Raw genomic sequence first — 63,816 nt, forward strand, 5'->3', positions numbered from 1 at the left:
TCATTTGGGTGAAGACTAATCAACTTCAGCGAATAATTAGAACGGGAAGGACGGGCCACTGGCTAAATCACAGTAAGGAGCATTGCCTTGTTGGAATAAAGGGAAATCCAGAAGTAAATAGGAATATTGATACTGATGTCATTGTTGCTGAGGTTCGAGAGACAAGCCGTAAGCCAGATGAGGTTAGTGGAACTGTATCTGATAATTTTTATACATTATCACACTCCCTGGTACCTTTGATGGTATGCCCTTATGAACGTTATTGCTTCCTATAATTGGGTTACAACATGCTTATTGCAACAATTTTTCACCATGCTATGCATGCTCTATTTATTTAGGTTTTTATTTTTTATTTTTGTATTATATGTTTGGGTTTACAAGATACAAAGAGTTAATAAAAGTGCACTGGTGCAGATGTATCCCATGCTGGAGAGGATAAGTCCTAGGACAAGAAAGCTGGAATTGTTTGCTCGCATGCACAACACTCATGCAGGGTATGCTTTCTTGTCCCATATTTGTGCTTCCTATCATATTTTTAGTTACTTCACAGCATTCTTATCTATCACCAACTTAGTGATTTTTATGATAAATTAATGAGATGGAGGTGCTTGAAGATTTTCTATAGAGACTTGATGACCACCTAGATCTATTATGCCCTTGCGGGTTCCTGAGGCTAAATTTATTAGTATTTCTTAACCATAAAGGCCTCCTTTTATTTTGCTCTTAGTTGGCCATGGGACTTGGTGATTTTGAAATATAGCCTTTTGCAGTTTTGTGGTCATGTTGCTAACATCTTGCATCTGGGTATATTGGTTTTGTTGCTTCTGATCTTTCTTTTATCAGATGGATGTCACTTGGTAATCAATTGCGTGGAGTACGTTTAGTTGATGAAGGTCTGCGAGCAAGGTTCAAGGCTGCTTACCCTGATGAAGAGGTGCAGCCCCTTTCCCCTCCCAGAGCTTCTGCCATGGAAGTAGACTCTGGTCCTGCCGCTCAAATGAGGAATCCCTTTGCAGCAGCTGACTCGAAGTCCACATCCACCCATTTTACAGAATCTGCAGTTCAATAAACACCTAGGCAGTACTGATACTTTATTGAGGATGTTGTATCCATGTTGTGTCCATATCGTACCTGTATCATACAGGTGTCATACCAGCCATTCTATGTTATAATTTTTTAAAAATTGGTCATGTTACCATGTCTTACTCGTGTCTATGTCCGTGCTTCTTAGATAAACACTATGCTACTTCAGAAGAGAAACTAACGGCGGAATGGCCATTGATGGTGGCATGGTGAGCTGAGGAATCAACAGTTCCATCTTAACTCAATCAAACAGCATTTAATTGCCACATGCATGATTAGCTCTTAGAGATTTAGAGGAATTCACCTTGTAATGTTAAATGTTTCGTGCATGTTCCTTGCCTTTTTTGTAGAAAGCACAAGAAACCCTTCCTGATTTCCTGAGGTCTTTTTTATATCAGGCTACATGTGTAAATTGTATTGATAAGAGCATGTAAAATTAACATTTATTCTGGGTATTGAGAAAGTATCTCATAGCTTTCAATTTCTTGTTGCATAAGTTTCTTCCCTTTCCTTAAAATGAAGGTGGGAAAGATAGGTAATGAAAATCTTATACATGTTTCTGTTAATTAAGTGATTTTGCAATTAATGTAACAGGGAGCATAAATCCTCTTCAAGCTATAATGTGCTTGCACTTGGCATGCAGGATATTGTCCCAGGAACTTGACCTTGGCCATGTAGAAAACAAAAGGAAAGAGTTTAGCTACAACTCTTGCTAAAAAAATTAACATAATTACATATTTTGAAAATTTAATTTCAATGTTTCATTAAAAAATTATTAGATTGCATGTTTTTTATTTTCTTAGCTCACATATCAAATTTCGGGTTAATAGGATATTATTTACTATTTAATTCATAAACTTATTTTTAAGTATAATTTAGACTACAACAACTTGAAATTTAACATTTGTTTCGGAATTTTGCAAGCATGGGAGATATAAGACTAAAATGTGATTAACGGTGAATATCTTAAATTTCACATCCAATAAAAAAATTATTGAATAGAGGTGTAGCTATTGGTTAGAACCAAGTTTATAGTTAGATTATATCCAAAACCAAATAACTCACTTTACAAATGGAATCAAGAAGGGGAAAAGAAGTAAAAGAAATCACCACAAAAGCACAATTAAGTACAAAGTCGATGGTTTCAAAACTTAATGAATATGATAATGCATCTGATTTACAAAAGAGAAAACTTTTGTAATGGCAGTGGGAAATTCATTACGAGTGCATTTGAAGAATTAAAATCAAGGTATTTGAAGAATTATTTGGTATAGATTTAATAATGTATGATATGAGTTTTGGAGATTTTTGCTAAACAAAAAACGAGTAATTCTTAGGTACTTTCAAAGCATGAAAAATTGTGCTCTCCCCTCTCACATTTATTGTAGGGTCCAGTCATTAAATTTATGATTGAGTTTACCATAAATATGAGAGAAATGAGCATCATTTTTCTGTACTTCGAAAGTAATTAAGAATTTTCACAAAAACATTTGTGATAATATGGGTTTGAAATTAAATATAGCACACCTAATTAATTCAATTCCATGTACTGATAAAATTGACTCAATCCAAAATTTTATCAATGGGAAAAAAATGTCATTTTACACTTTGTTCACGTCAGTCAAACTTAAATTTAAAATCCAAATCATTTCTTTAAAATACTTCTGTTTGAAGAATACATAAGTTTGTGTTACGATAAAACCATGCCTCAATATTCCAAAGATGTCGTCTTTACAAATTAACTCTAGAAAAAAAAAATTATCTTTTGAACGCCTTCTAAAATAATTGTCCTAAAGTTTTTTTTTTTTTATATTTTACAATCATAAGATTGCCCATGCCAGTAACTTAGTATTAAATTACAAAAAGAAAGAACTGATATATAAATTTATTTATTTATTAATGGGAAGTGATACATAAATTCATTTGAAAATCAGTCCAATCTGAATAAAGTTTCATAAAGGAACATGGCTAATATTATTCTAGGTAATCGGATATACAGTAGCCAATGCATAACCCTTGATCATCTAGATTTTAAGGGTCCATATATATATATATATATATATATATCTCTTTTTTTTTTCTTTTTTTTTGTTTTGCGTGTAAATTCTGGTTTATTTTTAATTTTGGAGATAGCCAGGAGCTCCCATTTTGGAGATAGTCAGGCCCAATTGTTTGCACTCTGTTCCTTGGACCGCATGCTTCAAGTTCAAGCTACTTCTGTAAATTGCTTTTCAATTTCTATTATTTTATACAATATATAATTTATTGTCAGTTTTTTATTGGCTCTAAATTGATGAACAGGCAGATAGTTAGAAAAAACACAGGATCAAAGGTACCAGAAATCTTGGGGTCCGGTGCTCAATTAGAAAAAACACAGGTTGTTTTAATAATCAATATAATTTACGAAGTTTATCCACATTATGCTAATTAAGTGAATTTTACATTTAACTAATCGCAGATTCATACATGCACATGATTATTTTTTAGGGGTGGTCTTATTATTATTATTATGCAATTTGAACTAATTTAATGAAGAGTAATGCATCTCATAATCATATTTATTGCAAAATATTTTTTTATTATTGTAAAATTGTTTTATTTAATTTTTGAAACCTTAATTTTACCATAGCCCATTAACTAATTTGAGCATTTCCAAGTAAATTGAACACATTTTGCATGTAACATGTAAATTTCCATAAGGATTGAAATAATGTTGACAATTTTTGCTACTATGGAACTTAAAAATTAAAATTTGTATACCTTGTCTTGATGTTGCCCAAAAACTTTGGCAATTCTCTTTCAATAATTGTGAAAATTTCAATTGATAATTCGAAAGGTAATTCATGTTGTATGCTCATGTTTTGATTGTGTATTTGCAGTGCCAACTTTACAGGGTAAGCAATTGATGCAATCGCCTAAGGCTCTAAGTAGAAAAAATGCCCCAAATTTTAATTTAATTAAGCTCAAATATTAGCTATTACGTAAAATAATTTTTTTTATCAAGTAGAAATGTTACGTTCATAACATTTTTCATAATATTTTTACAACAAATCCTAAGTAGTAGGTTATTAGAGGTTGTTACTTTTTTATAACAAAATAAATAATTTCAGTAGTGAGTTCAAATTAGAACCAGTAACAACTAAATAATTAGGATTTGTTATGAAAAATATTATGAATGTAACACATCTAAAAAAAAACAATACATAAACAAAAAAAATTCACAACGTTTTCCACAATAATTGAGCTGAAAAACTTTTCTTAGCTTTTACCTAAGTCTACCACTAATATTACTCTTTTACTTACTACTATCAATCTACCGTATTAACAAGTGTGAAAGTTTTGTCAATTTTTTGTGTCTACAAACTTTCTAAAAAAAAAAATCTATATTGTTCATGTTAGTTAGTAATAATTTTGCATCTAAAATGAGATAGTAGAATTTAAGTATTTTTTTTTAAATTCGTATTTAAATATATAAAATGCCTCAATTTTAGTTTTAATCTTAGGCTCCCAAATGCATCAAGCCGCCCCTGTGTATTTGTATGATGGATTTGTGTTGTAATTTATAAGTTGTTTAGGATATAGAATATATATAGTGTTGTGTGTGATTTATGGAACAGTGATTGTTGTAGTTATTAACAATTGCTTTTCATTGGAGCAGTGATTGTTCTAGAGTTAGATCTTTTGAATTTTAGATCCTAATTTCTTAGGAGTGTTCAATGCACACTTAACTGTTTGTGAGCTGTATATTTACTATTGTTACTCGTTAGTCTTTCTTTACTGCACGTGTGTATGTGATTCTGTTTGTTCTTTTTGGAAGATATATGTATGTATGCCTATAACGAATTATGCTTGATTCTGCTATAATGCATACAGCAAGGGTTTTTCATTCTGCTTCTTGCTTTGCTAATTTAGTTTTTCAATAAAAATAATTAAGTCATTTATTGTTTTAGTTGTGGAGGATGGATTATCTTATACTTTTGGTTATTATACTTTTATCCTTAGAATTAATACTCAATGACTATAATATTGAATAATCGGTTAAGTTTGTTGATATGGAAGATTCATGATTCTCTGATGCATCTCTCTCCCCATAGAATTTAATTTATTAAGTCGGATTAAAGAGCCACCCTTATTTGCCTTATATATATTTTTTCTTTTTTAATATAACTAGTCAGGGCCCGAGTATTGCGCGTGATTATTTTTTGAGGGTGGTTATTATTATTATTATTATTATTATTATTATACCAAAACAATTTATTCCTTTTGATATGTAATAATTATTTATTTTATTATTGTTTATCAAATAAAATATAAATTCTATAAATTTATGATAAAATAAAACCGTGCAACACACGGGCCTTTAACTAGTTCAATAGTATTTTTATGATTTGTTAGATACACATGTTTTTATTATAAAAACATGTAATTGATATGATTGTAAACTACTTACTGGACATTTCATAGTCATATTATAAATCCATCATCCTATTTTAAATGAACAAAAAGCTTGTAAAACAATTTCAATAATTTGATGGTGGATAAGTCATAATTTTTGCCCACTGTAAGCTTCTTGATTCCGCCTATATCAGATTCAAATTTCAGATTAAATCTCATAATCATATTTATCGAAAAATATTTTATTATTATTGTAGAATTGTTTTATTTAATTTTTGAAAATATTAATTCTACCATAGTTAGTTGACTAATTTGTACATCTCCAAGTAAATTGAACACATTTTGCATGTTACATGTAAATCCTCTTTTCCATAAGGGTTGAAATAATGTGGGCAATTTTTGCTACTTAAAAATTAAATTTGTTTACCTTATCTTGATATTGCTTAAAAAAATTGGCAATTCTCTTTCAACAATTATGAAAATTTCAAGTAGTAATTCAAAAGTCAATTCATGTTGTATGCTCAAGTTTTGATTGTGTAGTTGTATGATGGATTTAGGTTGTAATATGGATATAGCTTGTAATTTATAGGAAGTTTAGGATATTAATATAATGTTGTGTGTGATTTATGGAGTAGTGATTGTTGTAGCCATTAACAATTTTTTTTCATTGTCTTTTAAGTTAATAAAAACCTTTACATATACATATACTTTTTAAAAATATTTGCATATACTTTTTAAACCTTTACTTATACTTTTTTTTAGACGTGAATCTTTACATATACCTTAAACTCTATACATTTCACTTCCTTAGATACGTAAAAATAGAGACACCTATTCCACAATGATAGTGGCTAATTAGTTTTATCAATTTCTTTTTCATAATCTCATTTGTAACAATTTTACCATTATCATAATTTAATGGTAGATGATTTGCATAACAGAGACATTAAATGAAAGGTAAAACCGTAGAACCATTCAATAGATTTTGTTTTATATTTTTATTATTTATATATAAAGTTAAATGAAATGTTATTACAGGGGAACATCTTCTTTTTAGGTATGATAAGAAATATGGTTTTCCTGATTAGAGTTTGATTAGTTTTGAGTTTAAATTTTGTATAATTGTATTTAATTTTTGATTATATGATTTAATTAAGTGAATGTAACAATTACTTTTATTGCATTACAAAGTTTCTAATGCCATTTGTAAGGTCATCTCTATTTTATTTTTTACTCCTTTTGTCAACTGCTTTGTTTTCCAATTAACGGTTATTAATTGATTTTTGATTTCTTTTTTGATTTGATTTCTTTTTTCATTCCATTTTGCTGCCATTAAGTTAGTATATCCATAACTATTAATTTATTTATGTTATGTTTGGTTTGATATTATTATTATTATTATTTTAAATTATTATTATTATTATTTTAAATTTAGTATTTCTAAATTGGATTGTGTTTTGTTTTCCATTTTTTGATTGATGCATTGTAACATTTTTTGGGAAGATTTTATGAGAACGATTTTTATTAATTTGAATTTAAGTAAAATATAATATGTTTAATTATTTAAAATAAAAAATGAGAGATGTAGGGACATTGGGCCCAATAATTTATAAAGGGTAACCCAAGAATATCTTTTGGGCTAAAAACCCAATCCAAGGACATCAAGTGATATAAGGGTGTGTGAATGTTAACTCATAAAGAAAATACTAGGTAAAAAAGTGATAGTGTCTGAATAAATATATCTGAGGAAGATTGTGTCCTCGGATAATGAAGCCGAGGTAATAGAAGGGAAGGTTTAATATCCCCAGACTATGTTATAGAAATTCCTATGGTTTAGGAAAGACATGGTACATGTGGAGGATAATAGAAAGGGCGGTGGAATATCTAAGATAAAGCTGCTACCACCGCCCCCGCATTAAAGACTCTACAACTGATATGCTGGCCGCATTAATGGAAAAATAGGACCTGAGCATGAGGTTTGAAACTTGACCCCTGTCTCCAGAAGACTTCAGGAAAAATGGATGGGACAAGTATCTAAGTCAGCGTTATAACCATGAGGTGGAAGATGAGAAGGGGAAAAAGAGGGAGTATAAATGAGAGAAGGGACCTTCGGAAAGAGGGAGGGCTTTCTTTGGAGAGAAAAGAAAGAATAGTACATAATAAATCTGACTGTCCACAATTGTAATCTATCTTGAGAAGCAGTATTATAAACTATCCTCGGAGTGTGTCCGAGGAGGAATTTTTATTCATATTCATATAAACAACTCTTTATTTGTGCCATTGGGCCTAAAGCCCATCTTTCTTTGTTGTTTAAATCACCTTTAGAATCTAGATTTCAAGCTCACTTTCTACAAATTTATTGTAAAAAGGCCTTTCAAGCCCTTTCCCTTCTGATTGTGGGTCAGGAGCTCGAATTGTGTCCTTACAATTGGCGCCGTTTGTGGGAATTCTAGTTTTTGAAGAGGTTTAACATCATGGTGGGCTCAGGACCATAACATCGTGCAGAGTCTGTGGGGTCCCAGCATAAGGATCACTCCTTGCATCTTGAACACGAAGAGAACTGAGAGGGTAGTGTACATACTACGCACACTACCAGAAGTAGGAGTCATTCAAGAGGGGGAAGCAGAGTTCCTCACGAGGAAAATACCAAAGCCATGTAGAAAGAAATTGACAGCCTAAAAAGGAAGTTACGTCACGAAAGGCGAAGGCGAACTCTTTCTATCTCTGATTCCTCTTCAGAGGGTTTCGGGGATGACAATTACAAGCAGAGATCTAGAACTCCCCCAGATGAATCTTTCTCTTACGAGGAAGACAACCTGCATGGGCGGCAGGGTAAAAACTATTCCTCTAGGGGCTTGGGAAATGATGCTATAGGTAGGGCGTTGCATCAAATCTCCTAATTACCCTTCACATGCAAGTTGGAAGAAGGGAGGCTACCTTGGCGCTTCACACAACTGGCCTTCACTATTTATAATGGCCGAACGGATCCTGTGGAGCATGTGAGCCATTTCAGCCAAAAGATGGCAGTACATTCCAAGAATGAGACTTTGATATGCAAGATATTCCCTCTGGCCTGGGACCCGTGGCAATGAGGTGGTTTGATGTCAAGGAACTTACTAGGGCATTTGGCTCTCGTTTCATCACATGCAGTAGAGTTTCTCGGCTTTTGGATTCGTTATTATCCATGGCCATGAGGGAAGGGGCAACCCTAAGAACGTATTCAGACAGGTATTGGAAGATGTTCAACGAGATTGACGGAGACTTCGATGATGTGGCGATAAGGACCTTCAAGGTCGGCCTACCTACAGAGCATGACTTGAGGAAATCTTTGACGAAAAAGCCTATCAGGAGCGTGTGTCGGCTCATGGATCGCATCGATGAGTACAAAAGGGTTGAGGAAGATCAGCAGCAAGGAAAGGGTAAGGCGAAGGTTATCCCTCAAGAGAGGAGGGATTTCAAGTCAGACAGATACAACAACAACAGGCCTGGGAGAGATTTTTCCAAACAAACTGGTCCTACCATCCTACAGGTGGTCAACACCGTTTTCAAGGAACCAGTGCAACAACTGTTAGAGAAAATCACGCATGAGTCATACTTCAAATGGCCCAATAAGATGGCAGGGGATCCTTTGAGACGTAACCAAAACCTCCATTGCCAATATCACCAGGAGAGGGGTCATACCACTAAGGATTGTCAGACTTTGTGGAACCATTTGGAGCAATTGGTTAAAGAGGAAAAGTTGAAACAATTCCTGTATCAGCCTAATGGGTAGGGAAACCACTTAGGAGCAGCGAACCATAATGGCACTTCATTAAGGCCTCCTCTGGGTATAATCAATGTTATTTTTGCTGCACTGGGAAGGATTGGCTCAACTCCTTCCAGAGTGATATCTGTGGCTCGGACCCTGGCCGAGGAATCAAGGGATCAGCCGAAGAGGATTAAGGCGAATGCCCTACCAGTTTTGGGGTTCTCGAAAGAAGACAAGATCGGGACTATCCAACCACATGATGATGCCTTGGTTGTTACCCTAAGGATAAAGAATTACGATGTGATGAGGGTGATGGTCGATCAAGGTAGTGGCGCAGATATTATGTACCCTGACCTGTTTAAAGGGTAAATTTAAAGTTTGAAGATCTTACAGCTTATGACTCACCCTTGATAAGCTTTGAGGGAAAGGCTGTCATACTAAAGGGGTAAATTAGGCTGCCTGTAAAATCAAGCCCAGAGGTGGTAAACGTAGATTTCATCGTGGTAGATGCCTATTCTCCCTATACAACTATTATGGCAAGACCTTGGTTGCATGCTTTGGGTTCCGTTTCCTCAACCTTGCTTGTCAAGGTTAAATTTCCTTCTAGAGATCAGGTGGTGGAGCTGCTTGGGAGTCAGTTTGTGGCTTGACAGTGTGTCACGGCTGCAATTCTGCGTCAGCCTGAACCGGAGTCCTCGACCTCGACTAACGGAAAGTCGTAGCAATCAAAGTCTCTGGCCACAACCGAGATACCCTCAGTAGAAGGACCTGCATGTGAAGAACTGGAAAAGGTTCTTATAGATGATGACCCTAAGAAATTCTTTCAGGTGGGGGTTCAATTGCCACAGGAGGAGAAGACAGAGCTGATTTTGTTTTTAAAGAAAAATATGGATGTATTCGCATGGAATGCTTACGAAGCCCCTGGGGTTGATCCGAGTTTTATTTGTCATCATTTAAATGTCAATCCAGCTATGGTACCAAGGAGGCAACCACCTCGGTGCTCCCCCAAAGAGCATTCTGAGGCTGTTAAAAAGGAGGTGCTCAAACTCAAGAAAGCGGGTGCTATCAAAGAAGTTTTTTATCCTGAATGGTTAGCTTATACAGTGGTGGTAAAAAAGAAGAATGGGAAGTGGAGAGTTTGTGTGGACTTCACAGATTTAAACAAAGCTTGTCCCAAAGATCCTTTCCCAATGCCTCAAATTGATCAGTTGGTGGATGCTATTGTTGGGCATCCTCGAATGAGTTTTCTTGATACTTTCCAAGGTTATCACTAAATACCTTTAGCTGTGGAGGACCAAGAAAAGACTGCATTTGTCACTCTTACAAGAAAAAATTATCATTATAAGGTAATGCCCTTTGGTTTGAAGAACGCAGGGGCTACCTATCAAAGGATGATGACTAGGATGTTTGAGCCACAGTTGGGAAAAACTATTGAGGTATATGTGGACGACATGGTGCTAAAGAGTAAAGTGGTTTCCACGCATTTGGAAGATATGAGCAACACTTTTCAAACGCTAAGAAAGTACAAATTACGACTCAATGCTTCTAAATGTTCTTTTGGTGTGGGGTTGAGCAAGTTTCTAGGCTATATGGTAACTCACCGGGGAATTGAAGTCAATCCTGCTCAGGTCAAGGCCATTAGCAACTTACACCCACCTCAGAATCCTAAAGTTGTTCAGAGGCTGACAGGAATGACTGCTGCCCTCAACCGATTTATTTCTCGGTCCGCAGATAGGTGTAGGCCTTTCTTCCAGTTGTTAAATAAGTGGAAGGGTTTTGAATGGACCGAGGAGTGTGCGGTGGCTTTTCAACAGCTTAAAGAATATCTCTCACGACCACCCATTATGTCTTGACAAGAAATTGATGAGGTTTTGTTCACGTATATTGCAGTAGCTAATCATGCAGTCAGTCTGGTTCTTATACGGGATGGTGATAATGTACAGAGGCTAGTTTATTCCGTGAGCAAGTCTCTACATAAGGCCGAGGTGAATTATTTACCGTTGGAGAAAGCAATCCTGGCAGTGGTGCATGCTACATGAAGGCTTCCCCATTACTTCCAGTCTCATATAGTTGTCTTAACACAGCTCCCTCTTAAGTCTATACTTCGGAGTGCGGACTATATGAGAAGGATTGCGAAATAGGGTACTATCTTAGGGGCTTTTGATATCAAGTATATGCCTCGTACCTCTATAAAGGGGCAAGTCATTGCAGATCTGGTGGCGGAGTTTGCTGAGCCCTCATTAGAAGAGTATGTTAAAGGATCAGGCTTGGATAAAAAATTAGTTGGCATGATTTAGTGCAAAGAGCCTCTGTTGTGGAAAGTGTATGTTGATGGAGCAGCAAATCAAAGAGGATCTGGTGTGGGCTAGTTTTGGTATCCCCTGAGGGAATTACTTTTGAGAAATCTTTGAGATTGGGGTTCTCGGCCACCAACAATGAAGCGGAATATGAAGCCCTCCTCGCTGGAATGAACATGGTTTATAAGATAGGAGGAAAGATAGTACAAATGTTCTCGGATTCACAATTGGTGGTAGGCCAAGTGGAAGGAAAGCTAGAGGCAAGAGATTCAAGAATGCAAGGATACCTAACCCAAGTCAGGTATATACAATCCAAATTTGAGTCTTTTTCTTTATTTCATGTGTCCAGGTGTGGGAATACCCATGCTGACTCCTTGGCCACACTCACAACATCCACGGTACAAAGCCTACCTCGAGTCATTCTTATTGAAGATCTGTGGAAACCCACTGAGACGAGTAATGACGCCACTCGAATTCTTCAAATTAGGGTAGGGCCTAGTTGGATGGATCCAATTGTGACGTTTCTTAAAGATGATATCTTGCCTAAAGAAAAGTCCGAAGCAGATAAGGTTCGCAGGAAAGCACCTCGGTTTTGGCTGTCTGAGGATTAGAAATTATATAAGCACTCTTTTTCAGGACCATATTTGTTATGTATGCACTTAGAAGCAACGGAGTTACTTTTGGAAGAGTTGCATGAAGGGATTTGCGGAAGCCACACTAGAGGAAGGTCTTTAGCTCATAGAGCCCTTACTCAGGGCTATTGGTGGCCCAATATGCAAAGAGAAGCATAGGATTATATGAAGAAATGCGACCAATGTCAAAGATTCACTCCTAACATACATCAACCAGGAGGTGCTCTTAATCCTCTGTCTAGTCCTTGGCTTTTTGCTCAATGGGGCTAGGACATTGTTGGACCTTTCCAAAAAGCAGCAGGAATAGGCAGTGGCTCCTCGTCGGAATGGATTATTTCACCGAATGGGTTGAAGTTGAGCCATTATCAAATATCAGAGACATGAAAGCAAAAAAGTTTGTATGGAAGAACATTATCACCAGGTTTGGAGTCCCTCATACTCTCATTTCAGATAACGGTCTACAATTTGATAGTAAGGCCTTTAGACGATACTGTTCTGATCTAGGCATCACGAATAGATATTCCACTCCAGCTTATCCTCAAAGGAATGAGCAAGCTGAGGCCGTCAATAAAGTGATAGTTAATGGGCTCAAGAAAAGGTTGGATGATGCTAAGGGAAGATAGGTGGAAGAACTACCACATGTCTTGTGGACATTTCGAACTACACCATTAAGGTCCACAAGAGAAACACCCTTCTCCATGACTTATGGAGCTAAGGAAGTAATACCTTTAGAAACTGGGTTCCCAACACTAAGGACGAACTCCTTCACTCCAGATAACAATGATAATCTATTGGAGAGATGTCTAGACTTAGTCGAAGAACGACGAGAGAATGCCGTGGTTCAACTAGCTTATTATCAACACAAACTCAAGTAGGGGTATGATTCTCATGTAAAGCTATGGCCTTTTGCACCTAGAGACTTGGTACTGAGGAAAGTTCTGGGTACAACAAAGAACCCAGCATGGAGAAAACTAGGGCCCAACTGGGAAGGATCTTATCGCATTACCTCAGTCACAGGCATAGGGGCTTATAATCTTGAAGATCTAGATGAATATATTGTACAACGCCCCTGGAATGTAAATAACCTACGAAGGTACTATTATTAAATGAAAGGCACTTCGGCCATTTTTACTGACACTATATTGCGTTCATTATCTTCATTTGTCTAAATATCAAACTGAAGCTTGGTATGCTTGGATCCTCAGACCACATACCTCGTCTAAAGTTGATATTTTTATCAAGTGTTAAATAGAACCTTAGTTATGTCTGGTCCTTGGATCATCTACTTTGGGAAAATTAACACTTCAATTCTTTTCATTAAGTATCAAACTGAAGCTTGGTATGCTTAGATCCTCGGACCACATACCTCGTCTAAATTGATATTTTTATCAAGTGTTAGACAGAACCTTAGTTATGTCTGGTCCTCGGATCATCTACTTTGGGGAAATTAATATTTCAATTCTTTTCATTAAGTATCAAACTTAAGCTTGGTATGCCTAGATCCTCGGAACACATACCTCGTCTAAATTTATATTTTTATCAAGTGTTAGACAGAACCTTAGTTATGTGTGGTCCTCAGATCATCTACTTTGGAGAAATTAACATTTCAATTCTTTTCATTAAGTATTAAACTGAAGTTTGGTATGCCTGGATCCTCGGACCACATACCTCGTCTAAATTGATATTTTTATCAAGTGTTAGACAGAACCTTAGTTATGTCTGGTCCTCGGATCATCTACTTTGGGAAAATTAACATTTCAATTCTTTTCATTAAGTATCAAAGTTAAGCTTGGTATGCCTGGATCCTCGGAACACATACCTCGTCTAAATTGATATTTTTATCAAGTGTTAGACAGAACCTTAGTTATGTCTGGTCCTTAGATCATCTACTTTGGAGAAATTAACATTTCAATTCTTTTCATTAAGTATTAAACTGAATTTTGGTATGCCTAGATCCTCGGACCACATACCTCGTCTAAATTGATATTTTTATCAAGTGTTAGACAGAATCTTAGTTATGTCTGGTCCTCGGATCATCTACTTTGGGGAAATTAACATTTCAATTCTTTTCATTAAGTATCAAACTTAAGCTTGGTATGCCTGGATCCTCGGAACACATACCTCGTCTAAATTTATATTTTTATCAAGTGTTAGACAAAACCTTAGTTATGTCTGGTCCTCAGATCATCTACTTTGGAGAAATTAACATTTCAATTCTTTTCATTAAGTATTAAACTGAAGTTTGGTCATGCCTGGATCCTCGGACCACATACCTCGTCTAAATTGATATTTTTATCAAGTGTTAGACAGAACCTTAGTTATGCCTGGTCCTCAGATCATCTACTTTGGGGAAATTAACATTTCAATTCTTTTCATTAAGTATCAAACTTAAGCTTGGTATGTCTGGATTCTCGAAACACATACCTCGTCTAAATTGATATTTTTATCAAGTGTTAGACAGAACCTTAGTTATGTCTGGTCCTCAGATCATCTACTTTGGAGAAATTAACATTTCAATTCTTTTCATCAAGTATTAAACTGAAGTTTGGTATGCCTGGATCCTCGAACCACATACTTCGTCTAAATTGATATTTTTATCAAGTGTTAGACAAAACCTTAATTATGTCTGGTCCTCAGATCATTTACCTTAGGGAAATTAACACTTCAATTCTTTTTATTAAGTATCAAACTGAAGCTTGGTCATGCCTGGATCCTCGGACCACATGCCCCATCTAAATGGATATCTTACTAAGTGTTGAATAGAGCCTAATAACGTTTTGGTCCTTAGACGTGCCCCATCTAAATGAAATTCAACTACGTTCGATCCGTATATCTTGAAGTCTCCCTGAGATAGTGATAAATGGATGGAAGTCCATGAGCATCACTTAATGCATTTGCAGACATATTGAACATGTTTATTGCCTAATTCAATCCAGATTGCTGCCTTAGATTTGTCAACTAATAAAGGTAAATAGATTACTGTTCTAAATATAGCAAAACAAGTATGAAGTAGTATGATCAAGGTAAAAAAAAAAAAAAAAACATCAAACAGAGGAGATAGAACTCGTATTTTCATTAAATTCAAATTTCTTTGGAATTACAAAATACTTGCGAGTTGTCAAAATTACATTAGGTAGAGATAAAGGGTAAGGCTAGAGAAAAGAGGAGAACAGTCATTGATTCAACTTTATCTTCAAAGGGCCTTTGGGATCTTATGAGAGTTGAGGTTGCGCTGAGGACTCAACAGCTATTCCTTTGCTTTTTGGATCATCCTTCAAGGTTGTTGGAATTGTTTGGTCACCCTGCTTGTCCTTGGAAGAGTCTTTGGGGTCACTTGAGGGCTGTGTATCCTCTAGTGTCTTTCCTTCTATTGGATCAGCTTGCTTTAGGAGTTGACTTTCAGCAAAGGCAGAGTCTTCAGCTATCTCACTTTCTTTGTCCTCAGATACTTGTAGGTCAGCATCATCATTGACTTGAGGAAGGTCAGAGGCTTGAATGGCTGGAGGGAAGTAGACACTCTCTGCCTTCCAAAGGGTAGAAGAAGCCTCAACCCCAGCTCGGGAAAGTGCCTTGTTCCACACTTGGAGGCAGTAATGCCTGCATACCTCAGGGACCTGAGCCTTGAAAGTTTTTGTGATCTCCTTCACGCCGACCTCATAACCTTCTTATTCAGCTTGGTCTTTTGCATTCTCAGCCTCTTCTTTTGCCTTCTCAACCTCTTCTTTTTCTTGGATGGCCTTTTCTTTGGTCTTGATGGCCTCCTCCTTTACCCTCTCAGACTCCTTTAAGTCTTTTCTACGATCCTCAATTAGCTTTCTTGCGGCAGTAAGGTTCTCATCAGTTTGCCTAAGCAGTAGTCTTTGGTCCTTGGTTTGTTTCGCATTTGTTTTAAGAAAGACATCCAAGCTGGACTTCTCACTCTCTGCCTTGGTAAGTTTATCCGTGACCTTTTGTATTTTTTTCTTTTGTAGGTCAAGGATCCTTTGGTTGTTTTCACGCCTTGATTCTTCAGCCTTTAAGGACTTGTACGAGCTAATGGTGATCTCTTCTGCCCTATGAGCGGACTGAATAGCCTATGCATGGAAGACAACAATATAATAAGGCAAAGTTACAATTTTTATAAAGTAACAGGAATAGAAGTAAACAAGGCTTGGACGAGATGCTTACCATGGCAAGCTCCTTCTTCAAAATCATGAAGTCATTTTGGTCTCTCATCTTTCTGAGCTCACCCATATCCTCGGGTAACAGCAAAACTTGCTCCAATGCGTCTGCTACACAAGCGGCTATTCCCTCATTGGAGTTCCTGATGGATGCGTCAACAGTGACTGCGTGGTCATCCATAGTCATATCAGGGACCCAGATTGGAGCGTGTACAGCCGCGTGAGATTCGGTCCGTCTATCTGACCTCGTCTGCACAGTGCGGGCATGTTTTCCTCCTTTTTCGAGCTTAAGCTCCTTGGGAAGAGAGCCTTTCCCTCCCTCCATCACTTCTTTCCCTTTTTGCTAGTCCCATTTTCTTTTGTGGTCAGCCGGGTTGGTACGCTGAGATTGGGAAGGAGGGGGAGGAGGAAGGAGCTTAGATTCAGGGCCTTTTTCAGCGCCTTTATCTTGGACCCTTGTGCGAGGTTCCTTAGGAAGCTCTTGAGTCCCTGCTTGAGCTTCTAGTACATCTTTGAGACTCGGCTTTGCCTTGCGCTGGATACCTATGGGATCATGTTGTTGGATGATGTCTTGTAGGGTTTGAGAGGATGTGCCGAGGACAGAAACTTGGTCTTCAGGGGAGTGATGTTAATTAAAAACCTCGAATTCATCCTTGGAATCGGATACTTCAACAATCTCTTCTTCTTCCTTTATGCCGGGTTGGGAAGAGGTTGCTTCACCAAATGTATGTTGTGTTGAAAGAGGGATTAGGGGAATACCATCTGGAACGGGTTGTGGGGGTTTTATGGGTTGGGTAACCAAGGTACCCTGAGGAATAGAAGCCCTCTCGGGTAGCTAAAAACCTTTAACGGCAACGCCTATCCGGGGAAGACATGGGTCCTTGGCTTTGATCACACACTTCGGCGCCTGAAAAGCTTTGGAAATGGGATTGTAACTGAGGATTAAATGAGCCGCTCAGAGTTGGCCGTTTGTATGCACAATGACTTCGGCTTGTAAAATTTTTTCTAATCTCCCAAAAACAACAAGGAGAGGGTGACGATCCGCTGCGTGTGGATCTGCAAAATTGACCAAAAGAAAGAAAAACAAGGTAAGAATAGATAAAAAGGTAAAATGAATGGTTTTTAAGGGTTTTTAGATAGATCCAAAACTTCACTTGGGGTCCCCTCCCTTGTCGGACTGGGTAAGCCGTCGTGCCAATCTCCTGATATGATCAGAAAGTCATTTCTTAGACCCTTATTGGATTCAGAGAGACATTGAATTAACCTAAGTGCTGGATGCCTAGATTTTAAGTAATACTCTTCTTTTTTTGTTAGGTAGTGGAGGTTATAAACCCAGTTCACATCGTGATGAGTGAGTCCTAGGTTCATCTTCTCATTTAGGACATCTATGGAACCTAGGATCCTAAACACGTTTGGGGCACACTAGGTAGGAGCTAGTCTAAAAGCCTTAAGATAATCCCTAAGATAATCCCTAGTGACAGTTCCCATGGGAATTCTCATCCCTCCTTCGATGAATGCAATCATCGAGATTACTACCTCTCTTGTTTTTCTTTTTACAAAATACTCCTCTTCTGTACAGTGCGTAATAGATACCCCCGAGGGAATTCGGTATTTAGCCTTAAATTGCTCTATTTTTTCATTTGAATCCACTAGGGATGCAAATCTACCCATTTTTGGGAAAAAAGGGGTGTAGGTATGTTAGAAAAACTAAGAAAATAGACTAGCCGAGGATAAAGGAGTATAGAGAAAAAGAAAGTGGAAGGAAGAAAAACAAAAGGAAAAAGAGCTAATAAGAAAGGGAGAAAGTATGGGAGAACTTACTTTAACAAAAAAAAGAGGGCACAGTCACCTTGGCCAGGATATTTGTAAAATGAGAAAGCACGTGTAGATGGCAAAATGTGGCAGGTACGTTATATGAGCGTTGTGGTGTGTGAGAGGATTTGAAAGAAATTGGTATTTATATATCATTGGGAATTATGAAGCGGGAGAATTCCCTCCTCTGCCCAAAGGCAATCCTCAACCGTTGGATGCGTGTCACATCGCTGAACGTGGGGAACATAAAGACGCCAGAATTTAATTTAAGGACGCTTCGCATGCCGAAACGTTGAGAACATGCGGTGGGCAGTTCAAAAATCATCATCCCTATCAGCAATATTGCCAATATCCGCTGGACAAAAGGAGACAGATGTCGAGATCCTCCTTTCATCCCGAATTGCAGAAATAAGAATCTCGAGGGGCTATTGTAGGGACATTGGGCCCAGTAATTTATGAAGGGTGGCCCAAGAATATATTTTAGGCTAAAAGCCCAATCCAAGGACATCAAGTGATATAAAGGCATGTGAATGTTAATTCATAAAGAAAATACTAGGTAAAAAAGCCATAGTGTCTGAATAAATATGTCCGAGGAAGATTGTGTCCTCAGATAATGAAGCCAAGGTAATAGAAGGGAAGGTTTAATATCCCCAGACTATGTTATAGAAATTCCTATGGTTTAGGGAAGACAAGGTACATGTGGAGAGTAATAGAAAGAGCGGTGGAATATCTAAGATAAAGCTGCTACCACCGCCCCCGCATTAAAGACTCTGCAACTGATATGCTGGCCGCATTAATGGAGAAATGGGACCTGAGCATTAGGTTTGAAACTTGGCCTCTATCTCCAGAAGACTTTAGGGAAAATGGATGGGACAACTATCTAAGCCAGTGTTATAACCATGAGGTGGAAGATGAGAAGGGGAAAAGGAGGGAGTATAAATGAGAGAAGGGACCTTCGGAAAGAGGGAAGGCTTTCTTTGGAGAGAAAAGAAAGAATAGTATATGATAAATCTGACTGTCCAAAATTGTAATCTATCTTGAGAAGCAGTATTATAAATTATCCTCGGAGTGTGTCCGAGGAGGAATTTTTTTCATATTCATATAAACAACTCCCTATTTGTGCCATTGGGCCCAAAGCCCATCTTTCTTTGTTGTTTAAATCACCTTTAGAATCTAGATTTCAAGCACACTCTCTACAAATTTATTGTAAAAAGATCTTTCAAGCCCTTTCCCTTCTGATTGTGGGTCAGGAGCTCGAATTGTGTCCTTACAAGAGAAAATATAAATGATTTAATGATTGGAGGATGTGGATGAATTTAAATGTTGAATAAAATAAGATGAGAAGAAATATAGTAAAAATGAAATGTATAGCAATAAACACTAAATTGTTTTAGTTATGCTATGTAATAGAATAATATTATATTCTTATATATTATATTTATAATGCAATAGGATAACATGTAACAATCAAAGAGAATGAAAAGGATAACAACTTAAAACACAAAGCATAATTCTAAAGAATATGAAAATTCGTTAACCTAAATTAGAGATGCACGAAAAAGAAATCCACCAAAATCATATATATATATATATATATATATATATAGAGAGAGAGAGAGAGAGAGAGAGAGAGAGAGAGAGAGAGAGCATTTTTGTATGGGAAAATAGATAATTATGCATAGAATGGGAGAAGAAATGACAAATTTATAGTAAGAAAATGAGAATAATAAGAACTAAAATAAAAGAAGATAAAGTAAGGTGAAAGTAGTGGGGAGATGAAAAGGTAAAAAAAAAGGGAAATGTTGGAGAAAGTGTAACAATAAATTAACAATTTAATAAGAAGAAGAATAGTTAAAAATAAGATAATTATTATATGTTGATTGTAATTTAATAGAGTTTTTAATTCAAATTAAATGTTAAAAAAATTATAGGAAAAATTGAAAAGAAAAAAGATAATAACATGGCTACTCATATGGTTCAACTGGAGCGTAGCAATAATAAATGTTACGCTATAACTTTTAGATATTTATAAATATAGATATAACAAGCAACATAAATCATTTGCAATCTATTTCTATCGGAAAAAGTTTGACTCCAAACATGTTTAGAATCTTGTATATTAATAGCCAATCAGAAAATGACATCTATTTTTGTCACATGTATTAAGACAAATGTCATATTCCTCTTAAGGGTTAAAGCATGTTACTTCAAACATGTTTGAAGCCAAACTTTATCCATTTCTATATTATTACCAATCTATATCATAGAAATTATTTTGTATATTTAGTGTACTATATCTCCCTGCAACACGTGATGAATTTTGTGCAGCCCACCGACAAAAGAATCCACTCATATGTGTAAGGCCTTTTTTTAAATTTAAATGTGAAAAACATATTAGTATATAAAAAGTGTTACGCCTATAATATTTTCATTAGAATATTGCGTTATATGCATTGTAAAATTGGGAGCTTCACATGTCTTGGGCCATTGCATGGGGGAATGTGTAGATTAGCGGTGTGGGGGGTATCTATGTAGTAAGTTAGGCAACGTGTGAAAGAATAAAGGAAAGTAACATCTCGAGTTTTTGAAACTTGAGATCCATATTAAAACTCGAGTCTCAAAGACTCGCTTTGTGCTCGCTTTGTGCACGCTGAGGTGGACAAAAATGCCACCTAGATCTCAAGTCTTAAAAATTCGTTTTGCTCGAAATAAAAATCGAGTCTTTAAGACTCGATTTTCATAGGCAAAAAGATCATATCAAACACATAGAACTCGAGTCTATAAGACTCGAGTTCCATTGGACAAAATTATAAAAACTCAACACTCAGCCCGCATGTTATATAACTCTCACACTTAGCCTGTATTAACTCTCACACAGAAACCCAAAAACAGAGCATCCTCACTAACTCTCACCCTCACTAACTCTCACTCACCCATAACTCTCACACCACATTGCCTCTCACTCTCACAAAACCACATTGTCCACTCTCACTGCTCTTCCCTCAAAGCAAATTCATATCTTAGGTAAGGGTTTGCATAATTTGATTGTCATTGTAGTTGGGTATGTTGTCTATGGGTGTGGGTTAAAGAGTTTGACCATCTATTTTGTAGATAATTAACATAACTTAGTTAATTTACCAATATTGTGAATTATAGAACTTTGTTTTGTCAGTGTTAATTTTTTGAGTATTTATTTGCATAGTTTTTGTTATCGAAATTTTATTCATCATTTCTAGGCTTTTATTTTTATCATGATCTTACAAGTTTTTTTTACTTTATTTATCATTGGTTTGGGTATGAAATGGGTAGTGAATGAATGTAATGAATGGGTATGAAATCATGCTCATTTACCCACCTAGTTCTTTCAGAACCCTTTTAGGCATTATAGGTCACCACATAATGGAGTAATAGATAATTTCGTCTCTCCATCCACTAGGATTAGAAGGTTTACATCTTGGCCTTTAGATATTAATGGGCAATGGGGCACTCTATAATCTGGCTTGAATATGTTCAGCCTTAAGATCGCATTACTTTTTTCCCCCACTTTACGACTATGTGATTTAACTAACATAGTACTTGACTTGAATAGGTTCACAATGCCTGAAATTGTTATAATCGTATACCACGGTGGTCCACTTAAGAATGCCAATGCAAACAAGGGATTGTCATTTGAGGGGCCGGGTATAAAGACCTATTATACCCAAATTGATCGTAGGTTGAAGGCCCTTGATGAATTGAAGATGTTTGTCATGGAAGAGTTGTGTGAGAATCCTGATGTGCACAACATACAAATTACTTATCGTATGCCAAATGAAATCCTGAAGCACCGAATTAATTACAAGTATATGGTGATAGAAACAGACAAACATATAAAGATCATGTTTGACAAGTTGGAGAGTATAGCTGAAGTAACTAACATTGAGTTGTACATACAATTGGAGCCTCCTGCAATATGGCAAGAGGATATCCAACAAACAACCACAAGCTTACATGTTACGATTCCAGATGCTCAATATGAGTATTCTACACATGTAGAGGATGATGATGTTCATGTCGATGGTGATGATGATGACGATGACGACGATGACTATGTTGATGAGACTACTGCCGTTAACAATGATGATGACGATGATGATGACGACTATGTTGATGAGAATCTTGCCATTAACGGTGAAGATTTTGCCGATAAAGATGAGTATAAAGACATGATTGACAGAGGGGACTTTCGGGACTTTGAGGACTTTAAGAGGGACATTGATGACGATGAGACATTGGACGGTAGTGAACCTGATACAGATAATGTTATTAGTGTCCAAAACATTACGAACACAATCCCTGCCTACTCACCTCTTGCGTTGTCATTCTCTGCAAATACTTGGGAAAATATGATTGATTCTTCACATATTGAGATGTCATTTGTGTCTACTTGGAGAGAGGGGATGAATTTGTGCAAAGGGTTGACTTTTGCCAATAAAGTGGAGGTGAAGCACGTATTAACAATTTGTGCCCTCAAGGAAAACAAACATTTTAAGATCACTAGGTCGACGACGAAAAATCTTTGTGCGAAATGCGTGCATGAGTCATGCAAGTGGTATGTCTACGTAGTTATGAAGCCCGATCTCCACAGACTATGGATGGTCACCGTGTATGTGGGTCCTCACACGTGTATACCGACTGGGGTACGAAATGATGGTAGAATGATGAGTTGTAATTTTATTGCAGCAAAAATCCATAACAAGTTGTGTGAGGATCACACTACTTAAATTAAGCATCTCAGATCTCTGATAGAGTTGAAATATAATGGCCATAAGCCTTCTTACTACAAGGTATGGGATGCGAAACAAAAGGAGATTGCGTTTATGTTTGGAGATTGGGAAGAGTCTTACGAAAGGCTGCAAAAGTTGCTAATGGCATATATTGATCAGGACCCGACTACCCAATTTTGTTATCGTGTCACACCCATCGATGAAGATCACACTGTATTGTTGCATTATGTGTTTTGCTCTTTCGGTCCATGCATATCAGGATTCAAATACTGCAAGCCGATTATCAGTATTGATGGGACCCATCTGTATGGTAAATATCAAGGAAAGTTGTTGGTCGCAATGGCAACCGATGCTAACAACAAGGTATTCCCTCTCGCCTTTGCTATTGTGGATTGTGAGTTAGGGTCCAGTTGGAGGTGATTTTTATGGTGCCTAAGAGAAACAATTGGCCACTTGATACTTGACGAAGGCATTTGCATAATTTCTGACCGACATCTCGGTATCAAAAACGCCATTGCAAACTGGTTTAGAAGGGATGATGGAAAAACATGGGTATTTCATAGATATTGCCTTCGACATGTTGCTAGCAATTTCAACACCCATTTTCAGAACTCGACTCTAAAGTCAGCGGCGTTGAAAGCGGGATATGCTAGTCAGGTAGTTAAATTTGCTACCATAATAGAGTCCATTAAGCAGGTGGAAATTGAGGCCATTAGGAAGAAGAAGAAGGTGACGTGGAGGGATGGTAAGGAAAAGAATCAAGATTATCTTCCATACACATACCTAATGAGAGAGTCTGTGGACCCAGTCACACGATGGTGGGAGACGTTTTGGGGCAATGAAAACCAATATATCAGAGTGTTTCAATGGTGTACTGAAAGGTGCACGGGGCCTTCCTATTGCCACGTTGGTTGAGTTCACTTGGAACAAACTTGTTCAATATTTCCATGACCGGCATAAAGAATACCATTATGAGTTGTCAGAGGGTAAGAAATGGAGTGAATATGCCTTATCCACGTGGGATGGAAATAAGCGTAAATCTGAGAAACACTATCTCAAGCCATTTAGCAATGAAGAGCTGATATTTCAAGTAGTTACCCAACTCAACACGTGTAGCGTAGGAGGGGGAAACCACAGTTATGAAGTTTGGTTACGGGAAAAAACATGCAGTTATGAGAAATGGCAAAACATAGGGATCCCGTGTTCACATGCAGTTAAAGTATGTGACTATTTAAATATTGATTCGACCACATATATTCACCCATGTTATGGTTTGAACCATGCCCTTAACACTTATAAGCATGCATTTGTGGTTCCTAAGTCATAGTCATTGTGGAGGGATCCCATGGGGCTAAAGTGGTTGCCTAATTCGGCATTGTTGCAGGCCAAAGGTCGACCGGTGAAGTCAAGAATAAGGAATGAGATGGATGGAGTGACGAATAAGGATCGAGAACTGGGATGGCGGAGGGAGGACGCAGATTTGATAGAGAGTCAACCCAAGCAGACATGTGGACTGTGTCATGCTTCCGGGCATAACCGTAGAAAATGTCTTCAGTCCCGTGGCGCTTCCACAAGCGGCCATGTTCCACATTAGGTAAGTAGATGGCAAAAAGTTATGCATCAGTTAAATAATTGTTGTTCATTCAATGTTTACCTGATGTTTACTATCTTGTCTCCTAACGTAATTACTCTACGTTTTTCAGGCATGCTTCCATGGATGACGTTTTTGTCATGTGGACCGCCGATCTTAGGAAAATTGACTACTTTGTATTGGCTCTATGTGAACTTTTTGGTTTTTATTGAATGTGCTTGTAATTCTTTATCCAATGTACCTCTATGAAGATTGTGATTTGAGTAGTATGGTTAGAACTGCAAATTAAGCGTGGTTGGACATGTTTAGAATGTTGATATATTAAGAATCATTTTTGTTGTGATTTGAGTGCATTTACATTGTAAAACTATGGTTATGCAAAGAGCGTAACAATTTCTATAGTTTGGTGCCTAATGAGAATGCCTTTTGATGTAATTTAAGTGTATTTACATTCTCAACTTGTCTACCTCTTAATGAGTATTTGTGGATTACATTCTTAGCTTCTCTATCTATGTTTCTCAGCAAGTGTGTGCACACATTTCAGTTTTTGGTTTGCTGCATGTTTTGGGGGGGGGGGGGGGACAGAGCATTGCTCTCTACCTGAAACAGAGCATGCTTCTGTTGGGGGAAAAAAATTCCCATTGAAACTCGAGTTTTAGAGACTCGAGTTCCATTGAAAAAAAATTTCACACTGAAACTTAAGTATTAGAGACTCGAGTTCCACTGGGAAATAAACGCTGCAATAGAGCATACCTCTCTGCTTGAAACAAAGCATGCTTCTCTTGGGGGGAAAAAAATTTCCCAATGAAAATTGAGTTTTAGAGACTCAAGTTCCATTGGGAAATAAACGCTGCAATAGAGCATGCCTCTCTGCCTGAAACAGAGCATGCTTCTGTTGGGGGAAAAAAAATTGCACAGTGAAAATCGAGTTTTAGAGACTCGAGTTCTACTGGAAAATAAAATAAAATAAAAAATTCCCAGTGAAACTCGAGTTTTAAAGACTTGAGTTCCACTGGGAAATAAGCGCTGCAATAGAGCATGCCTCTCTGCCTGAAACAGAGCATGCTCTTCTGGGGGAAAAAAAATTTCCTAGTGAAACTCGAGTATCAAAAACTCGAGTTTTACTCAACATGTTTCCTCTGGTCCAATACGTCTAATTCAGTCCACTGTGGTCCTTTTGGTCCATTCAGTTTAATTTGGTCCCAATTTGGTCCCTGAAATCTACTTTGGTCCTATTTGGTCGACTTTGGTCTTATTCAGTCATTCGGTTCTAGTTGGTCTAATTTGGTCCATTCAGACCACTTTGGTCCATTTTGGTCAATTTCGATCCATCTTTGTGCACTTACATATATAATGGGAAACAACAGGTTTAGGTTGAGAACCCTTATTGTAAATCTAAATTTATTAAAAATATACTCGAGTTTCAAAGGCTTGAGTTCCTTTCACATTTTTTTTTTTAAATGTCACTTCTTCTTTTTTTTTTTTTTTACACATATAAGCCTTTTAGTGCATGTGGCTCTGCCACTGTGTTTCGAAAATAAAAATAAAAATCTATACAAATATGGGTTGCATAGAAAAGAAGGTAGCAAATTGAGCTACAAATATTTTTCATAAATTTTGTAAAACGAAATATATTTTATAAGTTGAATGTCATACGAGACAACCCTTTGAATACACAGATATGCAACCTATCCGCACTCATGTGAATACACAGATATGCATAGTATAGAAATGCACCGTTTTCAAGGATGCAGAGCATCCATGAAAATTTTATGCATCAATTTTGGGGGTCAACTGTCCACCATAGCTACACTGATGTTCGCAGTGCTACATGTGCTGCTCAATAGCTCGGCACTGTTGAACCCTATCCAGTCATATCATTCACACTCACGTCAATACACAGATATGCATCATTTTGCAATGCACTGTTTTCAAGGATCCAGAAGACCCCTGAAAAGTTTATGATGCATTTAACACAACTCGGTATTGTCTTGTCAAGTTCATATCAGATGAAACACAAGCATGCTGAATACTCTTCACATGAATACTGTTCAGCTGAATAGTCATGGCAGTACACTACAACTACTGCCCAAAACAAGAGAATCTCACTGTGACATTGGGAACATTTGAACAAAATTCGTATCGTGGTTTTCCAGCCTGTATTGACATGACAAGCCCGAATATGTTAAATTTTATTATTGAATACACAGTGGAATGAGGTTATAAATGCACCACAATAATGATCTTATTCCTACACCACTAACTTCGTAGGTTGACTAAGCTATGAGTCGCAACGCCTCAACATCATCTCGTACACATAGAAACAAGTTTCAATCTACTTCAACAAATGAATTATCACAACTTCCAGCAGATCAACAACTACAAACATACACAGACCACTATGGAGGGAAATGGGTTGGAAAGAAGAGAGATTTCGTTAATATGCCAATATACACGTACGAGAGTCTTGGAAGCGTTGGGCACATCATGGTTGGCAAACCTACAAAACTAAGTACAGATACCACCGCAATGGAGTTCACCGTAGTAGAACCACCATAGTCAACCCTATACGAGAAGAGGTGTGAGTTGGAGGTGTATTGTCGATGGCACGGGTTACGAGTTCCTAAGGCACGCTCAGCCGAGTTACCTAGAGATGAACTGGCCAACATACTTGCTCGCCTTGAACAAGAGAACAATCAAATGCAAAGGCGGCTAGACCATTTTCATGCAATCCAAAAAGCTAGGAAGCATCTAAAGGGGAAGGCGCAAGAGTGAGCCATGAAGTCTATTAATGAAATTATTGCGTTAGATGATGAAAGTGATATTTCAGACTTCTCAGATTCAAGCAATGATGATTTCCAAAAATTTTTACCTACGAACATTCGACGTTGTTGTTAATGTCTACACGTTTTGTGCAATACAAAATGTTGTTGTTAATGTTTGGAAAATGATGATTATGTACGTGCACCTTTTGCAAATCTAAAGATGAATTGTTCATTACTTTTGGCTACGTTTATATGAAATCACTTGCCCATTTTTCCCCTGCTGTTCGTTGTTGGTATAGAATGAAAAGGTGTACTTGTATTAGTGTTTGCAAGAATTATAAGTACTTGGTGAAAATTGTGGTTTGAACTCACATAATATACACATCTATCTCAACAAGTTAAACTCAAATGGTATGCATATCAGCATATGGATAAAGTCAATTATTTCTCTCTAACTCCTGTCAGCTCTTCTCCTTGGATCACTCCTAGCAGAGAAAGTCTTAATTGCTTCAATAAAAACATCACACAGTTGGTATTGCCACCATGAATACACAGTACTTGCTAAATCTGAGAATTTTTACGACTCCAAAGTCACAATAGTTTTAAATATGGCTCTGTTTAATACTGAGAGTTTGACTTGGACAGTAAAATGCCACATAGTTGCAAAGTCATGTTCGCATGTATTGAATGGTATATCAACTGATCAACATTGAACATTTCTTTATCTTTATCTTTTTTATATTTTTATCATTCAAAACACCAATAAATACCAAGCATACTAAACAATTGATGCCTTCAATAACCACAAGGTCCACAACTTACTCATTGAGGATTTCTTTTTCATATTTTCCTCTTTCATTTTCACAAAATTTTGAACCATCCTATTCTTAAAAAGAGATGTTGATAATAAGTATCCATACTATTACTTTTCTTCTAATGATGGTATCAATTAAAATTTACCATGAATTTTTCACAATCTCAGTAGACCCTTCACGTCTAAAACAAATTCAACTAGATTCTCTTGATGGTTTTTTCCCCCCTTCTTCTTCTTTGGTTTATCAAAGGGATTAAAAATAATCTTCCATTCACTAAAAAGGAATCACAAGAAATAAGAATTTACTCGCTTATCACCTTTACTAAAATATAAGTATTAAAATCTGAAATCCGAGAATTGACCAATGAGCAGGAATATATGAATCAAAAACGCCACCCTCAATGAGGTGCAAATATATCAATTTCCACAGACCTGTAATTGGTCCAGAGAAGAGACTATGATGAAAACAAGCAGCTCTCAATTAACTTAAACCCATTTAGATTGAATTAGAAATATATCCAGCAAGATATGGTACATGAACCATTCTCAAATATAAAATGGTCTCTAATCATCTTCACAACAGATTTTGTATTCAGTGTGAATGTTTTCTAGGCCAACCCAGAAAATTAAGAACCCAAAGCCGAAGGATCCTTCAATTCAAGACACCAGCAGCATCATGCCACATCAGCTATCCAAAAATGAAGGGTTACATATCATTAGGGCTGGTGGCCGAAGGCATCTTTGGTGACGAGTGACTTCCAAAGGAAAACTGCATGCCCTATTGCCTTATGATAGAACCAACAAAGAAGATCGGAGAGAGAAATAAAATCAGTTTTCCTTAGTTTTCCTGGTAGGTTTAAACTCTGGTCATTTAGTGATGCTTTCGCTCGATCTATATGTGTCCAACTAGGTATCCGCAAGTTCAAATTAGATGATTGGGTTGCTCCTTGCATATCAGATCCAGTATAAAAGCCAGTTATAGCCTTGGATGTAATGATTCCTTTTGACTGGAGATAAGACTAGAGAAAACAAAAAGAAAGATTTAATCTCACATCTATCAAGCCCTCTTCCCCCCACACCGCCCCCCCCCCCCCCCCCCCCCCAAAAAAAAACACCTTACATCTAGTTGGGGTTAGAGAGGTTAGACTAGACATAGTAAAAATGACCATTTCTGTTCCTCTCGATCTAATATATATCAGAGCATAAAAAGGAAAAATATTCAGCTTGAATCCTCTCAGTTGTAGCTGGATTATCCTTCGCAAATAGAAATATTTTTTTGCAATAATTTATACCTAAGTACCATGTGCAGCACATAGGATCCTGGCTATCCTACTTAGTACATTGAAACATTCTGTTTTTTTCAGTCTACAGGCTCTTACCTAAGCTCTTAGATCAGATGGTTGAAAGCTCACTTTTGATACAGTATAAGTGATGATTACATTTAGTACTCTTTGTTTGTTTGTTTGTCTTTTTTTTTTTTTTTTGATAAGTAAGAAAAAATTTATTTAAAAAAGACTACTTCATGCGACTCTTTGTAATACTTTATCCTATACTCAAAACCAATTGTCACTGGTCAAGCTGAATGGTTGTCTCCAAGGCACAGATGCATAAGTGCTAGGAAACGTGGCTGGTGTCTATGTGTGTATGCATAAAGTTTCCCAGAACTGTCTTTAGATCTAGGTTTTACTCCCACCAAATCGAACCTTACCTATGGAGGGCATTTACATTTAAAAAAAAAACATAGATATAGTGTGATATAAAAAGGACTCATGTTTATTCTTGGTAATTAGCAATTTTGAGTATTCATGTCTTAGTAAGTGAAGTCCAAAGAAAATATAGTCAGCAGTGACATCTTGATTACAATAATCAAAGAGCAAACTAACTTCTATTTGGCTTATAAGAAAATCATAACCATAACAGTACCTCCTTCAAAGTAGGTGTCAATGTCACTCTGAGGTAAGGATCCCATGAACTAACAGCATTAACTTCCTAATTGAGCGAAATTCGTCCAGATTTCCAATCAAGTGAGCTTGATATATACCGTATGATGTAAAGACTAGGAACTTCTCCTTCCTCTTCAAAATATATGGAATCTCCTAACTTTGAGAATGATTCGATTCCTACGGAAGCAGCAGGAAGAAAACACTTGTCAAAATGGATAAAGTGCTAAAGAGATACAACATCAATGGTTACCAGGGAACTTTCACCAAAGAGATAGAAAACCAGATCAACTTGTTCAACAGGAAAACTACCATATGAAAAAGCAAAACGTCGGATGAAAGAAGTTAAGATTGACACAAATTGAAGAAAAACTCCTTGGACTTCTATTCTTAAATCAATAAGTTCAAAATTGACAATCAATTCACACCTGTACCATAGCAACACCAAAAGGAATCATTTTTCGTTCCCCATCCATGGTAGCCACTGGCCTTGGAAACACCATGACCTTGTGGAAGCATGTAAATCATCACTACAGGCTCTGTTCCTTTTTGAATACCTAGCACACCATTTGTCAGGGCACGCTCGTAATAGTCCGCGTATGCCATTTCCTTGGTCCACGTAAAAAGGTGGCACGAGACCTACAGAATTAGTAAGACATGGTAATCCATGCATATTCCCAGTTACCATGGTAATATATATCACAAAATTGAGGGCCATACGCAATCACAAATGTGAAATGAGATGCAATTATTTAGATTCACTACTGCTCAAATAAACTTTCAACAGAAAAACCAATGAAAAATTTCATCAAGACCCTAGAGGGGGGAAAAAGCATACCTTCAGCATGTTATAAGTTCTGCATGATTCTTCATTCTCTGTCTGTAGAGTGCTTGCCAATCGCTTTGGGTCTGACCTGCCAGGGGCAAGGGATCAAAGTGAAACACAATCAGAAAAGAGTGAAATATATTAGAATTATGTGATTAAATGATTAAACTCACCATCTCCTAATAGCTTAAGCTTTTGGGAGAATTGGTAATTTAATATGGTATTAAAACAAAAGGTCCTGGGTTCGATTCCTATCTCTTTCACTCTAACTCCCATTTAAAATCCCACATGTTGGGTCTCACCTATTAAAAGGAAGTTTGTGCCCACATGTGAGGGGGAGTGTTAGAATTATGTGGTTAAATAATTATCCATCATCTCCTAATAGTTTAAGCTTTTGGAAGAATGGCTGATTTAACCCCCCCCCCCCCCCCCCAAAAAAAAAAAACTAGCAAATATCATGTGAACAAATGGACACAAGGTTTCAACTGTTTGTATTTACTCAGTGTAGCACACAGAGATACTCAGGTAAAGGGAAAGAATTGATAGATGAATCACTATTATTACCAGAACTCACTAACTGACGTGCCTCCTGTTGCATAGCTGTGAGAAGAGTTAACAATTTCCATAAAGTACGTCCCCATTGCCTGGAAAACCATATTTTTGAACAAGCATTACAAATATTTGGAGATTAGTTCATGACACATTTGTATCATATAAACGTTCAGATAAACAAAAACTAACCCTATATAGCAATTAAAAGATGAAAATCTTCCAACAACAGAGGTGCTACTGAATAGGGAAGGTGAAAAGCATATCATGATTAAGCATAAATGAAGCCAGGCTTTACTGAGTATTACTGTTCCAAGGATTTATAATTTATTAAAGAAGTTACCTTATAAAGTGGATCACCAGTGATTTCATACTGCTTTTGAGATCCTATAACAATTGGGATGTGTGTATTGGCATGAAAACCAGATATGTCATCAGCCTAAAAGAAAAAGAAAAAAAAAATTGTGAAACAATTGTAAGTATGAAAATCAGAATTGAAAACATGGAAACTTGAATATGAATTAATTCAAGAAAAAGAAAAACCCTGAAAACTGTATATGTAAAGTTACTATAAAATCAATACCTTATTTTGAGAAAAGAAGAATGTATTCAGTAATTCATCGGTAAATTTACCATCCTTTGGCATTTCTTATCAGATATTAAAAGTACTTTTTGCATTACCAAATAGGTATAAAGACACAAAATTGAGCACCATATGTGCTACTGATGTCCAGAAGGAAAACCAATAGTAGGCAAGAAATCACAAACTATTTCTGATTACTGTTGTTCAGCTGCACAGGCCAGGGATGGTTGACTCTATATTGCTATGAAATAAGGTAGAAGTGGAACCAAGGAAAGCTCAGGCAGAAAACCCTCCAATTTCAGTGACACCCTTGATCCTATTAATTGGATATTTGGAGCATACATAAAATTGAATCTACTTTTTTTTTTCTTGTTCCTTTTTTATAACCATTAATAAGCTATTGACAAGAATAGGCTTTTGCCTGTAATAATTAAGAGTTAATAGACAAGTTTAATGGTTTTACGTTAAAATAGAGTACTAACAAACCACAAGGCAAGCAACAGTAGTGCCATTAGACCACAAGGTCACTGATTACTACTCTCAATCTAAATCCTATATCTAACTATTCATGCATTATGTACATGCCATTTGTATCAGAGATAGCTTTCCCCAAGGTAACAAAGTCTCGGCTTCCTGATCGGAAATGTTATATGCCAAAACCTAGTAAGAACAACTCCACTAATGACAAATTCAAAGTTCAGAGTGTTCCTACTAGTGTTTCAGACTTTCAGTCCTTTCGGTACAAAAGCAACAGTTTGAAAGGTAGGGAACACTACTTTGTTTCCTACAAAGGAAAAGTGATTACTTGTCTGTCTAATGTTTACCACACAGAGAGAGAGAGAGAGAGAGAGAGAGAGAAATCTTTGAAAATCCAAAAAATCAACCTAGAGTCAGTGAACAGAAAATAATGCTTACCTCTACTGCAAGTATTCCTAGAAAGCATGGTTTGTCAAAAAGGTGAGCCAACACCAAATGCTTTGGATCTCCCTGCACATAGTAATATGAAAGGCTTACATCAAAACCCAAAGTTCACAATGATACGAGTACCTTGCAGACCTACAGTAACAACATTGTGCCAAAAACTTTAGAAAACATAATCGACTAAAACATGTTACCACTTACCACCATTCAAAGCATATAAGGCTTGCTTCTCATGTAATGATGCTAAATATCCAAAGGCTCAGGATTGTTTGTAATAAAATAAAATAAAATAAAACCAGATTCTATAACAATTGCAAATTCATATGGTTTCATAATTTTTTTAATTAGTACTGAATAAAGGCATAAGGTACATATGATTGAACAAGACTTCTGGAATAGCACACTATTAAGTTTCAATTGCTTACCAATCTGGTCACTTCTGCAGATAAATATGTCAACCCAGTTCAGGAAACGATTAGTATCACTAGAGTAAATTGAAGTATCAAGGTGAGGAGCTACAGAACCATTTAGATTAGTTCACATACCGTTATGGCGTATAACTTGTAAAGGACATCATTCATGCCACCAGTTTCTTCATTAAGTGACAGATAGTGCCTTTCTAAACTGTGCTTTGATATCACATTCTGAACACGGTTGTAAAAATAATCGACCATCCATATCACCATTTTTAAATCTTGAGGATTACCAGCAAGTGTATGTTGATCAAGTAGGCCAGCTAAGATCTGTCAAAGTATAGAAGTTCAAAGCTAATTGCATAGCTTGTTGTGGCCAAATAAATCAAATCCATCTTGTAGAAAAATTGAAGTAGGATCTACCTTGTGGATAGTGTAATATGGAGCCCAAACAGGTTTTATAGCTTCAAAACGATCAAATTGCTCAGACGGGAAAGCAGAAAGGTATCCTGTACCCATTTTCTCCTGACATTCAGATAAAGCGGATACTACTGCTGACATTTTCTGTTTGAGAGCATCATTGTGAGTGCTAGCCCACATTAGTGCTGATGCACTCAAGCAATGTCCTTCAAGAAAACAGAACTTGCTAATCAGTATAACCATAGTGACTAAATTTCAAGCCTAAAATTGACTTAAACATCATTCCACTTGGTTGAAAGCAGTTTAGAAGACTGATGCTCATGAACAGGGATATAGAGGAACTAAGAATATAAAAACAATATTGTCTAAACTGTCGAATGAAATGAACTCATATGTGATATTGTATCAGAAAAAGGAAAAAAATGAAACTAAACAGGGTGACCTGAGTAAAGTGATGTTCAGTCATTGCACTTTTTAGACTTTTTTGATTTCTTTCTTGAACTTCCTTGCATTTATGGTCATCTAATTATTTTATTCATGCAGGAAAGAGAGAATCTAAGAAAGACTCAATGGCTTTGCATAGAAAACAAGAATACAATATGATTAAATAAACAGAACAGGAAGTACAGAAGTCATGATTGACAAGATTAATAAACTAAACTAACCTACAAAATGGCCCCGAAGCTCACAATCTGGTTTCTCCCAGCCCCCATATGCATTGCCAGGTGTCGGCAATCCAGCTGTCTTCCTAAAGCTCCAAACCAAGCTATCCTTATCCAACAGCAATAGGTATTCCAAATTTGTCTGCTGTGCTCTTCCATGCATTGAATTTGAGTCCAATCTCACATCATGCAACGAAACTTCCTTAAGAAAATCTCCAGAAAACTTAAAGCCACCTTGATTTTTCATTTTCCGATACATCATTGCCCAACTGTATTCATCTTCTTCCCTCAAAACCTTTCTTGGTAGCAAATTAGACCATGCAGAATCATCGGTCGGTATCAAATGGTAGTGTGAAAACATCTCTTCCTTTCATGTTTCATTATTGGATGAAAGGAGCTCATATCGAAGACTATGTGATGACAGTTGAGTAGGAACGTTTGTACACTCCTTACTCATTGCACAACCACATAGCAAAGAGACTAAAAGCACAACTAACATTTCAAAGAACAGAAACCCCTTCATCTTTTTAAACTCAGACTAAAAATACCTCAAATTTTAGTCCAGAAATGACCAAATAAACACTTTCATTTTTGTCTCTGTCCTTTGTATCAACTTCCTCTTCTGGTGATTCAGATCCGTTAAATGTAGATCATAATTAAGGTCATAAAAATCAATTTCATATTGCTTCTGCACATAAAACAGCAGATAGGACAGAAAAAATTTGATTGCTGACCTAAGTTGCCATCTATGGCACATGAGCAACCAAGAAAAGAGAGGGAAAAAAAAGATGGGGTGGCAATAGGATCACATAAAAAAGTATACTGAAAATAAAACAGTTCAAAAGGATATTGTGCATCAAATTTTGCACGGAGGGCAAGCTTCTTAAGCCTTCGCTCCTCAGCTGCTGGGTCATCTTCTATTTGGACTGCACCATTGCCAATATCATCTGTTCGATGCCTCTCATTCTTCTCACCTGCTTCTAAATCTTCAAAGTCACCATAGACAGCGTCGTCATCATCTTCAGCGTTGGCCTCTGGGTATTTATTTCTGCTTTTAGCCTTTTCCCAGTCACCAGTAACAAAACGATCACGAATATTCTGAATAAGCTCTTCATCTTTCCAATTTTTGAGAGTTTCATAATTTATGAATTTGCTACAGTCCTCAGAGTTGACATTTCCATCATCAAATCCTTCTCTCAGATTCTGCAACAGACCAAGAAACAGAGTGAACACACAACATCTATTCCAGTTATAAGGGTTGAGCATTCATATCAGTCCTCCTACGGGCAGCTACAAACATGTCAGATGTTAGAAAGAACCCTGTTCTCCCAAAACTAATGAAAAAAAAAATGAAATTAAAAAAAAAAAAAAAAAAAAAAGGTGCCTATTGCTCTAAGAAACAATAGACTCTAACGATGAAAGTAGTGTCAAGGATGAACCTTTTCAAAGTCACCATAGACAGTGTCAAGGATGAAAGTGCCTATTGCTCTAAAGAGCTACTTACTTCCCATGAATTAGGCCAGATAAATAAAACAATTTTGCTCCATCAGATATTTCAGTCCAGAAACGATGCTTGAGATGCTGTTTTGGCAGAAATGAAATCATCCTACATTTAAGAACACAAATACAGAAGGAAACCCATTGGTGGCTGCTTTGTTTTGTGGTTCTTTATTTGATTTGTCTAAAGCATGAGGAGGACTCACTATGTATTCCTTGCAATATAAAAAATTCACTTATCAAAAAAAAGATATCTCACCATTTCAAAGCCATAACTTCCATCTATAAGAAGCTAGCCATCACCTACACAAGTAATACTGCTGTAAGTCACAATTAAATACAAAACATGTGGAGAATCCAGGATATAGAAATATATCACAATTAAGATCAAATATAAATCTCCAGCAATACCTTTGTAACAAACCTCCTTTTCAAGGTTCACCAATTTTGCATTTTTTAACCCCTGTGTAATGTTTGGGCGGGGGAGGAGGCTGCAGGGCATCATCCCTAGGCTCATCATCGTGCTGCAAAGACATTAGAAAAAGTGAATTGCAAAATAGGCCTATACATCGTAATTAATGGTATTGTACCATAGAGCTGCCTTTGTGTCCACATGTCCCACAAGTGGGAGCTCTTCTAGCACGTTGGGGTCTACCTCGTGGGGGTGAGGGATGATGAGGGGGATGCTCGTCCGGTACATTAGTATCTGGCTGTAGAGTGTCAATCCCAACTGGAGGTCCTAGAGGGTCAAATGAGGATGAGGTAGGTGGGTAATGATGCTCTGTGTAAAGGCCAGGAGTGGGGATCATTGTCATGGGTTCAGTACGGGGTGGGTCTATGGGCAAAGTGGGTGCACTGGAGCTGGTGGATGGGTTTGAGGGTGTCTTGGGGTGCATAGGAGGGGTCAACTAAGAATGAATACCGAGATCGAAACTGGGCTGCGAAGGTGGGGTGGGTGAAGGGACCTCGGGCTAAGGAGATGCATCTACCATGGGTGGAGGGACCTCGGGCTGAAGAGATGCATGCAGGATGGGTGCAGGTATCTCAGGACTACTTACAACCTGAGTGGTTGTTGCACACCGACCACGGCCCCTAGCTGCACTTGTGCTTCGGCTTGCTGTAGCAGGCCGACCACGGCCCCTAGCTGCACTTGTGCTTCGGCTTGCTATAGCAAGCCGACCATGGCCCCTAGTTGCGCTTGTGATTGGGCTTGCTGTAGCAGGCCCACCACGGCCCCTAGCTGTAGTAGCACGCCGAGCACAGGTCGGTGTACTTACGGGTGTTGCGCTTGTGCTTGGGGTTGCAGTAGCTGCTGATTCAGTTTCATGCCCATTGTTTGCCTCCCCATTTGCTGCAAGACCACCACCAAGCCCAGCTAGATCATTTAGGATGCGTCGGACATGGTTGTGTGCTCGACTGCCTACAAGAAGCATCTCCAACAGCGTTAAATGGCTTTCAATCTGAAACCGAGAAAGAACCAGTACAATCATATTTGAGACATTTACATATCAATTGTAGAATGGATAATATAGTACTTATTAATCTACTCAAATACTCAACTAAGATATATCTAATTAGAACACATTACCGATATATCTAATTTTGCGTTATTGCAGTCGACATACTTTCGAGTGACCGAACGGTACCAACGATAATAGTCATGATCGCGAGGCATCTCACCAGTCTGAGGAGGTGCATGACAAAGTCGTTGTTGTCTCATATCCCATGTAAGGATGTACGGTCCATGCTCCTCCCTCCAATTCTTTTCCACCTTCCCACGCAAGTCTATTCTAAGCAGTCTTTCATCGTACGCAACATGGTCGGGCCGCTCTTGCGCCAACCCAAACTGACGAAGGACACGATCTGGGTGGTATATCTCTACTATGCAAAAACACACAAGTGGCACCCTTGCCTTCCATGTATCCCTCCCTGCAACGCAAAAGTCAGGAAGGTGGTCAAAGTCTGCCTCGTATGGCTGCCACATAATCTACAATAGAAACAAAAAAAAAATTATCATAACATCAAGGAATGTGAAACAAGGGAGAATACATAGATAAAGGGAAAAACAAAAATTAAAACAGAAGATATGTTAAAGGATGAAGCAATCATATTCTTAAGGAAAATTAACATAACCAAACAAAATTTTTGTTTACCATACTTGGTCCGGCTGCATTCTAACTAATTGCTCGCAATAGTGGATCAAGGCCATGCCGGATGGCCTACTCTTTGAGTTTGGCACCCGCACCCACCTACAATTATGAGTGAATAACATAAGATAAGATAATACCCATGTTATAGTTACTAAGAAGAGTACATTGCAGAACACACTAAATATTAGGAAAATACTTACTTAAATGCAAATGGAGCATATGGCCATGGGCCATAATCACATCAAGGTGGGGGCTCTATCCTCAGGCATAAGAATGGCAACCTTGCCCATGCCCAATACTGGACCAATGTGCACACCCCACCAATCTGCGATGCCCCTTTCTCGCTTGCCCGACACAACTCTCTGTACAACCAGGCCAAGCAACCACTACCCCAACTATACTGTGGCAGATCACGAAGGTCATGTAGGTTTGCCAAGAACATCAGATGCACCCTATCTCCTGACTTGTCCATGAAAAGCTTATCCCCTAGCAGCGCTAAAATATAGCACCGGGTATACTGGTGTATCTGCATCTCCATTGCGTTATGAGGCAGTGGCACTACAATGGCATCAACAAGGTGGCTGATGAGAATTCTTTGCCCCACCAAAGTTTTGTTGTCATTCGCTAGAGTAAAACCAAGCAACTCCATGCACAGATCTCGCCAATCCCCATCCACCACAGCAGTCGGCCCAACCAAGACCTCACTGTCTATAGGAAGTCCGAAAATGACCTCCACATCTTGTAGGGTGATTGACATCTCACCATATGGAAGATGGAACGTATGCGTCTCCGGCCGCCATCACTCAACTAGGGCCGATATTAGGCAATGATCTATCTCTCTGGAAGGGGCCCTAAACAATACTTCCATCCTTAGCAACTTGATAATGTCAATCACCCGATTATCTCCCATCTGAATGCTTGCCATCTCCTTAGTGCGACCACGGCACGTAAGTGGGCCCAGGTCCTGCAAAATCCATAAAAATTATAGCGGTTGTTACAACTACAAATACAACTTTGAAAGAACTTGCTAACTAAAAGTCAAAGACAACGTAAAAATTAAAGCAGTTGTTAGAACTAGATATTTCACCTCGCCATTCCAAATGTCCTTTGATCAATGATATCGTTGTCGCGTCAACAATGACTCATCAAGTGGACCAGGGTGCAAGATCTGTGGCTCGTCATCAATCCGAGGCTCCATATTGCAAACATTCAAATACTCAACTGTGAGATCATTAATAGTGTGGGGGCAAAGGAATGCTATTCTACATGCAAGGAAAATCTATACTGAAGAGCAGCTTGTTGGCATTATTTAAAAAATGATGCTAAAAGAATGGAAAGCAAGAAGAAGTACATCTATAACTCAGGATTAAATAGAGTACTTTGCTATAATTGGGGATTCAATCCAGCCTTGATCTTTGTTGTTCCTATGTAATTGGTAAGTTATTTTTTAAAATAATACCTCAATACAAGTAGAATCCTTTATTTCTCTACCCTTTTTTGACACACACATACACATGTAATATGCTTTAATGGATTTGACCAGGAGTCTTTATATATCTCTCTCACACACACATACACATGTAAATATCTACATGAGAGATGGATTTGAAATTTCACAGCTAAATCATGAAGAAAAATCATTTAAAACAATATAAAAAAAACAAAAGAAAAAAAAATCATAAGGATAATAATTTCCAAAGAACTGAAGAAATCAGTTGATCCTACATAAAGCACATTATTTTTCTCCATTAACAAATCCTACATAAAGCACATTATTTTCCTCCATTGACATTTGGAGTAGATAAAGGCATAATCTATAATACAAGCAATCTCCATGCTAAAAGCAATTAAAAACTTTTACCATTGGATGATTTCCATCCCAATTTGGGAAGCAATACAAATTATTTAGACAATAATCAAGCAACAAATTGTTCTTTAAAGGGTGGTGAATGACACAACATAAAAATATCAAAGGATCTTAAGTAATTCAGTTGAACACATAAAGTTTCTGGCATTATTTATTAAATTATTTGGAAGTTTAGTGTCGATTTTATAAAATAAGTGAAAAAATGAGATGTTGACTTGGTCTTGAAGCAAAGCACGAAGGTACAGAGTAAGAATCTTGCGTGCAAATATTTCACTCTTTATAATGCATCCTTGTGATATAGGTAATAAATTTGCGAGGCATGGCTCTTAAAATGCTTGTTTGCTAGACTATTTTGGTATTGGAAAATCACCTCACATATTAAGCTCCTGATACACAATCATGTACAAATCTCTCAAATTGCTTTTTTCACTTTTACAAGTTTATACCCACACTTTCCATTCTTCCTGTCATTTGGAAATGTACTTCCTAAATCAATCATATTCGTTGTGTGAAAAAAATTCTTCTTTTTCCCAGTATTTCTTCTTTTTTCTTTTTCCCACAAAACATATCATTTTTAGGCTTTCTAAGGTATAGCAACCTTTTTCGTCTAACTTCCTACATCTTTAGACTGTAAGCATTATTTATGAGTGCTGCTTTATATTTCTTGTATGACTATAACAAGGTATCTAGCCAGCTACTCAGCATAGCTTACACTTTCCTATTTTTAGTTTTTGATAATAAAAATCAATAAAGGAATGAATGTAAGGATCAAGCCCCAAGTATATGGAAAGTAATCAACACATACACCAATATAAAACTGTCAAGCAAAAATAAGGCATTAAAAATGCAAAAAGATAGATCACTGGAGTCATCATTCCTAGGACCACCAGTGGAAGAATCCCACAATAGTCAAGATCTTATCAAAGCCACCATCAACTCAAAGAAGGCTACCATGGAGGGAACCGGAGCATGCAATTTCTAGTTAGGAAACCAATTCCCACTATCTCCAATGATCCAATCCACTTATCACATTGTGACATGACAAAATTTCCCACTATTGGCCAACATTTATCTACATGAAAAGTTATTGGTTTCCTAAGTTATTTCTTATCTCTAGTGCAGCCATGAATACAGGTGAAAGCACACAGTCAGGTTCAAAAAACCTCTTTTTAAGAAATCCTAGTAGAAGTTGTGTGTTTATGAACACTACCATGATCCAGGAGCAAACTTTATAATTTTTAGAAGTAGTTTCTCAGTTTATCCATAGATGAGTGAACCCAGCCACTTTACCACTATTGAAGGAAAACAAAGGGCTCATGAATTTGAAACACAAACTTAATCCATCCACCAGGCTACTAAAGTTTAGGTCTACTTATTGAAGTCGTGATTATTTTTTTATAAAGTTCAAATCAAAAATATAATTGCAAGAATTATGAAAGAGAGCACTTATTTATGAATGACTAGAATATCTGAATTGGACAAGCTAACAACAAATGTACAATTCAAGGAAAAAGAGAAAGCGTATCAGAATTCGTCTCAACTTCTAATACCATCGCTAGAATTTTTTTTATTTTTCATTTGTTTTAGCCTTTTAGGTAAGTATCATCTCTAAATAACGCAGTACATCATGTGATAAAATACACACACACACACACACACACACACACACACACACACATATATATATATATATATATATATTAACAAAGAGAACCAAAAGTTGCCATTTTATTCTAAAAAACCTTAAAGAAGATTCCTAACTAGAAATCAAATACAAAAGTGCAATACATAGACCAAGAATTTTTTTTGATAGGTAACATAGCCCAAGAACTTATGACTTGAATGTAAAGACTTTTATGAGAACCAAGAATCTTATCATCAATACCAATTGTATTTGATTTGTTATTCACTACAGAAGAATACCATGGCAAGAACACTCATAATCAAGGAAACATGCAACATACATCTGTCACACACACACTAAAAACATTGGTACAAAAAGAAATAGGAGAGAGGATAATTAAAAATGGCAGTTTCAAGAGTACAAAATAATAGATAGAGTAAACCTTTCAAAATTTTAACTTGACAAGAAATTGGAATTATTTAAGATTGAACACAAGAAACAAGAAGAATGAAATTTGTAAACAATGAAATAGATGGAATCAGAAAAAAGATCATTGACCAACCACAATCCTAACTAAAACACACACAGAACAATTTATCCCACAAAATGATACCAACAAGTCCACTCCAAGAAAATAAATAAAAACTAAGAATTCTATGTAAACATGCTAACTAACCAATAAGTCCTCTAATCAAAGAGAAAAAATAGTCTCAAATCTGCAAATTAAAACCCAGCAGTTTGTTTGAGGAAACTATCAACGCATATCAAAAGGAATTTAAGAACAGAGACAAAAAAATTGGATTCCAAGAGAAAACAATCAAATTGGAAACAAGCCAGGGAGAACCAAATGACAACAGCAAAACTACAAACAAAAGGGGGAAAACACCAACTAATCAACCAGGTTCCAGATGGATAAAAGGCACATTGCCTTATTCCACAAACTCAATACAAAATTTCAGTCCAAAAAAAAAAAGAAAAAAGAGAAACTTCAAGATTCTGCAATGTCCAAGCAATTAAAGATAGTAAATATATGTACCCTTCACCAACCATTCATTTTAATTAATCAAAAACATTGGAAAGTTGTAGATTCTAGAGAGTTCAATTAGTAAAGTCTCTTGCAATCGACCAAGGGACCTTGTTTGAATCCCACCAATACTTAAAAACCCATTGATGTATTGGTCCGGTGGTAAGCAGGTGTCATGGTTTCAAATCCTATGATAACTATAAAATAATTAGAAAAGTCCTAAATCTTATAGATAAAGACTTGAATAATCGATCGCAAGCAAGATGAATTAGTCTTAAAAAAAAAGCTGAACAATATAATAATTAGAAATGAACAAGCATAAAAATAAAAAAATAAAAAATAAAAAAAACCCAAACAAGCATTTCCAATGAAAAGTTAAGAAAAGGAAAGAGTTTCCAATGAAATGTAAAAAAAGGTTTTAACCAAATATTGTCACCCAATCATCCAATAGCCTAATAGTTTTGGTCAAAATTGTGTAAGATCAATTCCCAAGCTTTGCATAGTTTGAATTAATCCACAACCAATAAGCTTAGTAAACAATATTTCAGCAAAGAGCATGCCTCAAAAGTGAATCAAAGTTCCAAAATGCCATCTTTGAATCAAATCCAAAAATGGGTACTTGGGTTTCCTTGAAATACCACATTAAATTTTTTTTTTTTTCAATTCTAACAATCACATAAAAACTAATGTCATTGCCAAAACATACAATTCTCAGAACACCAATAAAAAAAAAACACAAAAAAAACCCGAAAAGAACCGAAATTGAAAAACGAAAAACCCTAGGTCACATCATGAAATTCCAAAATCTAAAATTGGAGAAAGAGAGAGAGAGAGAGAGAGAGACAGAGGAATCTAAGAAGCAAAAACGACAAAGTATTGAAAAGAAAGAGAGAGTACCTTCGGCACGGTGGGCTACGAACGAAGTTGAGAATATGGTTGCTCGAGAGTGAATAAGTGAATGACAATGGGCTACGATTTTGCTTCAGCACTGGGCAATGATTGCTTGTGAGTGAGTGAGTTTGCGGGCAGAGCGAAAGTGCTGTGGATTTGTTTGAGGATTTTGAACTCAAATTTGTAATAAGCCATTTGAAAGTGCTGTTGAATTGTTTTTATGCTGCCAATTTCGAGTCTTATAAACTCAATTTTTACATGGCTCCACGTGGCAATTTTGTCTAGCTAAGAGAGCAAAAACCACTAAACTCGAGCTTTAGAAACTCGAGTTCTAATTAAATCTCGAGTTTTTAAAACTCGAGATGCTAGTTTTTCACATACTTTTAGAAACAGGCAACTAAAGAAATTGTTAGAATATTATTGTTATTTGGAAAGGGTGTTTGCCATTGCATCATAGTCAGCACTTTGATGGGGTAACTCCAATTTCACCGTTACAAACCAGCCCACCCCAACCCTCCTTTTCTTTGGTCAAAATCTTCAGCAAATTTGAGACCAACTGCCATAGCATACCATAAATTTTACCATTTTAGTTTCCAAGGTCCAAATGGTATATTGTGTCCAATCAAAAAAAAAAATGGTATATTGTGAATTTGCGATTGATCCGAATTATACAGCATAATTCTCGTATTCTTAATCTAATCACTTAATTATCTCGTTTGTGATTAAAAGCTTCTGTTAACCGACTCAGATTACAACCAAGAAATTATGATTATTATTATTTTTTTTAAAACCTGTAAAATTTATTATATATATGGTGATTTGTGAATATATGACCCACGGCCAGAGGAAGAGAAACTGTTGGAGGCAAAATGCACTACCAGGATCCAGCTGGCAAATACATAAATTAATTAATGGAACAGGGAACCTTGACACTAGCGATAATATCGGGCTGTGTTGTGTTATCGAGGACATATACAGTTACAGATTGATCTTTGTTCTTTCTTTTACATCGAAAGTAGAAAGTAATGTTATCTTTTCTTTCTTTTTAGAAAAGAGCAAAACAGAAAATCTTATTTTATTTTTTACAGTTCATCGATACTCTCTTTAGAATTTCAAAACAGAGAACGGCTTAACATTGAAATAACAATCATATACAACAATACCAGATCAAATTTGAACCACTGTATTAAATTGCTTTTAAAGAATTACAAAGAAATCCAAACTATATTACCCCAATATGCCATAGACTTATGAACCAAAAAAAAAAAAAAAATTCAATACCAAAGTGCGAAAAAAAGAATAGATAATCATGTTCTTCACATGATGCCACCGACTAATGCACATACCAAAAATCCAGTAAGAGATGCCATGAGGACTGGAATGCTTAGTGAATGTGAAGAAGAAGCAGATAAAGCAGAAGAAGGTGGTTGTGGGATTGAACCAAAAACATTGGGGTAAGAAGGTGAAAATGCACTAGGACCATTGGAAGGAGAATATGCAGGCGCAGTAGCAGATAACACAGAAATGTGGAGCTTCTGATTCTTTTCACAGTGACCCTTCTCTCCACTGGTGAAGTACAAGTCCCCATATGCGGTAATGTTGAAAAGAGAGTTGCCATTGTTTATGTGCAGTATTGGATCTGTAAGGTTGCAGCTAGTATAGGATTGTTCCGTGACTTGTATCAATGAATCTTGACTCGGTGGGTACAAGAACACTGAACAAATAGAAATAGAAAAGGAACCCATAAGTGTCAAAAGCTATGATTTTTTGTTTTTTTTTCAAGGATCAAAATGAAGGATATGAGAATGAAAAGAAAGAAACTTACAGAGAGAATCTCCAATCTTGAGAGTGTGATACTTGGACCAATAGGTGTAGACTTGTGGATTTGCTGAAGTGGGTATTCCCCAAGCATCTAAATCCCCAACCTTGTACTGGTAGCACAAGACTTTGGTTTGAATTAACACAAGGAATTGAAAAGAAAACAAGAAGTAGTATCTGCTACTTTTAAGATTGGCCATCTTAGCTCCTCTCTCACTCTCTCTCTCTATGTCTCTCTCAAATTTATGACTGCGAGAGGGGTCAGGACAATGTAGGCTAAATCTTATTGGTTAGAGTCCTTGTAGACTGATAGGTTTGGCAAAAGTAACTGAGTTGGAGTCAATTTACCCGAATGCCCCTCTTCCTAGTAAGATGTAACTTGTGCTGGTTATTTGAGAGAGTCCTCTAGGATCAACAAATTAGACGGTGAAGATCTCTGTGGGTAGGCTTGGAATGTTCCTTCTAATGATTGATATGCATTTACGTGTCAATAAATCTAGTAACACAATTTTTCACAACTACATGTGTTGTTGTAGTCGATACAAAATAAAGATTGTGTCAAATAAATCCATGTTAAAGTGACTTACTAATCATAATTGATCATATTAATAAACTGTAAAAAATTATGTCTCGAGTTTTTAGCCATTATTAGTTATACTTTATAAATATACCCGAAATATATAGGATAGAGGGACATTTACCTGACTTTTTTAGAAGGTTACAACTGAGAAAGAGAGTCAATCAAGTGGCTAATAATGGCACATGGCCAGTTGGATATTGTCAAGTGCAGCTCAGGATGGGTTTGCAATTTGAAGGTGGAAGAGGAACTATAATTCACTTTTTTATAATCACATCATCATGTGAAGAAGACGAGATTCCTGTCTCCTCTCACATGGTTTAGTCTTCTGTCATCTCAACTTCCCTTTCAATTTTGAACAAAGGGAAATGCTAACAAGCACTATGCGGTGCTCGTTAAGATTTCTCTTTTTGGGTGTCACTTAAAACCAAAAAAAAAAGTTGTTAAAAAAATTACTAAAAGAAATAAAAAAATTGTTAAAAGTTGTCAAAAAGTTTCCAAAATTTTTGAAATGTTGTCAAAAATGTGTTATTAGCGAGTACTTTACAGTGCTCGTTAACACAATCCTTGAACAAAAACTAGTCTAATGAACAGAAAGAGATACAGCTTAAACTTCATTGTCTTATTGTATATTTCTTGCCAATATTGTTATATTTGTAATTTGTCAATGGAAATATTTTTGAGTTCTCCATGGTAAAACCATTTTTTTAACAAAAGAGAGGGTTTATCTCTACGTGGACAAGCTGGTATGCACCTTTATGAATGCTTGGGAACTTTGTGGTGGAAGCCTCACAAGGATCTTTACTAACTGGTAGCCAGCTGCAATTGATGAAAAAAATAGTAGAGTTAAAGCTAACAGGTTAGCCATAGAAATCTTGCTTGCTGGTAACGAGTAAATTCTAAGAATTTGTATTGCAAGCTCCGCAGTTTACTTTTCTCTTGATCAAAAGAACTGGTCCAATATGACAAGAAAGTTACCAGCATCTAGTCAAGAGCGAGAGTTTATGGTTAAGTTAGGTATACAAGTCAGAAGAATGTTGTCACAAACCAAATTCATATCGTCTCTTCCTCAAAGCTCCTGCAGTTTCATATGATTTTCTTTTCTTTGTTTTATTATTTCTTAATTAAAACAAAACAAAACCAAAACCGAAACCAAAACACTTGATAATTTAAAAATTATCACCAACAATGACAGCAATCGAATCTTTTGGGCCATTTCCTGGAACAATTTTTACAAATTATTATATGTAAGCAATTTGGTAGGTCCTTTTGAAATCACGTATGAAACCAGAACTACTTGCATTAACAAAATAGCTTCAATGTCCTAGACGTTCAATCACTCCTCCATTTCATCAAATCTTAACTCAATTCATTTTAAGTTTCATAAATTGCAATAATGAGACTATCAGTTTAAAAATTAATGGGGGAAAAAAAAAAAAGCAAGCACACACAGCAATGGAATTAAAGTAACATAAACTTCAGTAATATCTTATTCATCCAGATAGATACATTTGACAATTGCAAGACTATATTAACAAAATATGGTGCTACAGAAGGGGGAGAAATTATAACATAAAAATTTAGAAATGAATTTAAGAATAGGGAGAAAAATGGAATCATAATGTTTTTACAGCCATCATTATATATTATAGTAAACACTGTGAATTTAAAATTGCCTGAGCTTATGTGGCACCATTTTAGAGGAATTGCAGAAGACATAATCTAAAAGTACTAACACTATCATTCTTTTACCCAAGTTTCTTTATGTTATAGCCACCAGCTGATTGCTCCCCTGAAAATCATTTATGCTTTGTTTTCAAGGAATTAACCCACATTTTCCCTTTCCTTATTAGCCAGACAGCAACCAGAGTTCACCTCCATCAATTCCCAGTAAGACAAAGTGGCTGGTTTTAACCTTCAAAAATTCCAGAGGTTATTCCTATTCACATCAATCAACATTCAATGGCTCCGCCTCCGTGTCCCTGTCAAGTGCTGTCCAGTCTTGTGGTTCTGTATGAAACACATTCATGATAATGATCATTTCTAAATTGTCAGAAACTTACAGCCTCTAGGTAAAACAGTGAGATATTTAATACATAAAATAACTTGCGTTTTAGCCCATTTTAACTCAAAAGTATATAGTAACATTTTAGGGCAAATTGCAGAACTTACTTGTTGACTTTTGACTGTCAGCAATTACCATTAGCCGCCTCTGCAGTAAAGCAGCCACAAAGAGAAAAATCGAGCACATGCCAAACATGATGGTGATGGGAAACGCATCAACCTTCAAAAGAGAAGCCATGCAAACTAATTCTTAGTAATAGAGAGATTGAGAGAAGGCCAGTAATAGGGCATGGTGCTTTCATATTCTACTTTGATCTATTCATTATGTCACCTACTAGTGGTAGACTCATTTCGAATAGAGATTATCAATGCCCCCCTCCCCAAAAAAAAATCTTCACGCTTATTTTCTAGAAGAAATCAAATAAACAATAGTGTCACTCACATTGTACAGCACAACACACACAAAGATGTTGAGAGGAATGCGAAAGAAGTTCATTATGGTGCTTCTTGACTCCTCAGGAATGTATAGGGACCTCATCTTCATGATAGATGGCCAGAATATCCCAACACAAGCCTCAAACGTACAGAAGCCAACAACTAGAATACACCCCGCAAATGACATACTTTCACTTTTCACTTTGGAAGGCGGTACCAGGAACTGTTCCAAATTCACAAACAAATTAACAAAAGCAACCAGTATTTCCACTGTAACCAGATCTTAAGAGGCCATTTAGTATAGCTTATTTCTAGCTTTTTTGCCTTATGTGCACATTTTAAATGCTTCACTTTTTCTTTAGTACAACTGTACTTTAGCCCAACATATTTTTTAAGCAAAATAAGCCAATGAAAATAAGCAATACCATATGCATAAAAAAAAATAAAAAAATAAAAAAAAAGTGTTAGAATTTATATAAATAAAGAAATATGGGAATCAAAATCCACAACATACACTTGTTATAATGGGGAGCAGAAGGGAAACCGAGGAGACTACAAAAACTATCTGCATGTAGCTCTCAACTCTGATAGATGAGCGTGCCATTAATCGAGAAGCAAAGGAACTTCCCAGCATTGACCCCAGCATGAATGTCGCAAAAATGAAACCGTGTGGAATTTCCTCATCATTTGGGCTCAAAGCAGGAGTCCAGAGGAATACAAAGGTGTACATTGAGCCTTCAAATAGGGACTGTATAGCACCCAGCAATGCAATTTTCTCATCTGATCCCACATTAAATGTAACATTGTAAGAGAACAAGCATTCATGGATAGAGCATAAAGAAAGTCAATTTATTTTATCTGCATTTCAATTTTTTTGGTCAACATGACTGCAATCAACATAAATTGTTCAATTTTTGGCCATTAAAAGCCCTAGGAGTCTGAAAACCTTGTGTGTGTGTTTTCTAAGTATTTTGAATAAATTTTAAGTGGAGAATGGGGATTTAAACGCTAGAAATCTCCATTGGAAACACCAAGTACCACTTAACCTAAAGATCATTGGCACAAATCCTTGTGTTCAGGAAAAGGAACCAAGGGGGAGGTAAAGCAACAAGTTGCACTGTCACATCTCTACTAATCTTTATCTCATGTACTAATATTTTCATTAATTCATAACATGAACGATGTAATTTTGTGGTGTAGGGGTGCATACAATCCTCCAATTATGCATACTTATGAAACTGGTTGCAAGAAAAGACAGTCCTGCTAGTGGCTTTATGGATGGAGCCTGCTACTAGTTGGGCATAAGGCCTAATCAATCTAGGATATTTTTTATTTAGTTTATGTAATTGGCTAAACTGTTTCCTTTCCCTTTCTTTGATAAGTAGAATTGTTTCCTTTCCTTACTAGCATAATAAATTTGGAACTCTATTTTTAAGAACCTATAGTACAGCACTGTTTACAGATTGCTTGAATAATACAATTAGTGTTGGAGTTTTCCTTCAATAGATTTGTGCTAATTCCAGGCACCCTAGGCGATGATTCCTATATTTTGTTTTCTTTTGCTTGGCATTGATTCCAAGCAAGTCTAAGTGTTAGTTCCTAGTTTTTCTTTTTATCTGTGCTTTGTTTTCCTTGAAATATCCTTGGAGATTTTTGCCCTGCATCAATTATGTGGGTTGCCATAAAAAAAGCCAATGCAGCTAACTTCCATTATAAAAGAGAAAGTATTAAAACAAAATGAAAACACAAGTTTAGGGATTCACCAGAGGCAATGGCCACAGCAGCACCCCTAAACTGGGTAATCAAGTCCTTGTTTTCTGAAGGGTCACCATAATTTTCACTCCATGATGACAATATAATTGCCATGCCAATTGCTAGAAAGCATGAAGCAGCATCAAATGGAGCAACAGGGCCAAGTCCTAGTGTATCTACTAGTAAATTTCCAAACAACCCAGATAAAATGGCAACCAAACCATTGCCAAAAAATATTGCCTTAGAGAATGTTACCGAAAGCCATTGTTGCTCGAAACCCCTCTGCAAATATCAACCAGTATTTTTATAAGTTACAAACAACATATAAGAGCAGGCAAATTTGAAAGCAAAAATCCAAAGCATCTGTCAAGTGAAAATTTGTGGCATCTGTCAAGTTTACATTGAAAGGTCTGACATCCCATGTTCTATTGAAACGCCCATTTAAATTACCACATCTTTATATAAAAATTGGCAAGTAGTAGCAGGGGATGACATCATTTTTTGGAGCCTATCAATGAGTCAATGACAGGCTCCCCCACATATGATGCACAGAGTATGGAACAGGCAGCCAGGATATGTTTATCCACAAAACTATGCTCAACAATATGTTAATCAATATTTTTGTAACATAAACCAGATATTAAAACCTCCCAGGCCCCACAGAAGCGAGACTTTTGTGCACTCAGTACAATATTTTTTAAACAAGATATTAAAACCAGTTGTGCTTGTGTATGTGATATGCAGAACTACGCTACATCAGTAAAGCAGTAACATACCTTATTGTGTTCTGCAACAAGCCAAGACTCAAAAGCTGAGTTAAGTAGAGAGGTGGCAATGCCTCCCAATATTCGTCCCAACATTAAAACTTTATACTGGGAAGAGTGTTTGGTGAGGCAGCTTAGAATGTAAGTAATGCAATAAGTAACAGATGCCCTCCTCCGACCCCTGAATGTGGTGTTACAATTTGTTACAGGCTAATCATTCGATCACAAACAAATAAAAACAAATCAATTTTGAGATCTTACTGTTTATCAGCTAAAGATCCAACAACTGTCCCGAACAACATAGAGGATCCAAACCCAGCAATAAAGAGCTGTCCAATGTCCCCCTTTCCAAACCCATACGTACTGTAGAGGTAGTACACATATGGACCCTGCAACCAATCCCCGGCTATTGCCGCAATCCATTAAATCAGATTCAGGAAAATGTGGAAGATGTCAAAGATTCCAACACCAACATTTGTTGTCAATTCAAGCAATCCTTAATAATTATGACAACTAATGATCATCAACCATTTTTCTTAGAATATAAACAATACATTTCATAGTTGCCGACAGATCGAAGCACACACAATAAGAAAATGCATTTATGAAAGTATTAAAGAATGTAAATTAACATAAAGCAGCATCACCAGGCAGAAGCAACAACAAAACAATAACTAGAGGTTTGTCCTGACACCAACTAAAACAAAAAAGCATTCACTGCCCCAACCTTTGATACCCCATTTGATAGCCAAAACATTATCCACAATTGAAATGAAGATAGGAGGGAAAAAAACAAAGAAACTATGATAGCAAACTCTAGTTTTACATTTCTTAAACCAACAACCACCAACACTACCAAGCTTTAGTCCCAAATTTTTGGGGTCGGCAATGGATCCTCAACAAATTAGTCAGAGTTGGCCGCATGTATCATTTCTGCCATTGTATTCTATCCGTTACTTCCTTAATTGACATGCCCTTTTAGCGTATTTGGGTTCTCATTCCTCTTTCTATCACTTTAATCTCTAATTTAATTTAATTTTCTTTTCAATTCTGATCCTCCACTTTCTCAGCAATTAAACAGACCAAAATCACAATTATAATGCCAACAACAAAACCAACCCACAGAAAAAGCAAACATTAGCAAGACAATCCAACCAAATCATAGATCACTAATACAAAACAAACCCAGATGACAAAACAATAAGAATGTCCACACTGCATTGAAATTAGCTAGAATAAACAAAAACCCAGATGAAAAAACAATAAGAAAAGACCACATTACATTGAAATTAGCTAAAATAAACGAAACCCAGATGAGAAAAAAGAGTGAAGAGTCAGATCGAAAAAAAGTGTACCCATCATGAGAGAGTAAACGACAAGATAGTTATTCTTAAAGGCATTGAAAGCAGAGGAGGTGTTGATGCGATCTTTGCTGGATTTGCTTAGCTCCAATGCTGCCACTATTACAGCGAGAAAACCAAAGAACAAGAAGAAGAAGAGCTCCATTATGCAGATCAATATCTAAGAGAGAGAGAGAGAGCGTAGTCACAGAAGAAGGTGAGGAAGGAAAGGTGGAATTGTTGTTAAAACAGAGTTTTCGTGAATGTCATTTTCGTGGTTGGGCGGATTTGCATTTTTTGGTGGAATCAGAGAGGCAATGGGCTAATTCAATAGATTTAGATTTAGACCCTCAATTCTAGGATTTCCCGGGTTCTCCATTTTCCATATATAATAGTAATAAATAATAAATAATAAATGAGAAATAACCTCTCTTTTTTTTTTTTATAAAAATTGAAATAAGAAATTTTATTAAGCTAATTGGAAATTTAACAATACATATTTATTTAAGTAATAAATAAGACAACTAGTTATATAATATATTTTTAGATAATTACAATATATTGCTAATCTCATAATTCAAATAATTTTTTCTCTAGACCTCCGAGCACTCAGTACATAAAAAGATGCTAATTAAGTTATAATGTCCTTAACAATAACAAGTAGGTGAAAGAATGAAAGTTTGACAATACATATTTATTAATAATTATATTTTAATTAATATTATTTAGAAAACATAAAATATAATGTAATACAAAAATTGATATTGAGTAATTTTATCTAATTAATTAAGTAATACTTTGGTATTATTTGTAATTCTAAAAAATAAATTATCTCTCTCGAATATATATATATATATATTTATATATCAGTATTGCTACCATCACAAATTATTTTACAACATTTTTATAAAATATTAATATGGTCAACCTCTTATTAGTTTTCATCTAGGCTCATAATTAATATTACTTTTTTTTTTATCAATAATCACTCACAACATCAGCAGTTTGTAAATTTTTTTATAAAATAGTTTGTATTTCTAACATTATATATATATATATATATATATATATATATATATATATATATATATATATATATATATATATATATATATATGAGGTAAAAACTTTAAAACAACTTACAAAAAAAAAAGTTCTCAAAAAAAATTACAAAAAGACAATAAAAACTAAAAAATAAAAAGTCAAAAGTCAAAAACTTTCTTTTATATATTATTATATCAATATGGATTTTTTTTTTTTTGAGAAACATATCGATATAGATATAGATAAAATAAGTATAAAAAAGGAGAGTCATAAAACTTAGATATACCTTAATTACATGCTAATAATTTATCGAGAGGACTACTCAAAAAAAAGATTTATTGACAGGTGCTACGTTCATAATACTTTCACAATAAATTATAAATAGTAAGCTGTTATTGATTCTAATTTAAATCTTACAATTTAAATTACTCTTTTACCTATCCATAACGACCTAACACTTAAAATTTGCTGTAAAAATGTTGTAAATATATTATTTTCCTAATTTATTAGAGTTTTTTTTCTTCTCTTATTTGTATTAATTAATGTGATTTATGTTTTCAAGAAACACTTAATTTGTATGGTGACTTGGAGAGAGGGGCATTTAGACCTAGGTTTTGTTTATGGGGAGAATCTGACAATATCAATAATTTACAAAGCTCTTGAATTGTAGATAATATATTTAGTGAATTGAATCACATGTCAATTATATGAATTAATTGGGTTCCATCATCTAAAGTGGACTCATAATTTGAAACTATCTCTCCAAATACATATATGTATTAAATTGAGAATTAAATAATTTCGTTTATTACTTTATCCTCAAGAAGAAAGTTGAGGATTAAATAAGCAAGTATAAAATTTAGTTGCATTGAGAAAGTATTACATAGAAATTATTGATACACTCCCTTAAAAGTTATCATGGTTTTTGAGTTGAGTTTTTTTTTTATTTAGAATACTAAGTATTTTTAACACATGCATAAGGAGAGAGGGAAAAATGTCTTAAAAAAACTGGCAATGTTATATATCTAAAAGGGTCTAACTCTTGGATACACAATACAGACTTTTAAGTGGAGTATGTAGTGCGCGCGTGTGTGTGTATATATATATATATATATATATATATATATATATATATATATATATATATATATACATATATATAACATTTATGGACTAGTATTTTGTGAGAAATACCTTTCAACCCATCCATTTGTATGGTAAAAAGTTAGTGTTACAACTTATAAGCCACACGTAAATCAGTATTAAAAGCATATTGCCTTCTATGTGACGTGTTGCTTGTATTAATTAATTGTAGGCTAGAAACAAGCAATATTGAATTGTTGAATTATCATCATTTCAAGTAATTTATGGCTTTAGGCAAAATATTATCTAGAAAATGAATTATTTTTAAATTTTAATTAATAGGTTATTATTGGCTGTTACTAGTGAGGAAAAAAGTAATTTCAATGGCGAATTTAAATTAGAATCAATAACAACTTATTGCTTAAGATTGGTTGTGAAAATATTGTGGATGTAACAAATCTCTTTTCAAAAAGCATTTTCTAAAAAACTATCATATTTTTCTATGTTTGGTAGTGACTTTTAAATGAGTTGGAAAATTATTTCTTAACTTTTTATATTTAGCTTTGCGTGAGATAAAATTGTTTTCCTTATTTAGATTCACATGAGATCAAGTTGTTAATGAAAAAAACTATATTTTATTTCAAACTAAAAAAGATAAGTTAAGCGATATTTTTTCTGACTCATTTTTTTTCAATACTATAAAATATAGAAAAATACGGAAAACTATTTTTACATAAGGTTTTTCATTAAAACAAATAACGTCTAAGTTCAACTATAGCTTTTGTATTAGCTCGTACACAAATTTCTGTCTATTTAAGCATAAGAACCTACTTTTTATTTATTTTACATACTCACTTTTCAAAAAACTCCAGATCAGATTATCTACTCTATATTATATTTCATTAAAATATCAAATCTTCTTAATTTTTTTAAATCATTTTTTTTACACATAACAACCACCATCTACTCTATTCTTTTATCATCAAGATACATAAAAAAATGATAAGAAATTAAATGTAAAATGAATAGTATTAGTGTAAATTTACACCGAAACTATAATAGGTGAAGAAGCAATTTACACAATTATAGTGTAATTTACACAAATATACACTAACTAACGTATGCTATTTATGTAAATTTTACACATTTTTCTATTATCTACGAAGCTCTTAAGTCTTAAGGATATAGATAATGCAAATGAAACTTTTGTGAAGTAAATTGTGACACCACCAAACCAAATGAGATATGTAGAGAGGGAAAATTCCCGACCTATCACAAGCTGACACATCATACTACCAAGTCCACAAAATACAGCCAATTACAAGGCGCCACGTATTGCTGCTAGGTTTTGCCATCACTATTCGGATTCCAATAGAAATTTGCCAAGTGTCATTGAAATAAAGGCATGAAACTGCATCAGCACGTGTAAGCGATGACACAAGCAGCCCTGCGCACGTGTAAGCGATGACATAAGCGGACCAATCAAGCTGTGACAAGTGTCACCAATCAGACTCCGCCACGTGTCGCTCACCTACCCCTAAACTCCTATAAATAGAAGCCTTCCTAAGACATTTAGGAGGACACACAGACGGAGAAAGACAGAACAGAGAGAAGGAAGAAGATATCTTGAGTTTAGAAGCCCAAAAGCTCTGCCAGGATCAAACTCCAAAGCCTTCAAGAATTTCAAGAACTTCAACCTCGAATCCAGACAACATTCGAAGCAAAATCATCCAAACTACTCGTCTAGATCTCAAAGTTCACTGGAATCAAGCTTAAAAGCCTCCAAAAACCTCAACAAACCATAAATCAACGAAGCTCTACGGAATCAAGCCTCTAAAGCAACGAAAAATTTCCACCACAAACCTTCAAACACGAAGAACACACGAAGAACACGAAGAACAAAGAATTTCTAACAAGCTCATAGCCAGAGATTCATTGTAATTCCGTTTCAAAGATCTTCGATCTATTCCTCAGCCAAATTGAAGAATATCTTATGTTCAAATCAAAATCACATTACCACAATTCCAATCAATAAATCTTTCAAGGAGATCGAATCAGAGGATCACTCTTTTGTAATTACAGAGAATTGTACCACACATTTATCAATACAAATTCGTATTTGTGAAACTATTTTATTTGTTTGATTTATTTTGAACTAAGAAATTTAGTCGTCTACAAATTCTGGCACGCCCGGTGGGACTTCTCTGCCTCTCATCTCATTCTCCTTAAAAAAAAAAAATCTTCATCATCTTGCTACCAACTTCAATGGCCTCTAGCAAGAACATTCAAGCTTCAACAATAGCTACTTCAATTAAACTTGGTACGACTACCACCAACAGTTGCATTGAAGCAATCAATTGTAGCCATCTTAAAGCTCACAATAAGCTTCAATCTCAATCAACCAAGGAAGCCAAGATCCAGACAATCATCTCCTTAGACCCTCTTAAAAGAAACAAGGTCATCAACAAGGACATCTCCATCTTGGAACACCTCAAGTATGGGGGCAAATCCCCTTCTTCCTCCACAAGAAGCTGGTCGCACGATTTCTCTCTCATCAAAGGGAACCCAAAAGATGAGATTTCACGTGCTCACTTCAATTCACTTCCTTCTCCATCATCTGTGGAAGTTGTGTCAGTCATGATAACTAACACCTCTACCATGGAAGAAAAGATGGCTGAAATGGAACAAAGGGTCGTCCTTCTCACAAAAGCACTTAAAGATAAGGACCTCCAAATTGCAACTTTAATGAACAAACTCGAAGTACAAGATCTTGGTGAATCAAGCCATGGTCATAAATTCGCATCTGCAAAGGATGATGAAGGGAAAGAAATTAAAAACACTCCCCGACAAGAACAATCCACCTCAATGACCTCAATATCTGTCCAACAACTGCAGGACATGATAACAAATACCATACGAGCACAATATGGAGGTTCTTCTACAAATTCTCTCTTATATTCAAAACCCTATACGAAGCGCATTGACAATATGAGAATGCCAAATGGGTATCAACCCCCTAAGTTCTTGCAATTTGATGGAAAGGGAAACCCTAAGCAACACATTGCTCACTTTGTAGAAACTTACGAGAACGCAGGGACTCAAGGAGGCCTCTTTGTAAAGCAGTTCGTTCGTTCACTAAAAGGGAATGCCTTTGATTGGTATACAGACTTAGAACCCGAGTCAATCGATAGTTGGGAACAACTTGAAAGGGAGTTCCTCAACCGGTTCTACAGCACACGTCGTACGGTAAGCATGATGGAGCTTACCAATACTAAGCAGTGGAAAGACGAGCCCGTTGTTGACTATATCAATCAATGGCGTTCTTTGAGTCTAGACTGTAAGGATAGACTTTCTGAAATATCTGCTGTAGAAATGTGCATCTAAGGCATGCACTGGGGACTTCTGTACATCCTGCAAGGGATAAAACCCCTAACATTCGAAGAATTGGCAACTCGTGCGCACGACATGGAATTGAGTATCTCTAACCACGGAAATACAATACCTCCCATACCTGAGGAAAGCAGAAAGGAAGTAAAGATGAATGATAGGAATGCAAAAGGCAATCTCAAAGACCCAATAACTGTTAACACTACCATAGTTAAGGTTCCAAGGAGAGGAGTAAAGACAAATGAAAAACAACTTGAAGGATGGCAAAAGAACGAAGTGCGTCGTCTGACCTTTAAGGAACGTGAGCAAAAATCATATCCGTTCCCCAATGAAGATGTGCCAAACATCTTAGAACAACTATTGCAATTACAGCTGGTTGAATTGCCAGAATGTAAGCGACCAGAAGACATAGGGAAAGTTGATGACCCTAACTACTGCAAATATCATCGCATCATTGGCCACCCAATTCAAAAATGCTTCGTCTTCAAAGAACAAATCATGAAGCTTGCCAAAGAAAACAAGATTGATCTAGACCTTGATGAAGTTGTCGGGTCAAACCATGTGACCATTGCTTGTGATGTACTTCCAACTCTCTGGCAGGGGGCATACACCAATAAGGCTTACAAATTGATTGATCAGGAGGGTGTAAGGATCGGCCCCATCAATGGGAAGTTCCTCAAACGCTTCTATGCTTGAAAATCAAGAATTGCTCCTCGGTAAGAGCTTAAACTACCCACTGCATCACTACAAGGGTACATGATGTTTTCCCATTACCTTTGAAAGTGCACAAATAAGGAGAAATTAATCCCACTCTATGTCACCATTTGTGAGTGTGGCGTAGTGGTTGGATGCCCATGTCACCCTTGAGGCCAAGGTCTCGGGTTCGATTAGAGGTGATACCCACTATTGCGCAATTGGTACCCATGAAATGCCGTGGGGTGTAGGGCGAGGATTACACACGTGAGCCCTTCCTTTTTGTAAAAAGAAACAACAACAACAACAAAAAAAAACAACAAAAAAAAAATCATCAAAACCATGAAAAAAATCATAAAAAAAAATAAAAATTTTGGTTGAACTACGTAATGACTTGATTGGCAAGGCGTCGCTTAAGATCAATCAATTGCTCACTATATGATGTTCAAAGATCATTGTGGTAGAAAGTGATAGCTGCGAAGAATTGGTGTTACTTAGCTTTCCTTGAAATAATGATAAGTTGATTCTCGGTTATGGAGTAAAATAAAATCTTCAACCTCTGTTGCAAGGAATGGAGTCTGCATGGCATTGCTCATCTTTTGTGGACATATTCCCACGTCTCTGAAGTATACTTTGCATCACTTATCTCCTGGGGACATCTTTTTTGTACCTTTCAAGTCTAGGCTATATTGTCTCTCTTCTAGGATGTGCCATTTCACAACTCTGAAATTTGAACCACATCATCTCCCTTCTGAGTGGTGTTGTTTCACATAATGTCTCTAAAATCTGGACAACGTCACCTTCCTCCAACATCTGAAGTTGATGTTGCATCATCTCTCCTCTAAAGGCATGTTCGTGCAATGTCAAAATCATGGCGGCATTCTTCTCACATCTTCAAGGTTTTATTGGCATCTCTTTGCATCCTCAAAGTCTTGATGGGAGCTTCTTGAAACTTCGAGCTTCTTGAAACTTCAAGCTTCATTATAAAAGCCAATATTAGTGCAACTTCGATGCGAATGAAGTGTTGATATAGCTTCAGGGCAAAAATGAATGTCGGCATGGCTTCTGTGCAAATGAAGTGTTGACGTAGCTTCATGGCAAAGATGAATGTTGGCATGGCTTCTGTGCAAATGAAGTGTTGACGTAGCTTCATGGCAAAGATGAATGTTGGCATGGCTTTTGTGCAAATGGAGTGTTGACACGACTGCATGACAAAGATGGATGTCGGCACGACTTCAATATAGATGAACTGTTGGCCCAGTTTCGATGCAAATGAAATGTTGACGTAGCTTCATAGCAAAGATGAATGTTGGCATGGCTTCTATGCAAATGAAATGTTGACGTAGCTTTATGGCAAAGATGAATGTTGGCATGGCTTTTGTGCAAATGAAATGTTGACGTAGCTTCATGGCAAAGATGAATGTTGGCATGGCTTTTGTGCAAATGAAATGTTGACGTAGCTTCATGGCAAAGATGAATGTTGGCATGGCTTCTATGCAAATGGAGTGTTGACACGACTGCATGACAAAGATGGATGTCGGCACGACTTCAATATAAATGAACTATTGGCCCAGCTTCGATGCAAATGAAGTGTTGACGTAGCTTCATGGTAAAGATGAATGTTGGCATGGCTTTTGTTCAAATGAAGTGTTGACGTAGCTTTATGGGTGATAGCATTATTGCCTAGCTGAATATCCTTATGGAAACGTCGTTGCAAAGACGAATATCACTAAAAGATTGTTGATGCAAGAAAAGAATGTAACAACATGAAGGCATACGTTCTTGCAACGTTGCTATCAATGAAATACAAAGTCACCAAATGAAGGCAAACACTTCTATGAGAACGTTAGCGTGAAGTTTGATGTCAAAACTCAAAGATCAAGGAAATTGAGCTGCAAAACAAAAACAAGCAACAACGAAAAAAAATGTCAGAAGAAAATCTCATTGCATGTCTAAACAAAGGAAAAAAAAAAGTGAAAAATTTAATAATAATAACAAATAAACAATTAATTTAAAAAAAAAATCTCTCTGCACTTGTATTCAGAAGATTATGCTTTGAATAAATGTATGCATGCCCGTATGGCTTTATATAGAAAATTTCTGAGATAAACAGACAAAAAAAAAAGGGGAAAAGTAACAAAGTTCAACAATCAACGCTTCTCTTCCAAATTTTCAAATCTTCTGACAGGAGGCCATAAAAATCTTCGGAGGACTTCAAACAAATAAGGAGGAGTCCAACAATTCTTGCTTATCTTCCGAATTTTCAAAGTTCTCTAACAAAGATAACCCAAAGAATTAACATTCAGCAGCCACCAGAATTTCTTCATCCTGTCAGGGCGGCCACAAGAATTTCTGCATCCTGTCAGGGCGGCCACCAAAATTTCTACATCCTGTCAGGGCGGCCACCACAAAATTAGACCAAAAAAAAAAAAAAAGTCATAAGTCCAACAAAGACCCACGACTTTCTCATCCAAATTTGTGAAAATTCAGACCTTATTTCACAAATCTGACACCACAGGAGTCTTCTACAGCCTTCGATCTACAAAACCTGAAATTTTCAAGCCCAGATACCCGGCCACGCGCCGCCACACACGGCCACAAATTCTCAGTGACCCGCGGGTTTCTCACTCAAAACTGTGCAAATCTATGCACAATTTCACAAAACCGACCATATAGCAGTCTTGTACGGCCTTATAACTACAAGATGTGAAAATTTCAAGCCCAAACGATGAGCCACACGTCACCAGAAGGTCCGGCGATCCCAGCTTCAGTTGCACGCACTCCCACGCGCCGCTAGAAGATTCCAAGCGCACCCACGCGTCGAAGAACTCTCACGCGCGTGCACGCGCCACGCGTGACATGCGCTCCTGGTCGATGACGTCACGAATGACGTCATCCTCCTCGGCCCGGTTCGACCCGGAAAATCGACCCGGATCCGGACCGCCTGAAAAAAAACTTTGACAAATTAAGACTTTAACTTTGACTTTGACCAAAAAGTCAAAATTTTCAAAACGGACCTGTCCTACTCAATTTTTCGGGTACTTTCCAATTTTGGGGTCTGTTTCTTCAACTGAGGCTCGAAAATTGCACAACAGTCCAATTTCTAAAAAAATTGACTTTTGCACAAATTTTGACCAAAAGTCAAAATTTTTAAAATTGACTTGTCTTGCTCAATTTTTCGCGTACTTTTCAATTTTGGGGTCTATTTATTCATTTGAGGATCCAAAATTGCTCAAATGGTGTGATTCTACACTATTGGCTTTGATGTAAACTTTGACTGAAGATCAAGATATTCAAGCAAAACTTGTCCTATCAGGTTTTCGCAAAGATTTTGATTTTGAAATCTAGGTATTTGTTTTGGACTTAGAAACTACACCCGCTTCTCCAAAGTACTAGTGGTGTCCAAAATTTAAGCTCTCAAGATCATAATTTGAGATCCATCCATTTGGTCTGGATTCCCTCAAAATTATCCAGACTTGATCAAGGCTTCCCTTTCAAAAACAGACGAACTCTCACAAGTATGTCTCAAAATTGAAATTACATTGGGTCACTACTTCAGCCAATTATTTCCATCGGTGCCTACCAGTCTCCAATCTAACATTCCCATTCGGCGCCTACCGTTCCCATCCGCCGTTCTCACCAAAAAGTCTCATCCGCCATTCTTAACCGCCCAGCTACCATTCTTCATCTCTTCACTATAAATAGAAGGGCCGGATCCGCTAAATCCATCAAGAAAAAAAAAAACACATACACCGAGTCATGAAATGAAGATTTGCTTCTTTCAAATTTTCAAATCCTCCTTCTCACAGCCAGTTCTCACTATGGCCTCGTCATTCTCAATACCTAGCAACCAAAATCGCTTCATAATCAGTTTGAAATCAACCCCTTCATGGTTCAGTAGTAACCCTTCTCACAACATCATCACTGTTTTAGGATTCAAACAAATTTTGTTTCCTCACATAATGACCACATTTGTTCATAAAGTTATTCATAACAAGGTCAGCATCGACCTTCCATACCTCCGTGGAATTGGTTGGCCAGGAAATCCAAGTCCAGCAGAGACACCTGTTCCTAAAAACAGGGCTTCCGTAGTCTCTCTTTAACTGTTTGGTCTCCCATTAGAAGCAATGGTTCGGAACAAACAGCAGCTTGGCTGGTCTCTAAAACCTGGATCACAAGTTAGCTCCATCTTTCATTTGTTGTGCTTTCCCAACAAAGTTGCATCAGGTGAAGATGGTAAAAAGTGTTGGGGTATCCTACAAATTGTCTCCCATCCAACACTTGTGATAACCTCCAAGGTACCAGTTCATCAGAAATTTGCCTTTGGTGTCGGTGAAGGGTCACCAAAGCCTCATTCCATGTTTCCACCAGCATGGGGTCCAAAGGTCATCATTGCTGGTACCACAAAACACACTTTCTGGAATTACTCCAACTTAAGATCAGCTTGAAGAATTTCAGAAAATATACTTCTGAAATTACTTCAACTTAATGTCTGTCAGTATGGTCCAGTCACACATGCGCATTCAATGACTTGCCGTCGGACTTCATTCAGCATGCAGCCAGTCCCACATCTGAAGGTGTACTTCCCAGAGACATCTACGCCAGAGAGTCCCCAACATGCAGGGTCAGGGCCATGGTGTCGTATGCCTCACCCATCCAATTTGCTTCATCACCATCTTTTTCACCATCAACAACAACATGCCCAGAATCCCTTCTGAAATTACCTCAACTTAACCAGAGTGGTGGAATAACACAAGCACATTCAACCACACTCCCACATGTTCTCTCTGTGATCCGAAGTATACCCTTCAGATATAACTTCACCAGAAGTCCTTAAAAATAAGAGGCTAGCTCCAGAGCTCTGCATGCTATACCCAGCCAACATTCTCACCTCTTCTCCATCTTCAACATCCTGTGATCGCCACCAACAATCTAAAATACTCTTCTGAAATTACTTTGACTTAACCTTTGCTGAGAAAGCTCGGTCACACGAGCCCATTCAAATACTGGCAAACCCCTTCTCGATCTCATCAAAGCCTTTCATATGGGTGGGTCTACTTTTCTGCAATTACTTCATCCTGTTAAAAGCTCTACCACCTTCAACTATTTCACTAGAAGAGTCAAGTATAAAAAGAAATCTACTTTCTTTCAAGACTCATTCATTCACCACACTCTAAAAACTGTGTGCATGAACGAGTCTCGATGGGGCATTTGTAAAGAGGGAAAATTTCCGACCTATCACAAGCTGACACATCATACTACCAAGTCCACAAAATACAGCCAATTACAAGGCGCCACATATTGCTGCTAGGTTTTGCCATCACTATTCGGATTCCAATAGAAATTTGCCAGGTGTCATTGAAATAAAGGCATGAAACTGCATCAGCACGTGTAAGTGATGACACAAGCAGCCCTGCACGTGTAAGCGA

At 36.6% G+C, this 63,816-nt stretch overlaps 4 protein-coding genes across 6 annotated transcripts in view; 1 reads left to right on the forward strand and 3 right to left on the reverse strand.

Moving 5' to 3' along the window:
- Positions 1–1,564, forward strand: part of LOC142622471 (N(6)-adenosine-methyltransferase MT-A70-like) — a 5,161-nt gene extending 3,597 nt beyond the window's left edge. Inside the window, exons 5-7 of the mRNA XM_075795939.1 lie at positions 1–182; positions 415–494; positions 844–1,564. The exon at positions 1–182 is cut by the window's left edge and continues 35 nt beyond it. Of these exons, the coding sequence (XP_075652054.1) occupies positions 1–182; positions 415–494; positions 844–1,069 (488 nt within the window). The 3' untranslated portion in view covers positions 1,070–1,564. The remainder of the gene's footprint in view (positions 183–414; positions 495–843) is intronic.
- A 27,383-nt stretch (positions 1,565–28,947) lies between these two features.
- Positions 28,948–36,056, reverse strand: LOC142606924 (uncharacterized). Of its 3 annotated transcripts, XR_012839199.1 has the most exons (11): positions 35,817–36,056; positions 34,381–35,580; positions 33,719–33,921; positions 33,428–33,625; positions 32,877–32,948; positions 31,722–31,817; positions 31,394–31,473; positions 30,842–30,917; positions 30,432–30,642; positions 29,987–30,183; positions 28,948–29,082 (listed from the first exon to the last, which is right to left on the reverse strand). XR_012839199.1 is itself a non-coding variant. In XM_075778307.1 (10 exons), exons 2-10 carry the CDS (start codon positions 34,736–34,738, stop codon positions 30,053–30,055), a joined length of 1,425 nt encoding a protein of 474 aa, XP_075634422.1. In that variant the 5' UTR covers positions 34,739–35,580; positions 35,817–36,056; the 3' UTR covers positions 29,485–30,052. The 3 variants fall into 3 exon arrangements, 1 of the variants encoding a protein (XP_075634422.1); XR_012839201.1 differs by lacking the exons at positions 34,381–35,580; positions 35,817–36,056 and adding an exon at positions 34,158–34,180; XM_075778307.1 differs by lacking the exon at positions 28,948–29,082 and having other exon boundaries at positions 29,485–30,183.
- Positions 36,057–44,590: 8,534 nt separating this feature from the next.
- LOC142621834 (early nodulin-like protein 8) lies at positions 44,591–45,583 on the reverse strand. Its single transcript, XM_075795202.1, has 2 exons — positions 45,256–45,583; positions 44,591–45,144 (listed from the first exon to the last, which is right to left on the reverse strand). Exons 1-2 carry the CDS (start codon positions 45,446–45,448, stop codon positions 44,747–44,749), a joined length of 591 nt encoding a protein of 196 aa, XP_075651317.1. The 5' UTR covers positions 45,449–45,583; the 3' UTR covers positions 44,591–44,746.
- A 1,698-nt stretch (positions 45,584–47,281) lies between these two features.
- On the reverse strand, positions 47,282–52,491 carry LOC142633991 (uncharacterized). The gene is made up of 8 exons (XM_075808257.1): positions 52,196–52,491; positions 51,102–51,246; positions 50,853–51,021; positions 50,088–50,358; positions 48,839–49,104; positions 48,332–48,547; positions 47,998–48,109; positions 47,282–47,835 (listed from the first exon to the last, which is right to left on the reverse strand). Exons 1-8 carry the CDS (start codon positions 52,344–52,346, stop codon positions 47,774–47,776), a joined length of 1,392 nt encoding a protein of 463 aa, XP_075664372.1. The 5' UTR covers positions 52,347–52,491; the 3' UTR covers positions 47,282–47,773.
- Between the last annotated feature and the right edge of the window lie 11,325 nt (positions 52,492–63,816).

This window comes from Castanea sativa, chromosome 1 (genome assembly GCF_040712315.1).
Source record: "Castanea sativa cultivar Marrone di Chiusa Pesio chromosome 1, ASM4071231v1".
Taxonomy (NCBI): Eukaryota; Viridiplantae; Streptophyta; class Magnoliopsida; order Fagales; family Fagaceae; genus Castanea; species Castanea sativa.

What these genes read in the sequence shown, in the direction of transcription:
- LOC142606924 (XM_075778307.1), bottom strand. Translation starts at nt 34,738, where the DNA reads ATGTTTTCACACTACCATTTGATACCGACCGATGATTCTGCATGGTCT. An exon ending in GCTTCGGGGCCATTTTGTAG is followed by an intron (nt 33,922 to 34,380) that starts GTTAGTTTAGTT and finishes GTTTTCTTGAAG; the next exon opens with GACATTGCTTGAGTGCATCA. An exon ending in CTGGTGATCCACTTTATAAG is followed by an intron (nt 31,474 to 31,721) that starts GTAACTTCTTTA and finishes ATGGTTTTCCAG; the next exon opens with GCAATGGGGACGTACTTTAT.
- LOC142621834 (XM_075795202.1), bottom strand. Translation starts at nt 45,448, where the DNA reads ATGGCCAATCTTAAAAGTAGCAGATACTACTTCTTGTTTTCTTTTCAA. An exon ending in CAAGATTGGAGATTCTCTCT is followed by an intron (nt 45,145 to 45,255) that starts GTAAGTTTCTTT and finishes CTATTTGTTCAG; the next exon opens with TGTTCTTGTACCCACCGAGT.
- LOC142633991 (XM_075808257.1), bottom strand. Translation starts at nt 52,346, where the DNA reads ATGGAGCTCTTCTTCTTCTTGTTCTTTGGTTTTCTCGCTGTAATAGTG. An exon ending in GGATCTTTAGCTGATAAACA is followed by an intron (nt 51,022 to 51,101) that starts GTAAGATCTCAA and finishes CACCACATTCAG; the next exon opens with GGGTCGGAGGAGGGCATCTG. An exon ending in TTGTTGCAGAACACAATAAG is followed by an intron (nt 50,359 to 50,852) that starts GTATGTTACTGC and finishes TGATATTTGCAG; the next exon opens with AGGGGTTTCGAGCAACAATG.